Genomic DNA, 72,089 nt, shown 5'->3' with positions numbered 1-72,089 from the left:
TAGTTCACCCAGAAATGAAATTTCTGTCATTAATTACTCACCCTCATGTCGTTCCACACCCGTAAGACCTTCGTTCAGAACACAAATTAAGATATTTTTGATGAAATCCGAGGGTATCTGAGCCACACATAGGCAGCAATGTCATTGGACATTTTGAGGTCCACAAAGGTAGTTAAACACATGGTTAAAATAGTCAACATGACTACAGTGGTTCAACCTTAATGTTATGAAGCAAAGAAAATACTTTTTGTGTGCAAACAACAAAAAAAATTAACGACTTTATTCAACAATTTGAACCGTTGTCATACGTAGTGAACTCAGTGCGGGCCGGATCCTGTGACAGCATCACATGCATGCATCGTGCTGCTCGCGTGTTCAGCTTCGGCCAATATTGAGTCAGCGTTCGGACGTATCCGATACCAATAACCTCAGATTTCATCAGAAATATCTTACTTTGTTTTCTGAAGATGAACAAATGTGAAGAACGACATAAGTAATTAAGTAGAACGTGAGTAATTAATGACAGAAATTTCATTTTTGGGTGAACTAACCCTTTAAAAAATGTTGTATTCTTCAAAAAGCTTACGCTGTATGTCCTACACCTTATTCTACTTACGGAAAAAATGTTACTGCCGCTGCGTTCCTTCCGTAAGTAGAATAGGGAAGGCGTAGGACATACAGCGTAAGCTTTTTGAAGAATACAAAAGTGTGGTTTTGGCAGAACCACTTGGAAGGTGATCATTTGTTTATATAAAGCATATACATTTACTTTTTTTTTTCAAAAATTGACCGATTGTTTCGCTAGATAAGACCATTAATCCACGTCTGGTATCGTTCAAAGCCCTTTGAAGCTGCACTGAAACTGTAACTTCAACCGTTTGGAGGCCATTGAAGTCCACTATAAGGAGAATAATCCTGGAATGTTTTCATCAAAAACCTTCATTTATTTTCAACTGAAGAAAGAAAGACATGAACATCTTGGATTACACGGGGGTGAGTAAATTATCAGGAAAATTTGATTTGAAAGTGACCTAATCCTTTAAGCTACCGAAGACTTTTGAAATAGGCATTTGGATTGCTGGCAAATGAATTACTATTAATATTTCAATGTGATTTCCCTCATATAAATTAGATTTCACAATGATCAAATTTGTAATAATTCTCTGCTCACCTTTTGATGACCATTTTATAATTTACAGTGATTATTAAAACCTTGAAATCACTTGATTTTCTGTATAAAGCCACAGTTCAGTTACACAGCATAAATGCAGCAGAAGATTTCTGAAAACAAAATGTACCCCTGCTATTGTTACATGCTTAGGACCAGGATACATATGCTGGAATTATAACATAAAAGAAAATGCAATGCTTGATCGAACATGTTGTAGAGCTCTTTACATTTGGAAGGAGGGGGCAGGAGTGAGCTCTTTTCTTTAATTAAAATTGAGATGTATCTATAAAAACTGTTCCTGTCAGGTATATACAGTATTTATACCTGGCTTTCGGCCAGGTGCCTGAAGCAGTAAACAAACAAAGACATTCTTTAGCTCTTGCTCTGAAATGACACACACAATAATACAACTAAATTCTGCATTGTGCAAAAGGTCAGGTAGCATAAAATAATCTGAGTATCCTGCATCCAGGGGATGACCCTATATTCCCAACATCACAGACCTCCACCTTCTCTCACTTGCATATTCATGTAGAAAAAGTAAATCATAAATCTGTGGGCGTTATCATATGAGATCATCACTCATATCTGCTGGTCTGTGGAGAGCGACAGTAAATCATCCGTAACAGAAAAACTCTGAGGACTGAGGCAAAAACGTCTTTCATAAACAGATCTGTGAGAACAAATGTGTGCACACACGCACATCACAAACACAGGTGTGCTTTAACACGTGCCTGCTTTCAGACCCTAATTACACAAACTATTGTTTAGCGTGTTAGCATGCTTGTGCTGTCCATATCGCCTTCTCATCTCTCTCCACCTTTTCTTACTACACAAATATAAATCAATAAATGGCAGTTTTTTTAAGGTCTTGAACTCTGTGGCTTTGGTCAGAAAGCATGTGTTTCTTTGTTTCTTTATTTATTAAAGTTCTCAAAAGATTTGGCTCAACAATTCCAATTAGCAACAATTACAGTGATATAATCCACATTTTTTCCCAAACGTTTGCAAGCAATTTACTTTCTCTCCACACTAAACAGGGCCTCTCTTATATCGGATATGATAAAGGTCTTGTATTACAGACTCTCTTGATTTAAGGTTATAAGGTTACAGAGATGCAGAATGGGGAACTATGACACAAAGCGTGCTAGTGATGTCAGCTCTGGTTCAACCTGAGTGTCCCATCATCCTCCGGGATTGTTTTTTGGCAGGAAGTTATACACGCGCAAGCGGTGTAAGTTCAAGCAGAGTTTATATGAGAGAATTAAACTCCCAGCATGCACCTCTCACATCCCACCTTTCTCTACACACTGGCGACATCATTCACACATATACAGGGAAACGTCATTGATTTGATATGAGCTATCAGAGGCTAAATCACTGGCATTAACACAATAATAGCATCTAATATGTATTAGAACCCCACAATCTAATCCTAGCAGTGAACAAACTGCATGAAAAAACACACTCACACCCTACATCTAGGACACAGTGACCCTGTCCTTATGTGCACCACAAGACTGTTACAGAATCCCACAACATTTCATGCATTAATCTGTTCTGAGTGTCAGTGATCTGTATGTAAGTTTTGAAAAGGCAAATAGTACTAAGTATGCTAAGAAACCACTGAGGAAGTTGAGTCAATATTTCCAAGTCCAAGCTGTTAGTCAGCAATGCAAAGAGCAATGAACTGGTTGGAATAACTTTTTGTAAAAATGTATTCTCCAAACGAATTAATTAATTAATTAATTAATTAATTAATTAATTAATGTAAAAAAAAAAAAAGTAAAATGTAAATAAAAGAGTAAAAAAGCATATCATAAATTGGTTGGAAAATGTCAGCAAAAAAAAAAAAAAGAAAAAAAAAGAAAGAAAAAAACACATTTGGATGAATTCACATCTACATGAAAGTAAGTTAAAGGGGACCTATTATGCAAAATTTACTTTTACAAGGTGTTGAACACCGATGTGTGAAAAACCAGCCTATAAATCCACTAACTCATAAACCACAAGCAGTCTCTTCAAACATGACGTCATTGTAGGGAGAAGCCCCGCCCACAGCCAATGACGATCTGCCCTATTAGCAAAAACACAGCCCTGAGTGAGAAGCCATCTATAGGCCTATCCTCACGGTAGCTGCTGGAGTTTTACAATGGCTGCGCCAAAGATTAGGGATGTCCAGATCCGATCATGCGATCGGAAATCGGGCCCGATCACGTGGTTTCAGACTCGATCGGAATCGGAAGTTACCACCTGATCAGGACTCGGATATATATGTATTAAGGGTGCAACGGTTCTCGGTAAAAAAAAAAAAACGAACCGTACAGTTCTCCACTTACGGTTCGGTACGCACTTGCACCGCGGTCCATCTCAAATGACGACGCATCTATTGGTTAATATGGTTAGTTTAAAATAGCAACGTGGAAAACAGACAGAGTTCAGATAATGTATGTTTCAGTCGATGGATGCGCAAAACGTTACAACAACGATAATCAGAAAGCGTGGACAAAACAGTCACTCTTTGTAAACTGTTAACTGCGAGTGCCGTATGCTCTCATGTCCAGTCATTTACGCCGTCATCGCCATTGATAGCGCGAGCGCAGGTGAGACCTGAAGAGCACACGTTGCTATCTGTGTTTAAACTAACTCATTTAAGCCTTGCTGATTTAAACCTTCAAGAACAAGACGCGAAAGAGAACTCGCACGCGCTGTGAGAAGATTTGTGTGCGCTCATCCGAAGGGCGCACACGCTTATTTCAGTCAGCGCGCAAATACTGAGTTTTCTCTTTCAAGTCTTGCGCTTCGGCGGCCACATTCATACAAAAATTATGTCAACATGCCTGTCTTAGCGAGTATCGCAGCAAACATAGTCGGTTATGTCTTAAGTGAACGTATATTAGTCGAGAAAGACAGCGCATGTGTAACAGTATATGTACTGGATCGTGCATGTCTTATAGGGAAAAAAACTATTCCTGCTGCCTGTTTTTAATGTTAAATCAAACAACAAATCACTCACTGCTCTTGACTGAATAGTTTTTGTAACTTCAATAATGATTAATCTTTATTTATTTTATACAGTAAAGATAATATGAAGTGATATTTTATATTTGATTACTTTATCCATTTTCTGTACCTGAAAACTACTGTTAGATACCTGAAAAACCTGAAAAGCACTGTTCCTGGATCCTGGATCTGTTTTTTCGCTCTTCTTTATTCTTTTTTATGTATTATAGAAGTATCGGATTGGGATTTGGTATCGGTAGATACTCAAAATCCAATGACTCGGACTCGAGGGCAAAAAAACGTGATCGGGACATCCCTACCAAAGATGCATTGCAAGTGTTGTGTTTTGGGACCAATGCACATAAGAGTCTCCATAGACTCCCGCCATCTGAGTCACTGAGGACATTGTGGTTAAATTTCATTTTCAAAGGAAATGTCCCGAAGAAAATCGGTAAACTCTTTTATGTTTGCGCCTATCATTTTGCACCGGACTGTTACACCAACGAGGGTCTTTTCAACTGGATTTTATTAAGTGAAATAGATTAGAAATAGAAGTCATCAGAAAAGAATGCCATTCCAAAGGGGAAGCACATTTTCAGATTTTGAGTAGAGATTACAAAGACTTTTTTTATGGATTACTTGCACAGATTAATTGTTCACCACAAGACTAATAATGTCTGCTAACAAAGTAAATAGAGTCAATTTCTTTTGGCCAAAACTATGATTTATTATGGCTGAATACCTTTTCAATTTTTTCTGTTTCATAAATTATCCAATCATTTTGAACAATGCATGGTAAAATGCTGTGGTAGATGACTTTGTACTTTAGTATTTCATATTATAAAAAAAGTATTCTTTTTAAAACAGTATGAATACACATCAGGTTGCTTTTGTGACAACTAGTGGCGTGACAAAGTGCTCCACTACTAGGTTATGTTGTCATAACTTTTTTCTAGAGCAATATAAGTGAAATTTAAGTTTAGGTTGGTTGGGTCATGGGGATTCTGGAGATTCTCACTATCCCAGTGTCTCAGCCAAAGGCAGGGAAACACCCTGGATGGATGGCCGGTCCATTGGAGCAACGGGAGGAAACCCATGGCAACACAGGGAGAACAAGCAAACTTCACACAGAAAAGCCTCCTGGCTCAGTCGGGAACTTTCCTTCAAAAATTAAACGAGTCTGATAAATACTTACTGAAGTAAACAGTAAGTATTTATGTCCGGCGGTCTCGCCTTTATCTTTACACACATCACAGGCACAAGAATGAAGAAACACTTTTCTGTTGCATCTACTTATAAATCTAGAGTAATTAGTAATTCTTAATGATAATTATTAATAGCAATTATTTAAAGCACATCTTAACTAAAGTATCAATTAACTTATTTAAGATCCTGATGCTGGCTTTCTCTTCTGTTCTATAGACAAACTGTAGGCAAAACTTTGACCGTTGTTCAATTCCACATGCCTGGTACAATTATTCAATTGAGAGGTTTTAACGATGAGCGAGTTAAATCACTAGCACGAAAAGGCTCCGTCTTGTCGGGAGGTCACTGGGTTTTTTAACGTGGCAGGCTTGGCATAAATGGCCATCAAGACAGGCACCAGGTCTATTCAACAGGATCTATCTTTAGCTTTACCACACGTCTAATTGGACAGAATAATATCTAAATGGCACCAAAGTGACCGCTGATTGGTCAGCGCTGGTTGTGGAGGCCGTGAGCACTGTAAATAGGGCTGAATGGAGAGGAAGGGAGGGAGAAAGGGAGATTGTGTTAGTCAGACCGGCACCAGAGGGCCACAGAGAATGAGCACAGACACACAATGTTTATACTGTAAATTACACATGGGCAAAAGAGAGAGAGAGCGAGAGTGAGAAAGAAAGCAGGAGAGAGAGTGTTGCGGATGCTCTCAGGGGAAAGTGGTCCCCCGTGCTGTGTTATTATTTAGCCATTGCGGTTTTTCTTCCTGCTGAATGTTTCTCTTCTAGCGGTCCATAAAATCACAGAACCCCAAAAGCTCTTCTTTGTGTCTACGGGGGTGATTATATTCATAAACCTTAAAACCAAAAAACCTCAAACTCTCTTCTCTCTCTCTCTCTGATGCCTTTTCCAGTTATAGCACGTCTCTTTCACACCGTCACTGCCTATATTCCTTCATCACAAACACTGCATTAGGTACGTGCGCAAGCGAAAATCTGATTCTCAGAAAACACACCAGGCCTGTAACTTTGTGAAAATACATGCACATACATCATTATACAAACTGACAGACCTTGACACGGTAGTCACATCCAAGCAAAATACTAATTTCCAAAAGAACTCGAAGTTTCTTTGAGAAATGAAACAATAATTAGGGTATGCAGATCTGCACTATATATAAGCCCGAGTCCTGTTATATCTGCAGCTAAATCCAGTGCTATAGAGTCTTTCAACAAGCAAAAGTATAAGACAAAGAAAGAGCAAGCTAAAGAGAGAAAGAGAACAGTGTTGTAACTGAGGCAGTTTGTGGACTGATGATGACAGGTTGTGGCTTAAGCATTACAGGAATTCATGTTTTTTGTCTCTGGGACAGTAAGTCTGAATGCGTGTTTATGTAAGCATGTTCAAGCCCAAACATGCATACATGTGTTTGTTTGTGTGTATGCATGCATCTGTATGACAGTAAATGACAGGCTGAGAACTGTTGCCACACTGCCATTCAGTCTTCCTTTATACAGTGGTGTACGGACTGCATCAACATCTGCTAAAGGAGACAAAGCAAGACTATAAGGAAGTGGTAAAGAAAAAGGGAGAGGCACAAGACCATTGTATGTGTTTAAAGAAGGGGGTTCTTAACTCTGGCCCTTTGATTAGGGTGGGGGCAAAACTTCGCAGGAGAGTGGACCTTGAAGGCCAGAGTTGAGAACCCCTGGCTTAACTTTATATCACGTGAGCATAAGTTGAGGACTGAAACTAAATTTAGTATAAAATAAGTTGCACTTATGAAAATGAATAGAACAGGAAATGGATGGAAAACTAGTGACAATATGGCAAACATATCACTTCCACTATTGTAATGTAACATTTCTTGTACTGTCCTTTATTATTTTTTAGAGGTGAAATACTTTTTTTTTTTTTTTTTGCAAAACGTTGTTTACCAAACTTAAGGTGTGTGTGTGTTTAACGTGAGAAACCCCTGATGTAGAATGACAATCATATTATCAGATCAGATACTTCAATGAAACAACAAAAATGTGTTCCGCTGTCATTCTCAGAAAATGTTTCCATTGTAGCATGACTGATGAATATCATGTCGAATGTTGAAGAAAATACATGTGTGGGAAAAAAAAACCTGAAAGGAAAGTGTCATTCACATTTACCTTATTTATTTGCTTGACATGATGGAACCTAAAAATAGAAATCAGGTTCTGAGGGCCGATAGAAATGCAGTAGCAGTTTAACTGCAGGACTATCAGTAGATCAAAACCAGCACAGGGTGGAGTAACATGTCACTGACACAGCAGCACTGGCAGCTCATGACTAACAGGAATGTTAAGACCGAAAAACATTCTGTATACTGACTCCATTACGTCTTTATGACATCATTTCCTTCCTACGCCTCATTTGGCAATGAGTGAGTGTGTGAGATGCTTAAGAAGGGTGTGTTGCAGGACGAAAAAGAGCACAGGTGTACTGGACACATGCTCTTCAGGGCTCCAGACTGCGCCTAAAACGGTCGCATTGGCGACTAAAAATATTCATTTGCGAGTGATATTTTTGCTGAGGTCACCACTGGCGACCATACAAAGTCACACGTTATGACTGTAAAATTTGCAGTTATTTGCATGTTCTGTGACCAGTGGCCTGTCGCATCATTTGCTGTGTTGACGTAATTAAATGAAATGCTGCGTGTGAAAGTTTCACTGAGTTAGAGCGCCAAAATATGAACTGGTAGGGGAAAATATCACACACCAAACAGACGCCAATAAAAGCCGACTATGTTGTAGCCTCGCGTCGGTGCGAAACACTGCATTTGAACACACAGTTCTGCTCCTGCATAAAGGAGACAACTGCCTATTTCTTCATATAAATTTGCAGACTGCAGATACACACACAATGCAGTGCATGCTTACCATTTTGAATAACAATCATGCTGATCACTTTCATTATTTTCATTATTTCTCATGCTTATTAGATAAATTTAAGGGCATAAATGTCTTCAGTACCTTAAATACTACAAATCCGATTCCAAAAAAGTTGGGACACTGTACAAATTGTGAATTAAAAACAGAATGCAATGATGTGGAAGTTTCAAATTTCAATATTTTATTCAGAATACAACATAGATGAAATATCAAATGTTTAAACTGAGAAAATGTATCATTTTAAGGGAAAAATAAGTTGATTTTAAATTTCATGGCATCAACACATCTCAAAAAAGTTGGGACAAGGCCATGTTTACCACTGTGTGGCATCCCCTCTTCTTTTTATAACAGTCTGCAAATGTCTGGGGACTGAGGAGACAAGTTGCTCAAGTTTAGGAATTTTGAATGTTTTCCCATTCTTGTTTAATACAGGCTTCTAGTTGCTCAACTTTCTTAGGTCTTCTTTGTCGCATCTTCTTCTTTATGATGCGGCGAATGTTTTCTATGGGTGAAAGATCTGGACTGCAGGCTGGCCATTTCAGTACCCGGATCCTTCTTCTACGCAGCCATGATGTTGTAATTGATGCAGTATGTGGTCTGGCATTGTCATGTTGGAAAATGCAAGGTCTTCCCTGAAAGAGACGAAGTCTGGATGGGAGCATATGTTGTTCTAGAAATTGGATATACCTTTCAGCATTGATGGTGCCTTTCCAGATGTGTAAGCTGCCCATGCCACACGCACTCATGCAACCCCTATGTTGTACCGCAAGTTGTACCTAAGTGCTACTAAACATTATATAGACTAGGCTATAATATTATTCTATAATAACATCAAATAAATCAATGCAATGATAATTCACCACATGATTCACTGTTAAATCAGTTTTTGTAAACTGTGGGGCAGATGGACTCAGGTGCACAACAAATTTTAACACATGACATCACTGCTTGTGGGAGGGGCCCCATCTCATTCTTTGCGGGGGGGCCTCACAGACTTGCGGTACTCCACTGATCTTGATATACAATCACTGATGAACACCTTTGGTTTTAATGAGAGAAAAAAATTCGAGGACAGAAATAAACAAAGTTTCAACAAGTTGCGTTTGGACAAGTGCATTTATCCAGGCTGTTACCTCTTGAAAAACACTTTCTAAAGAAATCGGAATCGAAGTTTAGCATAACTCACCGGAACTAAGCAATGTTGGGGTATGTTGAATTCAGCTTGTTTTTTCTGTAGCTTTCTCATATTTTTATTCTTTGAATAATTTATTGTACAAATTTTGTGTTATTATTGTTAATATGTTACTGTTAACATGTTAATTATATAACATATACATTTAAGTTCCTTGTTGTTTGGCTCCTAAAATAAAATATTTGGCGCCTGCTTTTTCACCCTATAGGAGCCAATGGCTCCTTAAAGGTGCCCTAGAATCAAAAATTGAATTTACCTTGGCATAGTTGAATAACAAGAGTTCAGTACATGGAAAAGACATTGAGTTTCAAACTCCATTGTTTCCTCCTTCTTATGTAAATCTCATTTGTTTAAAAGACCTCCGAAAAACAGACAAATCTCAACATAACACTGACTGTTACGTAACAGTAACAGGGAACAAGTTATTTAAAGGGGCCGCATGCTGAATCAGCGCATAGTTAATGATGCCCCAAAATAGGCAGTTAAAAAAATTCATTTAAAAAAAATCTATGGGGTATTTTGAGCTGAAACTTCACAGACACATTCAGGGGACACCTTAGACTTATAATACATCTTGTAAAAACTGGTTCTAGGGCACCTTTAATGATTTTTTTTGTCTGGAGCCCTGCTCTTGACTCTGTAGTTCTCGTCCTCAACATAACAAATGATGAAGAGACATCAAGGTGCAAACATCTCACCTACATATAAATTCAAGAGCAGTGGAAAAAAGAGAAAAAGAGAGAGGACGAGCCATTCCAGTCCATTTCAAATGTCTTGATCCCATTGCGCTCCGCCACCATGCACTTGACTTCTCTCTATGTTTTTTTATTTGAAAAAAAAAAAAAATCAATACTGGTGTAAATATAAAATTCTTTACCCCTTATTTCATGGAAATGACAGAGCTATAGTTTAAATCTCTTTAAAAGCATATAAAGCTGATGTACCTGAAAATTAATGGATAACCAGCAAGGGATTGTGTAGAGACATGTATCTTTATGAGTATGTGACAATGCCAAGATTAAATTTGGGACAATTTATCAACACTCAAAGATATAATCTTAGTCTCCAGAGTTTTGTGGTTATATGGAAAAATAATCATGTTCCGCACTGAAACTTCCCCAGCTGGATCTTTGTGTTAATGACAAAAATCTGTTCACAATACATGAGTCTCATATAAACTAACTCTAAGCTCTTTTGAGAGAACTTGTCAACTAGAAATATCTATCTATCTATCTATCTATCTATCTATCTATCTATCTATCTATCTATCTATCTATCTATCTATCTATCTATCTATCTATCTATCTATCTATCTATCTGTCTGTCTGTCTGTCTGTCTGTCTAACTATATGTCTGTCTGGCTAGTTATCCATCTACCTGTTTGTCTAGCTATCTTCCTGTCAGTCTGTCTATCTAGGGGTTTATCTATGTAAGGTAATACATCATAGAAGTGAATGCATCCATGAACATACACACAGTGTGCACTAAAGCAAACAACATTAACATCTGAGCTTTAAGGGCATGTCTACCAAATTGTATATACAAATGTGTGAGTATCAGAAAGCACACTAATGACTGAGACTGGATGTATGTGCATGTGTATGTGTGCACTTAATCTGGGGAGAACCAGGCCTAGGATAGATATCCGCAGCAGTGTACTGAAGCACAGTGACTGATTCGACTCCCAACATCTGGCAGCTATCAAAGCTACAGGACCAAGTGTGTGTGTGTGTGTGTGTGTGTGTGAGTGATCAGCAGTGTGTTGTGGAGGCGTTTGAGAACACAGGGTCTGCAGAGAGCAGTGTGAACTCCAAGTGTGTGAGTTTACTGGCACTTGGATATGGCCGATAGCATCTCACTTAGATAACTACGGCAAAACACAGCCCAACAATAATGTCCAAGGTGTGTGTGTGTGATCCGGAGAGCTCCGTACATGATTGTGAGTGTGTGCACATGTGTACGTGTGATTAATCAAAGACTATACGTTCCAAAGAGTGCTCTCCTTACATCAGATTGAGACTAAATGGTTCAATCAACAAAACTATTAGCACTAAGGCTGTTTGAGGTGAGAGACACAAACACAACCAATACAGATTAACGCAATAGGGTGTGTGTGTGGGTGGGTTTTTATGCATATATCTCAATAATCATGTAAGCTAAGCTCATGTTTGTGTGCATCCCAAAGTGTGATATCCAGCCAGAATGAGTCGACACTGGAGGTTAAGGTGTGTCTTCCTCTTTCTCTTCCCTCATCCCACCACACATACAAACAAACACACACACACACACATTCATACACAAAAACACTCACTACCTGAAACCAGTGAATAGCAGTGCTGAAAGGAGCGCTTTAACCCTTCAGAACTGTTAAACTCAACTGTACCAGAAATATATGAGTGTTTACAGGAGAGGGTGGGCAACCGGTCTAATGCCACATTTAGTACTCTTCTGAAACATCTATACTATTCCTTTCACACAACAGTCAGCATGACCTGAGATTTAAGTGTTTTAAGATGAAACTGGGCCAGGATGGATTTTACTGCATACTCTGAGTCTTAACTAGGTATTAAGACTTAAATCTCTGGCAGTCTTTGTTCTAGAATCAGTTCCCATTAGGTGAGAAATTATGTAATGTCTTGAAAAATATTAAGAAATAAGTTGAGCGGACAGCTAGGCAGCTCGATATCCTCTGAATCACTTACTATTGCACATAATAGCCAAACCAATATTACCGCAACTTGTCCATGAGATTTACTTATGTTTGTCTGTCATTACCAAACTTGCAATAAGATTCACCAAATATGAATTTAGCAGATGTGTTTATAATAAAAGGATTTTTTTTCAGTACAGAAGGGAAAAATGTTGAATGGTCAAACACAGAGGGTCAGGAGCACAAGGGAGTCACAGGGAACGTCTTGGCTATGGTACACATCAAGTGTCATTGATGCTGTTACTAAGTCTTAAAACACATGGGGCAGAACAGGTATCAAGTAAGCCTGGTGTAGAAAAAAAGAGGAAGGATAAAAGGTTTTAACTAACTAAATATACTCTCATAAAGGATATGTGGAGAGCTAGAGTGAGATCAAGCTGTTGGTAAGGGGTGGTGTTTAAGAAGAGCAAATAATTGCTGGATAAATCCAGCAATATGATCCAAACAAGTCATATGATCCATAAACCGCTTCCTGTCATCTCTCTTTGTTTGGAGATGCTAGTCACCCATGGAGCTTGTTTGCTAAAGCCCAGTTTCAGGCAAAACATAACAACAGCTTTAATGCAAGAAAGATGGGACTGGTTTGTTTGTGTGTAAAATATATCATTAAGGAATTTCTAAGAGGGAATGGATGACGGAGCAGACACACACACACACACACACACAAATATTTATTACACAAACAAATATTAATTATCAGAAAACATGACAAGTTAAATATATCATGACAGAAACAAAATAACATAATAAGAGTGAGATAAAGGGAGCTTAGAAGAGTATTATAAGGACTCAAGGCAGTCCTAAGTTTCAGTGTTAGCACTTTTTCATTGTATTTGTTGGCTCAACAAATATCACTTTAAAAGTTGTACAAAAAAAAAATTAAAATATATTTTTATATATTAAATGTTTATATTAAATTTCATCATAGTTAATAAACTAACTTTTGTGGGCCTGGGTAGAATTTGAGTAGCAAATCAGTAAATTTGGTGTTCTGTGGGATGTGACCAAATCAGTTCAAACTGAAAAGGAGTTTGCACAACTCAGATTTTTTAATATTTTTGAAAGGAGTCTCTTATGCACACTAAGGGGCCGTTCACACAGAACGCGTTTTTCTATTCCAATGCGCTACTTTCCCATTGTTTTTCTATGTAAACACGCGCTTGACGGACGTGCATGACCGTTACGCTCGCGTCTCGCGTCTTTTGCAGCGCTTCTCACATGAGCGCCGCGTTTTTAAGACGCCGTGTCAAGTTAAAAGAATTTCAACTTTTACATGCAGCGCCGCTCATCAATGTCAGTTCTAAAACTGTGGACCAATCAGAAGAACTCGGAGGCGGGGTGAACGTTGCAAGCTTCTGTTTACAGTAGCAAGTTGGCACGACAACTGTTTTATATGACGGCAACATGGGGGAGGAGGCGCTCATTATTATCTTATTTTCTTTTTTCCCATGTCAAAACTTGTATCTGTCAATTCTGCTGTTTACCTATTTATATTATTTCCGTTGTTGTCGTTATTGCATCACATCTCAAAAGCGCGTCTCGAGACACTCACGTTCTACGCTGCGCTTTTTTTAAAACCACACCTGAGCGCCGCGTCTCGCGTTTTTAGACCGATTTTGTCTTCGAAATCTCGTAAGAGAGCAAGGTAACCAAACCGGCAGTCTTTTGAAAGTTCATGACAGAACAAAATCCCACCACCACTGAGATTGCGTAACCTAAAAAAAAAATGTCCATCAGTGAAATCTCATGATGTAACGAAACTGACTGCCATTGTCTTCAAATTTTAAGGCTAGAATTATTTGAAAAATACAGTAAAAACAGTAAGGGGCTGTTCACACCGAACGCGTCTTTGCGTCTAAAAACGCAAAGCGCAGCGTAGAACGCGAGGGTCTCGAGACGCACTTTTGAGATGTGAGGCAATAACGACAATAACGGAAATAATAGAAATAGGCAAACTGTAGAATTTACAGATACAAGTTTTGACATGGAAAAAAAGAAAATAAGATTATAATGAGCGCCCCCTCTGCCATGTTGCCGTCATATAAAACAGTTATCATGCCAACTTGCTACTGTAAACAGAAGCTTGCAACGTTCACCCCGCCTCCGAGTTCTTCTGATTGGTCCTCTGTTTTAGAACTGACATTGATGAGCGGCGCTGCATGTAAAAGTTGAAATTCTTTTAACTTGACACGGCGTCTTAAAAACGCGGCGCTCATGTGAGAGGCTTTTTCTACTTTCATTTATTTTAAAATGTAATTTATTTATTTCAAAGCTGAATTTTCAGCATCCGTTACTCCAGTCTTCAAAAATCATTCTAATATGCTGATTTTGTGCTAAAAAAAAAAAAAATTCAATGTTGAAAAAAGTTGTGCTGCTTAATATTTGTTTAAACTGTAATACATTTTTCCCAGTATTCTTTGATGAATGAAATAACAGCATTTATTTGAAATATAATTATTCTGAAACATTATAAATGTCTTTATTGACACTTTTGATTAATTAAATGCACCCTTTATTACAAAAAAAAAAAAAAAACATCTTACTGACCAGTTATTACTTGTGACTTCAACCTTTCAACCCCACAACCCAGAGTTTTTCCCAGACCAAAGCCTGTGTGTTGATAACATGTCCGTGTCTGTGGTATGTCAGCACTGGGTTTTGTTTCTTTTTGTTTTGTTGCTCTCTTGAATATTTATGCCCTTCAGAAGGGGACAAAGGGACAAAGCCCAAAACAGCTAAACAACCTACCACAAGCACACACACACACTACAAATAATAATAATAAAAAAAAAAAAACACATGAAAATACACAAAGAAGCTAGACATTCTGTGGTCAGGCTGGAGTTATTTGTCTCTAGTCAGGCTTTGAAATATTTCATGTGTCATTTTATGAACAGTTCTTCAGAGATTAAGTAAACAGCATGGACAGGGAATGTTGCTGTTTCTCTCTCTCCACTTCCTTTTGTTTGATTAGACAAACATTAAAACAGTGGGGTATGTAAACAAGCATTACACTCAACCAGAGGATGAGTTTACAAGACTTGAGAGGTGGGAAATGATGCTGATCAACTCTTTTGTGTAGGGATGAAGAGAGAGAGAGGGAGAGAACACACACATTGTACCAGACTTTGCTGTAAAGAAATAACACAGGCTACAGATGCTCTGTACAGACTGTGGTGACCTGTGTGAAACCACTTTCTGAGTGAGATGCATGAGGTTCCTCACACAGAACCTCTGCATTACTTGTGACTCAATTAGTGTGAAAGGCCCTCTGAACCACATGTGAAGGCAATCAGACTCTTCAATACACCTCAAGATTGACCTTTTTGATGAGACTCTAATCATTGACTGTAACTGTAATAGCACACCTGTTTTTTTTCTGCTAGGAAACAGATTAAAAACACAACAATATCAGCTTGCCAATATCAGCTTTGCAAACCGTTACTGACACTTGGTGAGGCGTGTTAAGTAGCAGTTTTCCATGAGTAAGAATAGGACGGGATCTCAGTTCAAAAAGTGACATGTTAACTCACATTAAAGGGATAGTTCACCCACAAATTAAAATGATCCAATGATTTACTCCCCCTCAAGCCATCCTAGATGTATATGACTATCTTCTTTTTTAGACGAACACAATCGGAGATATATTGAAAAATATCCTTAGTCCTCCAAGGTTTATAATGGTTTTGAATGGCTGTCCAGATTTTGAAGACAAAAAAATGCATCCATCCATAAAAAATGAACCCATATGACTCCCAGGGGGTTAATAAAGGGCTTCTGAAGCATATCGATGCATTTGTGTGCATATGTGTGTGTGTGTATTAGGGGTGCAACGGATCGTAGTTGATCCGTGATCCGTACGAACCAGGCCCCACAGTTCGCATTAACATTAACAGCTAAGTTTAACCATCATAGAGTAAAGGTTTATCATTTGCATGTGTTTATTCTTACCAATTCACACATTCAAGCGATTTTAAACCATTCAAGAGCAAGGAGGCAATAGAGAACTCGATCGCTTGCTGTTATGCGTACAGCCGCACGCGCCCGTAGCGCACACACACACACACACAGAGAGAGAGGTGCGTTTCAGATTCTAAATGAATAAATGTAAATGCAGCATGTTGAGAGGACAGAGATTTGCAGAGCTGAATCCCCAAAGCAATAAAAGATTGATTGCATGAGGTCATTAAAAAGAGAGAGTGAGAAAATGAGAAAAATAAGTCATAATTCCATATATCCATCAAATAAAATGGACATTCCCTAAAATAACATACCTAGCCCCACAGAGAGTTATTTTCAGTATGTTCTTGGTGGCTAACACCCTAGACAAGGCTAACTGAAACAGACCACCATCAGAGCTCCGTTGCATTCTGTTTTCCCAAAACATTCCAAGCATCGAAAAAAAAAGAGAAGAGGAAAGAAAAGAATAATCAGAAGTACTGTGGTTTATGTCAGCAAGGATGACCAGAACCTAAAACATCTTGTAAGAATAATAGTCGTAAACTAAAAAAAGGGAATGAAAAAGTGTTGGAATGGCTTTTGTTAGAACACTGTAAATTCCATACCCGGTTCTGAGCCTCGGTGGTGAGATGCTATTCCCCTCTCTGTCGTCCTGGGGGTCTGACATGCACTTACACATACAAGAGACTGGAGGGAAAAGCAGAATCCAGATCATACACGGCTATGTGGTTGTGGTCAGTACATGCTTGGACAGGATAATTCATAATTCCTTCACCTCTCTTTCTCCTTCTATCTTTATCTGTTTCTTGTTTTCACACACACACTGGCACGCTCCAGAACACATACACACACCAGCCTCATGCCAAAGGCAAACTGTGAAACACCAGCACCCGCAAAAACTTTCAGAGCAGGAAAAATCCACATACCAGATTTCAACAGATTTAATGCTGAGTGAATAAACAAGATGAATGCTAAAGTTTGCCTTTTTTAATTCCCCTCTTACACCCCCTCCCCCCATCATTATATTCCCTCTTGCTCTTTCCTTTAGAGACTGAGAGGGAAAAAATTGAAAAAAAAAAAAAAAAAGGAGCTGAAACAATGGTGAAGCGGTCCAAAACCTCCCTGGCTTAAAACAATACCATCAATCAAAGTAAGCAGAGAGAACAAACACACAAATTTATTAAGAGGAGCTCTCCAGTGCTTGAGCGCTTTAACTCCTTACAGTCGGACACACACAGGAAGTACCTAATTACTTTATCTGCACATGCAGCAGAGGGAGAGAGCAGACACATGACTTTTCACAACAGAGGAGATTAATATGAAGAACTGTGTTCACCCAAGGCTCTCTTCATATCAGATCTTAGCCCAGGGCTCATCTTCATCTCAGCTCAAGGCAACCAGAGTCTCAAGCCTACAGAAAAAAGAGACTCATGCATATATTAACCTAAATGGGCCTGCAGTGAGTTTAGCCCCAGGTTGTCTGGCTGTCTGACAAGTTATTTAGAAATAATATTTCTTTCTTTCTTTCTTTCTTTCTTTCTTTCTTTCTTTCTTTCTTTCTTTCTTTCTTTCTTTCTTTCTAATAAACCGATTTTTGGACATTTAAGTTTTAAAAGTCAACTTTTATCAATTTTGTAAACATCTGTTCCAGTGCGGTAAACTGGACAGGGTCCCAAAAAGGCAATAAACCAGTAAGAGAAATCCTCAGATCCTTAGATGTCTGTTATTGGCAGTTTACCATGGTGCATACTGATAAGAAGAACAATACAAGGGCCAGAATCAACTTTAGTTAACAGTTAATCACCTTTACTATCAAGTAAACTATCATGTTGTTTGCCAAAAAAAAAAAAAAGGAAAGAGAGGGAGAATATATATATATATATATATATATATATATATATATATATATATATATATATATATAGAATAACAGGTTTCAATACAATTCACATGGGCTCACCAAAATTGGACAGTAAAGATTGAAAAACATTCTGATGAGTTTCAGTTTCTGTTCCAACATTCAGATGGGGCAGAATTAAACAACATGAAAGCATGGATCAATCCTGCCTTGTATCACCGGTTCAGGCTGCTGCTGCTGGTGGTGTAATGGAGTAAGGGGTATTTTTTTTTTTTTTTTGCAAGCTTTGTGCCAGTTAGAACCAATTGAACATCATTTAAACGCCACAGAGTTACTGACCAGTGTATACAACTTAGCTTCCAGCAGGATAACGTGCTATGTCCCAAAGCTAAAACTGGTTTCTTGAACATGACAATGAGTTCACTATACTCAAATGGCCTCCAGAATCTCCAGATCTCAATCCACATGAGCTCCTTTGGGATTTGGTGGAACTGGAGATTTGCATCATGGATGTGCAGCTGACAAATCTGCAGCAACTGTGTGATGCTATCATGTAAATATGGACTACAAATATAAGGAGTCTATGATATACTGTGTATATATATATATGTGTGTGTGCGTGTGTTTGTGTGTATAATTTAAAGGTACAATATGTAAAAATTTCAGTCCGCCAGAGGTTGCTAGAGGCTTATTCAAAACAAAAGTGTAGCTTGATGATGCCAAGTTTAAACGCGGAATCTTGGGACATGTGGTCTTTACCTCACAACCGGTGGAAAATAATTGGGATAGGACTCGGGAAGAAATCATGTTCATGGATGCGATTATTAACATTACTGTAGTATGAAGCAGAGCAGGAGCGAGTGTAGTGGGAGCTGAACGAGGCCACTGGAGCGATTGCGCAACACACGCCGTGAGCAGAGGAACTTTTATTATGACACAGTCGCCGGTGCCGCTTCCGCTTCCACTTTTCCGGTCATGAGTATAAGGTAACGCAGCTCTGTTTATCATATTAGATACATTTGACTGTGTTGAAAATGATGTTATAACGTTACTCTGTGCGTTCGCTCAGTGGCTGCTGTGAGACAACGTTACACATTGCAGTAAGCTAGATCGATTTTAGAATATCATATTAAATGCTGGATGGCTTGTGTTGATAAATGGCATACAATTAATTTTAGAAGGTATTGTATGATGGAGAAAATTATGTATTACTTTTACTAAAAATAAAGCTGCATCTGATAATGCTATGGTAGCTACTTGACAAAATAGTGTTTTTCTCTGAGGCATGGTAAAGCATGGTACTCGCAAAAAATCAAGAAAACTAGATTTAAACAATATGACTAAACGTGTTGAGCTATATAACAACAATTAGTTTTCTGTCTATAAATATATCAAAACAGTTGTTCCCTTGTCTAATAAAACATGTAACATATTAAAGCGTCTTTGGTGCTTCCATGGTTTCTACAAAATAAAACCGGAAACCAAGGGTAACGCAGGTATGACACCATTGACAGGTGACTCTTCACACGTCCCGGAGCCTTGGTTAAAATTGCAATTTTCTCACGATTTACAAATAGTTGCAAACATTTGAGATTACGGCAATTTTTTTACATATTGTGCCTTTAAATTAAAATAATAAAAAATAAATACATAAATAAATAATTTTACTAAAAATTAAATATTAAATTATGAATTGGATATACTATTATTATTATTATTATTATTATTATTATTAATAATAATGTAAACATTAAATTGTTTAATATATTTATATAAATATATGTATTTATTTATTAAACATTATTGCCTTTTTCATTACTTTTTTATTAGTCTTTCAAGAGCAACTTCAAGAAATGTGCCCACCCTGCTAGGTAAATGCTCTACAAGATCACATACTAAAGGTATTAATCATACAGCCCACCTGGGTGGTTCTAGAAATTTGATTGTATCAAAAAGCAAAAGTATTTTAACATCTGGTATGTTCCACTCACATACGTACAGTCTTTTCAAAGCAAGACTGCTGAAATGATTTATCAATGTGATCTCTTCTCATTATTCCCTTTATTTTTTACGCCAAACAACTGTTAGTGTGTGGGTGGGTGCAAGTGTGCGTGTGTGTGTGTTTTCAATTAACAACAACAAAAAAATAACTCCAAAAACCACTGAACACAGTATTGCCACTGTGAAGACCCAGAGATTACAGAGGTGAACTGGAAACATCCATGGTTAAGTGTTATAAAATGCCCACGACTTCAAACTCCAGATATCAGAGCAAGAGCAGAAAAACCCTGACCGCCTCGTTCTGCCTTTCCTCATAAATGATAGTGAACCATGTAAGAGTTCTGGGATGCAGTCCTTAACAGCATTCGGCATTCCCCTGTTCAAATTGAGCATGGCTTCTCTCTCTCTCCCCGCTCCCTCTATCCATGCTGAGTGAAGCATGAGCAGGCATCTCACTGCCCCCCTGCTGTGTACAGAGCACAGGGAACGGAGTACTCTAAACATCCACAACCCACGTGCTTTAGTTAGGATCCTGTTCAGATTAGTAGTCCATAGTCCAAAACCCCTGAAATCCCAGAGGCTAAGTGCACAAAGCTACATGCAACCAGGGGCAGAATGTGGTCAGAAACAGGGCTAGCTAGGTTCGTTAAAAGCGATTATGTGTGAGGGGGCTCTGACACCTTGGCGTGCCAATGTGGGGACCCTCTGGATGTATAGGATGAGAGGTGGGTTACGGTACAGTTTGATTTCTGAAAGTGAGGAGGCTTACCCACAGAGAAAGAAATGCTCTGTGCCTGCCAGGCACAAAAAGCTGAAGCTTAAAGAGCTACATGGCTTTGAAATACTCTCGTGAAATAAGTCTCAATCCTCACACATGCGAAATCCGAGCTCTCCCGGCAAAACTTCTGGATCTGAAGGCAACAGTTGGAAACGGCTATGTTGGCGCCATATGTGAATCTGTGTGCAGTTCATGTAAAAACCGAGAACTTAGCGTTTAATGAAAAGTTCACAAGCTATTGTCCAAATTCTCCTAAACTCACGTCTAAGCTTGACCATTTACATAAACAGCCTCATTTGAGGTACAGTATGGCTTCATACCAAAGGCCCGCTCTGAAATACAACAAGTGATTCTCAGAAATCCCTATAGATTCAGTAAAGGCTTCACTTTAAAGGGATTTCATGTCTGATCTGGTTGTATAAATCCATAGTGATCTGATATCTCAGGAAAGCATGCTAATATGAAACATTTTCCTGGGAAAATGAGAGAAAAGGCACTGGAAATTGCCTAAAGTATTTGTGTCCACTGATGGTCATAAAAGTTACTATGAAAATAAAGAAAATGTCAGTGACGTGATGCTCAATTTTGTCCTATCCATGAATAATAAAAAAAACAAAACAAAACATTGCACTAAATGCAATTCACATATACAGTGACTTGAACAGTGTTTTTAATTTCTGCCCCTGCAGATCCTTGTGACTATGATTCTAAAATTATTCTTAAAAAAAAGAAAAGATTATTTAAGCTTTAATGAAAGACAGGGCTAGTTCGGCTTGTAAAATGTCATGTGGTGGGGCTTCCCAAAAACAATACCATTCAAAAGTGTGGGGTCAGTATTTTTTTTATTTATTTATTTAATTGCAATATTACTACATATTTCGAATAAATCATTTCTATTCATTATATAATCCTGCAAAAATGTCAGCACATCTGTTTTTAACATTGACAATAATAAAAAAAAATGTTTCTTGAGTGATTTTTGAAGAATCACGTGACACTGAAGACTGGAATAATGATGCTGAAATTTCAGCTTTGACACCACAGGAATAAACTACATTTTAAAATATTAAAAATAGAAAACAGTTATTTTAAATTGCAATAATATTTCACAATAAAATCTTACCGACCCCAAATTTTAACGATGAAATTACCTTGAAAAGCATATTTTAAAACTTTTTAAAAGTAATGATTATGTTGAGTACACTCATGAACATGTATTCAAGGTTTCAGGAAAATATGTCACTACTTGATGGGTACACCATGACATTTTTATTTTCATTAAGAAGAGTTTCATTAAACTGAAACTTGAAAATGGTACAAAGCCATGAAACTAACATGTGTTTTAAACTAGATTTTCCTTTTCTTTCCTTTTGAACACTCTTATCCATCACTGACCTGAAAATCAAGGAAAATCATTTCTGTGAACACTGAAGGCGGATCTCACTTTCGAACCAAAATTGAGGGAAACATAAAGATAGTTGCCACTTTAAGCTAGTAAATCTAGGAAAGTCACATTAAGCTACTAAATCTCTTTTGCAAGTGAACTGAAGTCACTCGATTGACCTCTTTCAGATGAAATTCTAATTTGTATCTGATTATAACGGGCTGCCCTGAGGGATAGCTCTGTTTTCAGTCCAAAACAGCAGAATCCACAATGACCGCAAAAATCTCATCAGATCATTTCACTCAGAAAAGACATGTGGAACTCCTCAGCCATCATCCTCAATCTTATAGACCCCCCAGGTACACTCGCACAAAAACACACACAGATAACACATAGACAGAGAGCGGGTGAGAGAGAAAGAGAGGAGAATCCAAACCACATGTCAGTTTAGTGCAACTGTGATGGCTGTGAAAAGACCTATAATTCATGTACGAGTAACACTGTGGAACCACTCAAATACGCAAATCCTGAGAGGAACATTGATTCATATCATATGTCTGTCCAACACTTGACAACACTTTGAGTTCAGTAATAATAAACTATCCTGAAAATCTCAAATGCTCTAGTCAGTCACACATATCGAAGGCAAGAGAACTGCATGGCAGCAACGACTCAATAAACTGTAACAGCATTTTGGCATCAGAAACGCCACTATAGATGAGAACTTTACCTATCAGTGAAAGCAATCGGCCATTGGAAACTACCCTCATATCCAAACAAGTATGTGACTTCAGCAGTCTTTTATCTTTTGGCTCCTGCCAGCTAACACACACACACACACAAAATGCTTTCCGTATAGTTCAAACAATTAGCACTATTAAGCCTATCGTTATTCATTTTTGTATGGTCTTTGAAACTCACCAGACAAAGCCTATACTGCAACTGAGATAATAACCACTCAAACCGTCCACATGACTGTGGGAGAAAAAGAGACAAATGTTGTGTTAACTTTTATATGAATCAGATAAAATGTTTCAAAGTATTAATCAAGTCAGTGAAACGCACACACACACACACACACACACCACCAGTACCACAAGAGCTTCAGTGCGTATCTTTCTATCGGACTGCAGACCTGAACAACAGGGCAGGACATGAAAGCAGTTCCACACAGCCATGGTACATGTCACAGCCAAGAGAATGCATTTAAAAAGCCGTCCACTGAAAACCACAAGAGATGCTATCACGCCTGCACACAGCACTTTACCATGAAAGGAACAAAAAGCACAGTTACAAAACAAAACAATAATCAGTCTACATTATACTGTGCCATTCAGCACTGTTATGAATATGCATACAAACACTAGCAATATCCAATATGTAACTTTGCACACTGAGATTAATGTGACCAGATTTAATCCACTATTTTACACCAGTAGACTTCTGTCTAATCTACACAGGATGCTGGTAAACTTAGATTTCATGCATTTACATTTCAATTCTGGCATATACTGATAAAGATTATGGCTAATAATAATTAAAAAAAAATCTGGTATTAAAATTCTATACGATAAAAATGTAGGCATTATAAAATTATAATCAAAAGCATGAAAAATTCTCATTTTGAGATCTGCTAAAGATAAGTATAAGTAAATAAAGTATATATGTAAATAAAGTATATAAGTATATATAAAGTATATAAGTATATAAAGATAAGTAAATCTGCTTTGAAGCTATCTGTTTTGTATTAAGCACAATAAATAAACTTCATTAAAGATTACATTTAACAGTGTGGTTTCTGCAGGTTGTATGATGGTAAAGACTTTAATTACTATTTAAGACCAAGTAAAGAAAATTCAAGGAATAAATTGAAGAGAACACAATATGTCAATATGTTCTCTAAATTTAAATGTCTAAGGAGAAACTCGGTGAATTCTATTAGCAACACTTCAAAGTCAAATTTGTAAATTATTTTACAAAAGTAGTTTAAATACCCCTGCTCCCATTAACTAAATAACTTTTACTCTACCTTCTGATCACACTGCACAAAGTGATGTTTCTCCTCAGTATTTTTGTCTTGTTTTCCTGTGCAATTGTCTAAAGATTCTTAAATCAATATACATTTACTTGAAAGCATACATTTCAAAATGGCATAAAATATGAAGTCTTGTTTTCTGTGAAATTGATCAAAAAGTGAGTTTATGATTAAAACATGAACAAATATCTGCCAACGGGCTCAGAACAATCAACTTAATTCAAAGGGACGTTTCATAACTCGCTGACAGATATTTATTCTTGTTTTAAAAGGTTAAGTACTCACCCTCATGTCGTTCCACACCCGCAAGACCTTCATTCATCTTCAGAACACAAATTAAAGGGGTGGTTGATTGTTATTTCACTTTTTTGACTTAAGTTAGTGTGTAATGTTGCTGTTTAAACATAAACACCATCTGCAAAGTTACGACGCTCAAATTTCAAAGCAAAAGGAGATATTTTCTTTTAAAGAATTTTCTGTTTAAGGACAACAACAAATGGCTGGTAGGGACTACAACAAGCTTCTTCCCGGGTTAGTGACATCACTAACCCTACAATTTACATAAACCCTGCCCCTGAAAATATGCAACAAAGGGGGTGAGGCCATGTTAGGTTGCTTGAGAGAAGCGGAAGAGTTGTTGTTGTAGTAGAGTGTTGTTATCATGCCGTCATTTTACACCAGACTGCTTCACGAATGAGGAGCAATTCAATGCTGGATTTGCACAAAAGATTAACATGACGGCACATGCTAGTCGAGTTTAATCAACTCCACAGCAACTACATAAATTTATCCACTAACCATTCGGAAATTTCCAGATGCATTCTAAAAGTTCATCCTGAGTCAAACTTCATCCTGAGTCTGTCCATCAGTGTCCGACTCCGGTTTGAACAATGTAAGGCTGAACACCGTTACAGACAATCAGCATTTTGGCTGCGTGAGACTCTCCAGCTTTGTTGTTGTTGAGCAACCAAAGCGCGAGCTGTTAAAGCTCCACTCTCTTCTGGAAAGCGGGCTGGGAGCAGCAGCTTATTTGCATTTAAAGGAACACACACAAAAATTAAAAATAGTGTTTTTGCTCACACCAAAACGGGCAAATTTGACAAGCTATAATAAATGATCTGTGGGGTATTTTAAACTGAAACTTCACAGACACATTCTTGGGACACCAGACACTTATATTACATCTTGTAAAAGGGGCATTATATGTCCCCTTTAAGATATTTTTGATGAAATCTGAGGGGTTTCTGATCCCCAAGAGAAAGCAACGTAATTACCACATTTAAGGTCCAGAAAAGTAGTTAAAGCCTAAATATTAACTAAATATTAACATGACTACCTTAACCTTAATGTTATGAAGCGACGAGAATGCTTTTTGTGTGCAAAAACAAAACAAAAATAATGACTTTATTCAACAATTTCTTCTCTTCTCTGTTAGTCTCCTGCACTGTTTACGTTGTAGATGCAATCTAGCGATTCAGGGTTCTACGTCAGAATGCCAAGTCAATATTGGCAGGCTCCTGCTTCAGCATCACACGCATGCGTTGTGATGCTCACGTGAACAGCGTCGGCCAATACTATGCTGGCATTCTGACGTAGAACTTGGAAGCACTGGACTGTGTCCACAACGTAAACAGTGCAGGAGACTAACAGAGAAGAGAAAAAAAAAAATGTTATTCAGAAAGAAATATTATTCAGCAATTAAATAGTTTAAAAAGTGGAAAAAATCTATAAAAATCTTTTTCAAATAAATGCTTTATCCACTATAGAATCCTGAGAAATCTCAGTTTTTCCACAAAATATTAAGAAGCACAAATATTTTCAACATGATAATATTACTTTTACTGTTTTCACTGTATTTTTGATCAATAAATGCAGGCTTGGTGAGCATATAAGAAAAAACCCAAACTTTTGGCTATGTGTATATTCAATATTGACTAATAAATTGTATAAAAAAAAAAAAAAAAAAAAAAAATGATGACAAATCTGTGGATTTTTGAATAACTCAGAAACATACTTAACATTTTATACAGTCTCTGCCACCGCAAACTAAAGTGCATTTGAAGTGCATCAAAAGAAATCAATGGTAATATTTTGTTCTGCTTTTGATAATCATCACCAGCATTGGAGGCTTCAGAAGACAATCTAATCTGAATCCAGTTCAAAAGATCCCTCAATTTCAACTGCTGTTGTGGAAAATTACACTGTTCTAACAAGTCTGTGTGCTTAGGGAGTGTGTGATGGTCTGACGCATGAGATGCCATATGAATGGGGAAGAGAGAGCAAAGGCTGCCAAAATATAATAGGCAAAACGCACAGGTGGAAAATAAACAACCAAACTTCATTTTGTGATATGAGAGAAAGTAAAAGAAAAACCGAGGGAGACTTAAAATGTCTAACGCCCTGAAGAGTCTATGTAACTATTAAAATGCCAATATTTCCTCACATGAAACACAAACGTATACAAATACAACTGCACCAAAACAGTTTTTCATTGCCCTGGAATTAAGTAATGCTTGAATTAATTAATTAATTAATCTGAAATTTTCTTACATCAAGTAAAAAGTACTTTACTACATGTAAATTCATGCCAAAAAATGACACCATTGTTCCTACTCCCCTTATCAAAATTAAAAAAAAAAAAAAAAAAAAAAGAAGAAACCAGTTATTGTTCTGGCCAATTCAATGTTTTGATTAAAACCAAACCATTATTAAGTTGATTCTTGGATTCATTCAAGAGCATTTATAGTACATACTTAAGAGTTTAGGCTGATGAAAAGTAAAATATTATTCATAAAAACATATAATCTAAAATAAACACTAAACTGAGTTTGTTTTACACTTAAAATTGTTTTGACAGCAATTTCCAATCATGTGACCTGCTAAGACACAAGCAAAAATGGAAGTACTGATTGAGTAATGGCTAGTAGGGTAAAGATAATTATTCATAATGGAGATCTCTATAGCTAGGGCCGGATCACGGCCCCACAAGGGCCCTGGCCATCATGCCAAATTACAGTAATCTTTCCTTGTCCTCAAACTGCCTGTTTTATTTAGTTATGCGCTGTATTGGAAGCCAAATGGTCAATGTGACAAAGCTGTTCTACCCAATGGCTCAGATCTGATCATTTTACATGCACAATCCCAAAAATTAAGCTCAGACCAGTTTCTATACCATGCAACAGAGATCATTTTGGTTGGTCCACTTTTATTGGGTCGGATGCAAACTGTACCATCCAATGTGTTGCACTGTGTGGTTCAGTTGGGTAATGCTATTTTTGCATTTTTAGACTGCTTATAACATAACATAACATAGCATAACATAAAATTACACAACATAACATAACATAACATAATCTGAAATTGGCACCTCAACAGCACAAGGGTTCAGTTCACCCTATGCTCGCTTCCCTCTATCAGTCTGAGAGGTCACATAGACAACGGAGACATGACTAACAGCCTCACTAAATTGCAGTGAGGTATGGTTTGAAAACAAGAGTTGGTAGAGTCCTTAACAGGCCAAGAAAACAAGCCAGGCGTAAATGAGACGTAAAGCAAAACAGCAAATGAGAGCTTGCTGAAAAATGTTACTCAATTAACTTTAGAATGCATCGATCCCTGTTTTTCTGCAATCAATCTTCATCTTGACAATTCGCGCAGCAAAGAGCTAAAGCATTTACTTACTTCACAGAGAAAAAAAAAGAACGAGAGCGGTGTGTGATTTTTCTGTGTGGTTTAACCTCTTCTTGGTTGTCTTGGCAACTCTCAAGTTCAGGTTCCAGGCTTCTAACGACCATCCCTAAGCAAACAAACATTGATATACTTCCTTCCATTGCACTGGGCTCAGGTTTTTCTGGGGTATATTTATTATTGGGCCCAAAGTGAAATTTCTGGGCCTGCTGGCTGCTGGTGAAAGCACTGGACAGGGAGTTTTAAATCATATCGATACCGAAGGGATTTGTATTATACCAGAACCTCAAACTCAAAAGTGAGTACACACATATCTCACTTGAAGGACAGAATCTGGAGTGTGAGAAGTTTCTGACTTTTTTGAGTTTCACTCAAAGGTCTGGTTAAACTTTTGTCAGAAGACAAATAAGAAAGAGTGTATTATCAAATAACGTGGTTAAACACATAGACTTGCATGCATACTTATGCACACATATTCATTTGTATTGGATTTATCATATTGTTTGTTTTAACATACTTCTTTAGCAAATGATAAGATACTGAATTAGATACTGGCTGGCTGAATACTAAGCTTTTGGCAAATTATCTCCTATTTTAGAAATTATCCACATGAGAATACAATGACAACAGAATCAAGTTTGCTCCCGCTAGAGTAACTGTGCTGAATGTTTACAGATTTGTTTATGTGTATGCATTTTCATGATTAATAAAAAAAACAAACAAACAAAACACTTCTTTTCACTTGGCTCTTGTAATTTTCACTTGATATCATCTCAGACATTCTCAAGGTCTTTGACCAGAGTTAAAAACAACACACCCCAGCAAAGGAATTTGCAATATCGAAACAAAGCGAACATGAAACACAGCTGCACAAAACTACACATTAAGCTCACATCGAGTCAAGTTGGATTTGGCTTTTCTCAAACGTAAAATGTTGGACAGAGAAAAGACAAAAGTGAATCATTGGAGAGTTCATGCAGCTATACAGAAAAATAAGATGGCAAAGGAAGCATCCAGGTTTCAGGTCAGCTACTCGCCCTATATGAACCTTTTTCCCACACATTTCCTGAACAGAACTAGCTTCTGTTGCACCATATGCTATAGCTTTTTATCCAGAAATGGGATTTCATAGATTAAATATACAATACATGGCTCTTGATGTGTCTGGTTAAGAGTAAAAATAAAAGCACTCAGAAAGCATTATAGAAAGCAATAGACTCTAAAGGCCTGTTCACACTGAGAAAGATAACTACAACAATAACTATATTGGCATTCACAACAACAGATGATTGTGTTCTGTTTATCATAAGCAAACATTGCAGTTATGTCATCTGCCAGTTTAAATGCTCAAGCTCTTTAAATTGGGTTGATTCTGATCAATTGATTGGCTCTCATTGTTTTTATCATTCATCAGCTGGGAAAAAAGGTTCTTAAATTGATTCCAGTGATTTTGATTCCTCTGTGTCGTTATCGTTATAGCTATGGTGTAGACTACAATTCTCACAGAATTATATTATTAAATCTTTATAGTAGTTATCATTATTGTTATTGTCCTTTGTATTAATCAGGCAGGATAATTAAGATAAATATTTGGAAATTAAGTAATACAGAAAGTTACATTGGCAAAAATGCTGATCTTTTTGTTTTGTAAAACTTTACAATAAGTCTTACAGTATTAATATTGGTTAATGTTAATTAATAAAAATAGTCTACAGTCATTCATTGTTTGTTCATGTTAGTTCACAGTACATTAACTAATGTTAACAAATACAACTTTTGATTTTAATAATGAATTATAAAACTGAAATTAACATTAAGATTAAAGGTGCAATATGTAAGATTTCTGTCCATTCAAAACACAGGCGTAGCTTGATGACGGCAAGTTTGAGCGCGGAATCTCGGGACATGTGGTCTTCACATCACAGCCGGTGGAAACAATCGGGAAAGGACTCAGGAAGAAATCATGTTCATGGATGTGATTATTAACATTACTGTAGTATGAAGCAGAGCAGGACCGAGTGTTGTGGGAGCTGAACGAGGAGCGATTGCGCAACACACGCCGTGAGCAGAGGAACTTTTATTATGACACAGTCGCGGCGCTGCTTCCGCTTTTCCCAAGACCCTTCTTGCTTTTCTGGTCATGAGTATGAGGTAACGCAGCTCTGTTTATCATATTAGATACATTTGAGAGTGTTGAAAATTATGTTATAATGTTCGCTCAGTGGCTGCTGTGAAACACTCGTTTGAGACACACTGCAGTAAACTAGATCGATTTTAGAATATCATATTAAATGCTGAATGGCTTGTGTTGATAAATGGCATGTAATTAATTTTAAAACGTATTGTATGATGGAGAAAATGCTGTATTACTGTTACTAAAAATAAAGCTGCATCTGATTATGCTATGTTAGCTACTTGACAAAATAGTGTTTTTCTCTGAGGCATGGTAAAGCATGGTACTCACAAAAAATCAAGAAAACTAGATTTAAACAATATGACTAAACGTGTTGAGCTATATAACAACAATTAGTTTTCTGTCTATAAACATAACCAAAGTTGTTCCCTTGCCTATTAAAACATGTAATATATTAAAGCGTATTTGTCGTTTCCATGGTTTTTACAAGATAAAACCAAAAACTGAGGGTAACGAGGCAATTGACAGGCGACTCCTCACACGTCCCGGAGCCTTGGTTAAAATTGCAATTTTCACGATTTACAAATAGTTGCAAACATTTGGTATATTGTAAGTACTCAAGTGAACAAAATATGGCCTAGTGGTTTTTGGATTATTTTACTGCAAAAATCTTACATATTGCACCTTTAATAAATGCTTTAGAAGTATTGTTCATTCTTAGTTCATGTTACTAATGAAATCTTATTGTAAAGTATTACCTTTTTTGTATCAAACATTTTGATCAATCATAACAAAAAGCAATGATGTAAAATGAGCTTTTTAATCTTAATTACATTTCTAAATATTCTACTCACTTGTCACTCAGACTCCAGTATGGTGTATTTTATCTGATCATGCTATTTTGTTTAAGTTTGATGAGTCTCGGAAACATTAAACTTTCCCCAGCAAAGTTTCATTCAATTCAGAATGAAAATTATTAGGCAGATTTAAAAGGTGTTGATTTGTCTTTGGCTACAATGTGGCATAATCTAGCATGCTGGAAGTGTAAAGAAACGTCTCTCTGACTTATGATAGAAGCAGAGCTAGACAAAGCAGATCATTCACAGGTGAAGCTGAATGAGGAAAGAGGCCTGGCCACAGAACAGAGCTGGCAGGCAAGTACGAGTGAGACTGAAAGAGTTGGCCTAACAGCTATGCTTGAATCTGGCTGAGGCAGATTCCTTGTGTGCCATCATTGTATCTGCAACAGAGGTTTGGAAAGGGGGTTGATTTATTGATTCAATCATTCCACAGCTGATAATGGAAAAACATGTCAATTGATAACAATGAGGCTTAACATGTCTCCACAGGTCAGAGAGACTATCTCTCTTTCTCCCTGTACTCAAGAGAAATAAAGATATCAATAGCCCTCCACACTATCTCATTTAAGGATAATTTGATCAATTCAAAGCTGAGGGAGGCATTAATCAATGAGTCCTTATCAGTGACCCTGATTATTATTTTTTTTTTTTTTTACTGACAGTATGTTCAATGAGCTAAATGGATCCCTCTGGAGACGCCTTCTCATATTCACGTAAAAGACAAATGATGTGGAAAGTTTGAAAAAGTTATCATTTAACCAATAGTCTTATTCCAGTTAGCTCTGGTTTCCAGTTTTACTCACACGTTTCAAAAATATGTGCGTGCATGTGTGCCTCAAACGAATTTCGAGCACCACCTATCGGTGTCGAGCGAATTATGTGTCAACTAAACACTCTTGGGCTGATGCTACAGACCAACTAAAGAAACCACACGACAATTACTAGACGCGAGCGTGACAAACGAAGTAACATATATACACATATAAAAATATACACATATTTATTAACAAAATGAGAAGGCAATGGATGAGACATATGAAAGACAATGCTTTAATTCATCATTTTAGCATATATATATTTATATTTATATATAATGTTCATTTTAAAACTGAAACATAATAAACATTCGTATAACATTTGCAATATGCCGTTTGTAAAAAAAAGTGCTTCCTTTTCCTTGCTGTATATTTCTGTCCAAGTTCAGTCAGTGATGACGATAAAGACAGCAAAACTCAAAAGGCACTGAAACCGGTCTCTGCTCGAGTGTTGTTGTACAAAAAAAAGAAAAGAAAAGAAATAAAAAGTTCACATGAAAATGCACACGCTTACAGAGCAAGACGGGACTTCACTGCAAAACCAGTGAGAAAGCACACGGTGATCGTCCACCGGAATTATTCTCATGACAGCAACAGACATTGCATAGAGATATGCACCCTTTCACATTTTTATCAATCATATTGCATAAATACAAAGCGTTTTACTCTAAAAGCGTATACTGACAGGCGTTTTACAGATCAGTACCCGAATCATGGCAAAATGTTCACAATGCAATGCGCTTCATCAGGTCGCATTTGGAGGACATAGTGCATACAGTCTGCGTTATGAATGACAGATAGTCTACCACAGTAAATAACCGATGAGTTCCAATCCTATGCTTTGGCATTTTGTCTTTTGCCGTCCATGAAAGAACCCCACCCCCTACAAAAAAGTATTAAATCAACAATATCATACAGTGAATGTTGTGCAGCAACAGGTGTGGTGGAAATACAGCCTGCCATGGCAGGAAAGTTTGTTTTATGTCGCTTTAGGTGCGTATGTAACCCAAGGAGACAAGGGGGAGTAGGAAAGCTGGTAACTTAACATGAAAAGTAGATTGACAGGGTAAAATCATGCCCATTAGCTGCACTGATATGTTTCGCGTAGCTAACACATTCTAACAGGACTACACCTACAACAAGCTTTTAGTCCAAATGTATGAAGAGATGAGCTTATCGTTCGTTTGTTTATGTTTTTGTTCGTTTTTTGTTTTTTTGTACAAAAGGCACATGTATACCGCAGCTGCCTGGCTCCTATAAAAACACTTTGAGAATGTGTCAGCGTTTATCCAGCAGACGTAAAAAAAAAAAAAAAAGAAGAAGTTACTTCAAAAGACCAGCTCGCTCCGTTAGGCACAGTTACCCATGGCTTTGACAAACGAGCCGTCGGGAAGCTGCCTGAAGATGCCCCGTAACGTCTCCAGTTCTCGCGTAAGGTGTTCCACCCTCTTGCGCAGTCTTTCGTTATCCGCCGACAACTCTATGACTTTTTGTTGCGTCTCCACATTGCGCATTTTCGCCTTGTCCCGGCTCTTGCGCACGGCTACGTTGTTGCGCTCCCTCCTCAGCCGATACTCGGCGCTGTTCTTGTCGATCTGTTTCTTGGATTTCCCTCGGTCGCCCATCTTCATGGAGCCCCCCGGCAGGTGGCTGTGTTGGTGGTGCGGGCTGGGTACGGGCGTCGGGGGAGGTGTGGGATGGCCCGGCTGAAGGTGCATGGTGGTTTGCGCGCAGTGCGCGATCTGGTGCTGAAGGTAGGACAGATGCGGCGCATGGTGCTGAGAGTGGTGGTATGTGGGTGGCATCGAGTGGCTGAGCTCATCTTCCTCCCGGGGCTCTTGTTTGATGGCCACGGGTCTCATTCGCGCCTGGCTTTCGTAGATGGGTTCCAGTTTGGATGAATCCATGTAGCTGTTCAGACAGCCGTACATCTGCGGGGCCCCCGGTGTGCCATTGACGCCGTGGGGGTACTCGTAGTCTCCGCTCGCCAGCTTGAGCTTTTCTTGCTTGGAGCTGTTGTGGAACAAGTCAGCCAGGAACTCGTCGTTGAAGGAAGAGGGGTCAATGTAGGCGCTGATGTCGATGGAGTTCTCGTTCTCGCAGATCTCGCTCAGGTCTCCAGCGGTGTCTTTGTAGATATATGGGTTTTGCTGACTTTGTGCAAGGCTGGTCATCAGTGGCCGTGGGGCGACCTCGTAGAGGTTTGCTTGCTCCATGGAGTATCTAAAACCCGCCAGACATGGTGAAGAGCTCCGGGAATCCAGCTTGCTCGCAGTAAGAAAGCCGCGCTGGCTCCAAGTTCTCGGGACAGGCGAGCGTGCAGCCTGTCGGGGCTGTGTATACTTGGCCGTAAAGTGAATGAGAGCTTAAGGACTGAAACGCCACACGAGATCTCCTTTAAGATGACACTTACACCATCAGCGTGTGAGCTTCACATCTGTCAAATACTTTCTCAGTGCACTTATATACTCTTTGGAGTTTGGAGGGAGGGCGTGCGTGCTCTGGGTCCTAATGCTTCTCTGCGTGATCTCTGCGCGAGAGCTCAGCGCGCACACCGATATCGACCCGGTCTTTCAGAAATATCGTTATTATTGAATTATAGGTGAAATAATAATTAATAATAATACATAATGCGTCTTAATGTTTTTTTTTACATAGCCTAGTGAATTGAAATTGTGAATTGTTCATTTAGATTTTGATGCTCGGTCTAGTGTTGTAGCAGCCTTTGGAGGTGTGTTGTGAATTAAAATGCATGTTTAAGATGGGGGGAAAAAGATTCTCGTAAAGAGAGGTGGAGGTGAGCGCATGCTAAACTAGCATGAGACAAATTAAAATGGCAAACAGGACAGGACTGTAAATGTTAAATGAATGTAGACCTAATACAAATTACTAAATTAGAAATGTTGTTCTATAACTAAAGAAAAATAGAGTAAATGAAAGAGAAAACCTCCTCTTTTCAAGTCGCCTCTTGAAAAATATTAAACGCACCATGCAGACTAATATGCCATATGAAATTGTTATGAAAGTGAATCGCCTCCACAATAAATCTTCCAAAAAAAAAAGAAAAGAAAACTACAGAATTGTATTTTTTTATTATTATTATTATATTTTCCGCTGTAAAATATGTACTGTCCATTATTTCCTTGGCGCACAACAATAAATAAATAGCCTTTGCCAAAGCAAACAGTGCAGCACACGTCTCACCTAGGGCGAGAAGCTGAAGAGCACACAGAACTTGACAACTGCATGCGCTGTTGGCTAATCAGTGCGTGAGCAGTCTGGGAGCTCCCTCTATTGTTACAGCGCGAGCATGGAGCATACCACAACTAAAAGAATGAGACTGAGGCCAGCAACAAATATGTTACAAATTACGTTTTTTTCTGTTGATTTCTTTTGGTCTAGCCTACTTTATTTATTTATTTATTTATTTATTTTTTACCTTATGTCAGAATTAGAAATTACCACTGAATTGGAGCCATACAGTAGGTTGTCACATGCATATCCTGCATACCAAAGAAAAAGAATCCCCTCATTAGGTTCAAAATGTCTTTTTTTCCTAAATAACAACAAAAAAAGTGACTTTAGTGTGTGAAATGTGTGACTTTATAACGCGAGACATTCAAAACACAAGTCTATACATTAACATAAAATTTAATCTGACTTGATATGTTGATGGTGGTTGGTGGGGTGTAAATCACAATAAATTCCAGAAGTCGAAAGTGCAAGAATCGACTATTTAGGCAAACAGTGCAAAATTATAAACTGGACTGGAGTATTACCAATATTAACTTTATTTAGTCTGGCTCTAAAAATAATAATTTGCATTTGAGTACACAAATTTAACACCTTTTCAAATTTTCAGCTCCATGAAACGAGAGCCGTACTGTTACCCTTGTTTAGTATTCTTGGCTGATCTAATGTTTTACCGCATGAAACCTCCCCAAACCGAGAAGTGTAACCTGATTGGTTTAGTGACATGTCAATCAAAGAGTACGTTTCGTCGTCTCCCCAACCCTGATTTGATTGGTTGCTAGAGCAGATTTCCCTACATGGTCACAAGATTTCGCAATACTCCCAAGCGCCGCTTTACCAAACAATAACACCTCAACCTGTGCTTATTTTTTCCGTCAAACAAAGAGGATATTCTTCTTTATTAACTCAAGTGGGTGACTTGTAAGCCTGGGACGTTTTCAAGGTAAGTTTTTCGGGGATATTGTAAGATAGCAATACAGACTGTCGAATTTATTTTTTATTAATTAACCGATGGCTCGCTCACTCGATTGCAAAATAGCCTCAACTACCGGATCTGAGGCAATCGAGAGCTACGTAGCCTACGATTAGACATGATCGCGATCGACTGTGGATCGTTATTCTTCATTCCCGTAACTTTTATGTAGAAAGCAGAGCCTGTGTGAGCTCTCGGTTCATTGTTAGACGCCTGACGTCATGGTTAGGAATGTGCCAGCTATTTAGCCAACCTGCTAACCTGCAGTAGATCCCACTGGCTACGGACGCACGTAACGTTAGAGCTAAAGCAACACTCGTGTCGACATTGTGGGTGTTTTACATGGTTCAACGCGATAGAATATAATACTGCTTTACTGGATCTGCTGCCATTTTGAATGTAAGTTAGGCATACTGTTGAAAGTAAGTCAGCGGTATTCCCCTTCATTCCCACAGTTCCGTGTATGATGTAACCAGCCTGTCACGACTCAAAACAACATACACAACACTGTCAGGCTTTAACATGTCCACTAATAAAGTTTACATTTCTTTACCGTATCCTCACTATTCTGATGTTTGTTTAAAACGGCAACTTTAGTTCTGCATGACTACGGAGTTTCCCTTCGCCCGTGTATAAAGGAGCGGGTGGGAGCGCGAGCGATGATGCAACCACGGGCAACACTTGAGCTCGCGCTCATGAGAGAAAGAAAATTTGCCACATATGCACATTGACATGGCAGCCCGGTCGGATTACAACAACATAATGCTAACGGATGAGCACAAGCGGTTGACCCAACTTCCAGGTGTTGCAGCATTTTGCTGAAATAATAGTTTTCGCGCAAAGCATCTGTTCAGGTGGGGATTGTGTGCCAACAAAATATGTAAAAGTGTGATGGAGAATGATGCTGATGTGTGCAGAGTACCTTGTCTAACTTCTTTCTCTCCATTCTGTCTGGTTTTCAGGCACACGGCTGCATTTTGTGGCATTCAGCTTCACACAATACCAACTAACACCAACTCCAGCTCTGCGAAGCCCGACAACATAGGTCGGTGAGGGTGAGAGAAAGACAGCGGAAGTGGATCCAAATGAACAAGCAGTTGCAACACAAGATATCCAACACAGATCAGAACGGTGTCAGTGTTATACAGAGTCAGCCGCATAGTGCATTAAACCCCGCAGGAGCTGCAGGACTACAGCAGGTACACACATCAACAAGCTAACCTATTCACCCGTGCATTTATGAATACTAATGACTCTTCAAAACCAAGATCAAAGCATTGCACAGTGTCATTTTGCAGTGCTTAAACCATGGTATATATATTATGGCTGCATGATATATCTAAATATCGCGATATGCATATTGCAACGACTTGTAATAACTGCATGATTTTGATACTCAGAGTTTACAAAAAGTTCAAGTCCAAAAGACAAAAAGTAAATCACTCACTACTAGGGCTGGAACTAACAATTATTTTTCCAATCGATTAATCTATCGATTTTTCTTTTCCCCGATTAATCTAATGATTATTTTTTCAGGTTAATCTATTGTTTATTTTCTGAATAGTCTATTAATTCTTTGATTAATTTACCCATAAATTATAACTGTAACTAATCTATTAACCTTTACCTAATTATACTAGTTATGACAAAAGATAAGGCTTATGTAATTAGGTGTTTACTATGGCTGCATTCAGTGCAGTCACTTTTGGGGATTTACAGCAGCAATTGCTTACACGTGTGTAAATCCTGAAATGTTTTGTTGAATATGTTCATTTGATCAAACAGCTGAAGTCACAACCGCATTCTAACTAACCATAGCGACAGTGTCAAACATGGCAATGTCCATAAAACCTTTAATTTTTACAACGATTGACAGTGCGCTGTTAAATAAATGGGCCCAATCGAGGCGTGAGTTCATCTATTAGATATTTAAAAAAAACAACATTAAATGCTTTGCAACCGGTTGCAGAGTACGTTTGAGCCACACGCTTGCACCCACGGCAGCTCGTAAAAAACAGAATGCTGTATGAGCCGAATTAAGCACAAAACATGGGAATGACAACCGTATTCTAGTGCTGTGTAAAACAGTTCACTGTAAGAGTCCAAATACTTACGTTGCCGTCTCGGGTAGGAGAGGAGTTTTCTTTTCAGATGTTCCTACATAAAGGTAGGCCTATGCCATTTCAGTTTTTTGTTTAAAAAAAAAAGTTTCACACTTTAGATTGGGCTCAATATTTTTTTTTATGATTTTCAGCATTCCCGGGAGTCAGAGCCGCCATCATTGGGAATGAACATAAAAAGCGCAATGAATCAACGCATTCAACCCAAATCGACTAATTTATGTAATCGATTACGTCGGTGCATCGTTCCAGCCCTACTCACTACTCTTGAACGAATAACTTTTGTAGCTTTAATAAGAATCATTATGTATTTATTTTATACAAGTGAAATCTAAGCAGTGTTTTATTTTTACCTTTGATTATTCAATTTCTGTTTTTAAATAAACCTAATGTCGGCCTACCTGAAACCCCGACACTGACGTTAAAATGACACTTAGTTTTTATGTAGCTAATGCTACCGTAAAACACTGCTGTTCACTTTCAGAAGTTGTAGGGATGCTTTCTTCTCACAAAAAGAATTTGAAACATGCATGTTGGTTATATAATTTTCAGTATTTAAATATATATACATTTATTTTACACAGCAATATTGTTCAACCCTAGTATGTATTTATAAAGTGCATCCGCACATCCAGTTTCTTGTAGTCTTAAAGAATAAGATTTGTTATAGAAGATTTGGAATGTAAATGTCAAAACCACAAATAAGCCATGTACTGGATACCCCGTTGCTTATTATTACTACGCGTGACATTATTTTAATTCTGACAGGTTCCTCAATTAGTTCCAGTGAGTCCCGGAGGTGGGGGTAAGGCCACGCCACCCAGCAAGATGAAGAAGGCTAGTATGGATAAAGACAGCGACGAGTACCGCCAACGGAGAGAACGCAACAACCTGGCCGTAAAGAAGAGCCGCATGCGCAGCAAGCAGAAGGCGCAGGACACCCAGCAGCGCGTCAATGAGCTGAAGGAGGAGAATGAGAGACTTGAGGCCAAAATCAAATTGCTTAGCAAAGAACTAAGTGTGCTCAAAGACCTGTTTCTAGAGCATGCCCACAACCTCGCAGACAACGTGCAGCCCCCTGCTTCTGGAGGAGGCCCTGGAGATCTGTGCAACAACAACAACAACAACAACAGCAGCAGTAACGGCAGCCAGTGAGGGCCTGATGTTAGTTTGCAGCATGCTATGCTGTGGGCTGTGTGGAGGCTCTCTAGGCAAATCATTTTACTTAAAGGGTTAGTTCACCCAAAAATGAAAATTCTGTTATTAATTACTCACCCTCATGTTGTTCCAAACTCGTAAGGCTTTTGTTCATCTTTGAAACACAAATGAAAATCTTTTTGATGAAATATGGGAGATTTCTGTCCCTCTTTTGACAGCTACACAACTGACACTTTGACGCTTCAAAAAGTTCATAAAGAGATCGTAAAACTAATCCATATGAATTTAGCGGTTTAGTCCAAATTTTCTTAAGAGACGCACTTTATATGCTTTATTGCTTTATTTATATGCTTTATTTATTGCTTTATATGATAAACAGATTTAATTTAGGCTTTTATTCACATATGAACATTGATCAACAAAACCTGCTTGACGTGCGAGAACAAACCTCTCACGGAGCTCAAATGTGCTGAATAACCCACAAGAATGAACCTCTCAATTCATATGAATTAGTTTTATGATCTCTTCATGAACTTTTTGAAGAGTCCAAGTGTCAGTTGTGTAGCTGTCAATGGAGGGAGAGAAATCTTTAATATTTCATCAAAAAAGGCCTTCATTTGTGTTCAAACATGAACAGAAAGTCTTATGCGTTTGGAACGACATGAGTGTGAATAATTAAAGAATTTTCATTTTTGGGTGAACTATCCCTTTAATCGTATTATGCTTTCTTTCCCTCCTGTTCCTGGAATGTGTACTGTCCGCAGTGTTTAACTTGTGTGTCTTCTGTATGTATACTCAAATTGATTTTCTTTTTCACTCATATTGAATCTCGTGCAGAATGTTATGATATCATGGCCATAGCAACCACAGAAAGTCCAACCCACGCTCTGATTTGATGTGCAGGAGATAACTTTTATTACTGCCTTTCAATTGTAAAGCAGCATGTTTCAGTGTCTTGAAACTTTGCAATAACTCAGAGGACTGTGAAAGTTTTTCGGTAGACAATTTTTAAATCCGGCCAAAGCTGGTCACAAAGGTTTGACAGTAAATAAGAGTAAATATGTTCAGTCATTCCACTCTATTGTCTAAAGATAGGATTCAAAAACTAAGCTAATCAGTTCTGCAGTCTGTTAACATTATTCATTATGATTTGGAATTAGGGCTACCAAAAATGTGATCAAGTAAGGATGTCTCCAAATGCAAAGAGTAGCTATTTTGTATTCCTGCTTTTTTGCCTGTCAACTTGGATTGATTCTCACTCTTTATTTGTTGACCATGTCTTATAATAGCAAGTACACTGTTGTATCTATGGTAACAGACTGTAGACAGACAAAACGTATTGCATCAGACTCCAGACAGTGTCTGCATTACCAGTAGTCCTTAAATCCCTACAGTTAATCCTCCAATTTTGACAAGGGTGGAGAGGGAGAGATAGAGTAGAATATTAGCTCTAGCCTGTAGGGTGTTGGTAGCGAAATTAACACAAACTTATTTCCTAACAGTAACTGTTGTGTCTGTGTAAATACTGTTGATGATGCAGATAAGATTTAGAATGACTGGTGCTGAACATTTAAAGTCATAAATCACCTGACATGCCCCAAATTTATTAAATTATGAGTTATAGTGAAAAGTTCCTTATCCGAAGAAGCTTTTATCTGACTACGTCAAATTTTGGCCATTTTGTTTTCCTGACCAGTCTCGGAAGTATGTGTGAATTTACATATGTGGCAGCAGGTGTTACTAAAAGTTAATGGAGCAGCCACGTGACCTTTGCCCTCATTGATTCTCATAGAGCTGTGTGTTCTTGGAGTCGCTGTAGATAGACTTTTGTACCTCAGGCTATATGTCATAGCCTCACCAGACAGCCTTTAAGATGTATATTCCTGTTTAAGAGAACTTTAAAAGGAGGATAAGAAAAGACAAGGCAATCTCTTTAAGATGTCTGAAGCATCTTTAATTCTAATGTATATTTTCATTTTCTATACCTGAAGTTTTAAACATTTAAAAAAGCATGTAAGGCAATGCATGATTAGCACTATTTAAACAACTAATTAAAAATGATGCTCTAGAGAAATAGTGAATCGGCGACTGCATACTTTTGTATTGTATCAGGTTGGGCTAAAATAAAGCTATTGTGTAAAACTTCTTAAAAACCAGACTAAAGTCAATATTTCATGAATATTTGATTGGCATATTTTGCTTAAGTATGAGGGTTGCTGGGCAACTTGCTTTTTTACATAATGTATACTGGGTTTTTGTGCATTGTAAATTAAAATTGAATACAAAATACATTCCTTGTGTTTGTACTAACTGTGAGGAGGGGCACAAAACCTAGACATTCATTTACCAAATCAGCTGAGGTGCAACTGGACATAATTCTCAACCTGAACTCAATTCAAACTTAAGAGTTACCGCTGTAGGTCTGAGCAAAAATTAGATTCCATCTGAAGTTCTTATCCCAAATATCACATTTTATAATCACAAAAATCTAGGAATTTTTAAAATCAAGCGAACTTTTCTGGCTGACAGTTTGTATATCCCGTCAAGTGCTTTAAAATAAAAGAACAATGGTATTTTAATCAATGTTGTAATGGCCAGACTTATGTTTACACAACAACAAAGTAAATGGAAAAGTTTTTCCTTTGTGTTATTGTCGTGTTTTAGTTTTAGTGCTAAAAACACTGTGCTTTGCATGCCAGGTCAGAGGGTATTCACATTTCACTATACCACTGCATGTCGGGGTGATAGACCTACCTAAATCAGTCAAGCACGGGGTAAATTACTAACCTATTTAAAGGAAAAGTCAGTTATCTTTGGGTCAGAGTAGTCTAAAGCCAGTCTAAAGATTAAAACCAAAGACCCACCATGTTAGTATAAAATAACTTGTGTTTTCTCACAGAGTTTATATGCTTTGAATTAAATATACCATACTAAGATGCTTAATAAGAGTTAGTTCAAAGTTATTAAAATATTACTTTCTCCATTTAATGATAATAATATTTTTCCTTGACATAGTCTAAAATAGGTAGACTGTCAACTTGTCTGGGTTACATTTCCCAAAGTTTTTTATGGTGCAAATGATTAAGCTCTACTTAAGCTTGCTATGCTTTTGGGAAAATCAGCAAATCAGAGAGAAAGAAAGAGGTTTCTTCTGAATATCTGAGAAGAACCACTTGCATTAAAGTGAGAGTTCAAGGGGACCAAACAACATTGGACCCCATTGAATTTTGCTGTGCTAACCAAAAAAAAAAAAAAACACAGGAGAAAAAAACATAAACAGGTTTGTAATGACATGAGGCTTTCATAAATTAAAGGGTTAGTTCACCCGGAAATGAGAATAATGTAATTTATTACTCACCCTCATGTCGTTCTACACCCGTAAGACTTCTGTTCATCTTCAGAACGCAAATTAAGATATTGTTGATGAAATCCAATGGCCCAGTGAGGCCTCTATTGAAAGCAAAGCCATTCAAACTCTCAAGATCCATAAAGGTACTAAAAACATAAACAGTACATGTGAGTTCAGTGGTTCTACCTTAGTATTATAAAGCTACAAGAATACTTTTTGTGTGCCAAAAAAAACAACAAAATAACGACTTTTCAACAATATCTAGTGATGGGCTGATTTCAAAACACTGCTTCATGAAGCTTCTGAGCGTTATGAATCTTTAGTTTTGAATTAGTGATTCGGATCTCCTATCAAACGGCTAAACTGCTGAAATCAAGTGACTTTGGTGCTCCAATTCACTGATTCAATGCGTAAAGCTCTGAAGCAGTGTTTTTGAAATCGGCCCATATAGATATTGTTGAAAAGTCTTTTTTTTTTTTCTTTTTTTTTTTTTGGTGCACAAATAGTATTCTTGTTGCTTTTTAATATTAAGATAGAATCACTGAACTCACATGAACTGTTTCAGATATGTTTTTTGTACTTTATGGACCTTGACGGTTTGAATGGCTTTGCTTTCAGGCCTCATTGAGCCATCGGCTTTCATCAACAATATCTTAATTTGTGTTCGAAAGATGAACGAAGGTCTTATGGCTGTAGAACGACACGAGTGTGAGCAATAAATGACATTATTTTCATTTTTGGGTGAACTAACCCTTTAAGTAAATTATGAAAGAATTTCATTTTTGAGTGAACTATCCCTTTAAGTGCATTAGCAGCCTGTTTGAATGTTTGAAAGTCTGTTTGAAAAACTGCTGACAAAGAGACAAAAGAAAATGGTGGAGGCAAATAAACTGAGCAAGACTGAAGTTTGATGTTCCGAATGACAGAGAGAAGGTGTGTCATTCTGTACTTGGACTCTGGACTGTTATAGGCGCGTGCATGTGAGTATGTACCCTGTTCAGTGAGATAAGATGTGTGACGTGTATTGTAACACAGACACAGTTTCCCAGCAGAGAAGGACAGAACACCAAGTACTACGTACAACTCACACCTCTATGTTCTCCTTCCTCTTTTAATTTTTCTATAAACATCTTTCTTTTTGACACATTATCTCTCTAGCATATTGTCAGGAGATGAACACAGTGATGGGCATTTTACAATTTATTTTTACAGCCATGTCAGTAACTCCAACAGAAGCACATATTTTCTATTGCACTGCATTTCTAGGCCTTAAAGCTTGCTATAAAGCCAATAGGTTACTCAATACAATAAAATGGCTTTCAAGATGCTGATGCATTTGGTGACCCCGTTTAAGCGGACAAGGCCGTAGACACTATGTCACTCCAGCTGGCAAATGGTTAGAGACAAGAGATAGTAAAATGCTGATTCAAAAGTGTGGTAAATTTACATTGCTGAGGCTACTGTAATAATCTGCTACAGTCCATTCGTTAGTTAATCTATAACCGACTGACATCAGCATCATCCGACAGATATCAAGTTATAAATCAGTTGGACTGATTCTAATTTGGATATGCTGAAGTTTGATAGTCAAGACAAACTCTAAGGGCACTGCAACCTCAAGCTCCTTATGCTTGTATCTACATTTTTGAACTTGAATTGTTATGCTCACACACTTATAGTTTCAACATCTGATTTTTAAAGGGATAGTTCACCCAAAAATGGAAATTTGATGTTTATCTGCTTACCCCCAGGGAATCCGAGATGTAGGTGACTTTGTTTCTTCAGTAGAACACAAATGATGATTTTTAACTCCAACTGTTGCCGTATAATGTGTGTCACTGGTAACACAATTTATAAGAGTCAAAAATGATGCATAGACAAATCCAAATTAAACCCTGCGGCTCGTGACGACACATTGATGTCCTAAGACATGAAACCGAACAGTATTTATATAATTTTTTACCTCTAAAACACCACTATGTCCAACTGCGTTCAGCACTCGGTTAGTGAGGTCTGATCGCGCTCTGACAACGGCAGTGATGTCTCGCATCCATTGAAGTATAAGCGCGAGACATCACTTCCGTTGTAAGCAAGTTCTATTTACTCTTATAGTAGAAGTTCCCATTGACACACATTATACGGCTGACAGACGGCAACGGTTGGAGTTACAAATGATCATTTGTGTTCTACTGAAGAAACAAAGTCACCTACATCTTGGATGCCCTGGGGGTAAGCAGATAAACATCACATTTTCATTTTTGGGTGAACTATCCCTTTAACACCATTAGATTAATATAATGTCTAATGTTATATGCATGAATGAATGAATGTGACACATAAAGTAGCCTTCTTACAGAGATCAGCGCTGGGCAATTGCGTCACTTACAAAAAGTTGTCGCTATTTTTTAACTTTCGCAGCTTTTTAATTAAATAGCATTGTAGAGTTGATTACCATTAAATTTCCCAGCACTTTTTTCAACAAATATCTCGGATACCCAGCGTTTTCTGTTGGTACTTGGCCGTTTAGAACAGCAATGTCCGATTCGCAAAAGAATCGCTCTTTTAAATCAGTTCTTTACAATGAAGCCATCACATGATTATTAATGCAGAATCGATTCGTGATTCAGTCTAAATGATTTGAACAGATCGCTCTTTGGTGCGGTTTCTCAGTCCATGAAAACGAAAAACGTCGCTGAATAAAGTGCCTACAATCATTTGAAACCAAACCTGCACCAAAAACGCTGTACACAAAAGCACTGTAGGCTACCAAAATGTAGCATTTACCATTGACCATGGTATTTTTAAGTACCTTGGAGTACAAATTCTATTGACTATGGAAATCATTGATGATGTTTGTGTATCAAATAGGCTGTACTGTATACCACTACATTAGCCTTTTGAAAGGAAATTTTGAGAACCTTAACCATTGTATTTGGTTAGAAATCTGGGTATAATCATTATGATTACGATCAAATTGACCCGAATTGGATTCAGTACAATTCACCCTATGAAAAAAGAAATCTGGTCAAAATAGCAGACCTTTAAACTGTTCTGTGTCATGATGACTCATGTGAATGAGATACTTTGTACTTAACAGTTTTAACCACTTTTTTCCTCCACATAGTTTGTAGTAGGCTATAATTAAGTACACAACAGCTGTCAGCTTATCTTAAATAATGATTTAGCAGGTAGCTTAACTTGCGCAACACTGCCAGCCAACACATGTAACCTGGGCTGTGTTTCTCAGACGCAAATGAGATAAGTCTCTCACGGAGACCGTTGGTGGCAATGGTTCTACGATCTTCTTAGGCTTACGCTGCTTTTGGGAAAAGCAGCAAATTCAATGCAAATCAAATTGGTCTGTTTAAATTAGACTTAACTCAATGTTTCCATTCTGCTCAACTGCTCTCAGTCCAGTCCAACTGAACTGAACAGAACCATGATGAACTTGGCTCAACTCTACTGCACTCAAAAAAACTGAGATTAAGTAATGTTTATTCATCCTCATGGACTGTTTGCATCCATCATGCAGACTGGGATAGATGAACTTTAAGTTAGCTGTCAACCATTGAAACACGTGCCATGTGCTTAAAGTACTCTGTCACACCACAAAGGCAGTTCCTAAGGGTTAATGAAAAAAGAAGTGGGTGTTTTAAAGCTAGAGTCAGAAGTCATAAATTTATGGCTCAATATTTCATTCTAGGGTATTTTTTCCCTTCTGAACAGTGTTGATTTCTTGAACTATGAATGAGTGCAGCTCTTAATCCCAGTAAAAGACTGCAGATGGTCATGTAAAAGGGAGGCAAAGAACAAACAGGGCTGGAGCTGCACTGTTCTGATTCATGTAGAGGAGTGGAATTCAGTGGGTTTACTCTAGGAATTTCAGCTATGCTGGGACTGTTTACTCTGTTGCTTCTCTCTCCATCTCCTGTTTTAATATGCTCATTAATATCATCCACCACATCCTCCTACCAACAAGCTTGACTTTATCTAAAGCTCTGGACTGACACTGTTATCTCCCTGTTTACTGCTTCACAGCATTCATCATTATACAACAAATGCATCTCATTACCTCATACTCTTATTTACATACTGTAGCTTAAAATTGTTTCAATTACATGTTGCCAAACAGGAGCTTTTCTGTAGTTGAGAGTGTTTAGTGAAAATGCTGATTTATCATTTCAGTATATTAGAAACTGTTGTGTGGTTTTAATTTGTTGTCCTTAATGAACATATTTTTGTATTGAGTTGAATGTCTGCCAAAGAAACAGCATTTATTTATTTATTTATTTATTTTTTATGCTATGGTAGTTATTTTTGTTGTCTTTAAAAAAAAAAAAAAAAAAATCTTCTTGGTTTATGATATTGTTATTTTATGCATAAATGTATATATTTCTTGATTAATTTATTTTTAAATGCACTAAAATCCACGTACAATTGGTTTATTTTGCTTTACTCATTTGTCAAATGTATTAAATGGAAATTGATACACAACCTTGTGTGTAGGATGGCTTGTTGGTATCTTTATGGAAAAGTTCATTGGCTGGTTCAGGCTGGTCAACAAAAGGTCATTGGCTGTTGGCCCCTGTCGGACGATGTTATTGGCTGTTAGCCCGCGTAGGAGAAGGTCATTGGCTGGCCATGGTGTTTTGGTTGCCAGGTGTCTCTGGCAGAATCCTCCCCCTGATAAACAAGCATATCAGATTCCTCTTCAATCTTCTGCACATCGCACAACTCTGTTCAAACCCCACTTAACACTTTAAAGCACATCATCAGTGCTCAGGGAACCTCATTCAGCTATTCAATTCCTCAAGCCTAATATTAAGACAGGGATTCCTTTGATTTACTTGCATTGTTAGTAGAAAAAGCACATGTTTTTCTTTGACAAATGTTAATGGCCCCATATGTCACAATAATGGTCTGGACTGCAGTTTGTTTGGTATTCATAAATGAATGACGGTGGTTTCCGCATGCTAGTTTTAACGGAAAGACAGCACAAGAGTAGTTATGATCGTAATACAAATTTCCTCGGCAGAACAGGATAAAAGATATTTTTCCCACAAACTGCAAAAATTGACATTGTTTCACTTCGTGTTGCACGTTTCCTAACAGATGGACGGTCGAAAGCATCCAAAACCTCCACATAAAAATGAGCGATGAACCTTTTGTAAAATCACCCTCCTTTTCCTTGCTGAGCACGCCAAGATACGTTTGTTTAAAGTAAACCTCCTCAGAGAACTTGGCGAGAAACATCCTGCAGCAGCACATCTGGAAAACATGCCCTATAGAGATAGATTTTATTGTGTGTCTTTTAAGAACCAAAGCCCCCTAATGGTTTTCATAATTTAGCATAAAGTAAGGGATATTAGTTTCAATAATCTCTTATTCATACAATCTCCCCATAAAACACAGAGCCACGGAGATGTCAGCTGTGACTGAGCACAGCACATGCGCCAAGAACATTCAGCCTCATTACAACAGGTCAGATAAGGCGAGAGAGAGAGAGAGAGAGAGAGAGCGGGAGAAACTTTTGTGCCTTTTCACTTTTCCAGATTTGATGTCATCACACGCGATACAGAGTTCAGATGCATCATGCAGCCTTCCATATTTCCTGAGGGTGTGTGTGTGTGACGAAGAATACCTTGTGTATATGTGTTTGTGTTGCGTTTGAGGCTAGTATTCTCAAAATGCTGCTTTGTTTTCTTCTCATGGCTTTCCTGCACGCACGTGTTCAAGTTTTTTATGGAATGGATGACTGCAGAGTGACTGCTCTTCAGAAACGTCATGAACAGTCTTTACATAGAGAATTCCCTCTGCCTACATGCAAACACACAGTCCCTGTGCTCATATATAATCATCTGTCATACATACGCACACACATTCATCGATGTGAGGAAGAATATGCGCATTAAGACACAGGGGCCTCTACTCCTACTGTTTCACTGCCAACAATGTAAAATTTGTGCAGGCACAGCAGAAAAGCTTGGGATGGACGAATAAATTTGATGTAAGTCACTTTCTCTTTCCTTTGCTTTTTCTCTCAATCTTTTTATTCTCTTTATCTCTCATTTTGTCGAGGTTTTGACAACACAGAAGAAAAGGGGCTCTCTAGTCTCACTAAAAGACATAGTGAGAGAGGGGATTTGAAAAAGGGAAAACATCTGAAATGAAAATAACCATGGGATCGACATTTCACATCTGCTCATCACCCCCAGGCGAGGCTGGTTTTCCTCCCACAAATATTGTTTTTGTGTGTTTGTATGTAAGGCTGACTGGATGTACAGTCCGTGTTTGCGATCATCACAGAGACTTTGTGTTTAGTGTTTAAGCATCTGAGCTATTAATTAAGCTATTATATGAAAACTATTCAAAATTTAAAAAGGGGATAAGGGAGTTCTTGATGTTACATTATAGTTTTTTTCATTCTGTTGAACACAATTACATAAATAAATCAGGGAACACTGTAAAAATATCATATTGGTGCATATATATTTTACAACTTATAGCCTATTTCATTAAGTGATATATTGTTAATATACCAGCATACTTGAACTTTCAAAAGCTGTTTTTACCCTTACCCTGTAAAGGGTAAAAAGAATAGTTGATTGACAAAACTATAGACACAAAATTAAAGAAAATCTCAGTTTGCATTTTATGTTTGGTATCATATTATCATATTTGGCACATTTTTTATTCAGAGACCCAAACTGAGCATGTGCAATTTGATGCAGATGCTGTTTATATGGCCAAAAAGTAAGATGAAGTTCTGATAGTGTGAAATGTAAATCAATTAGATTTGAAGTATATGCGTATAAGAGACTACTTGCATAAAATGAAATTTAATTGCTTAATTTTATGATCAAATCTCTGTAATTTTAATAATATAGTGTAATACGATGATGATTGAGAGATGTACAAAAAAAGGATGTGTTAAATATACAAATTGTGTAAATATAACACATTAGTGTGTAGAAAATGAGCAGGAATAACACATGGTTGAGTTAAAAGTAACACAAAATGTGTTGTCCTTAACTAGACACACAGGTGTGTTAGGATATAACTCAGGTTGTGTTGTTTTTAACAAATCTGTTTTAAGAGCAGTTGTTCAGTTTGTTGTATTTATCATGTGTTTGATTTTCCCGCGGCTCATTTGTTTCTATGGTTACTGTTATTAGTTCATTATGTTCAGGTGAGCGTCATTAATTATCTTGTTTAAATCACTATTTAAGTTCTTCCTTCACATTCTTTCAGTGTTTGGTCACATCTATGTTTAGTGTGTGTTGCTCTTCCTGTTTGCCTGCTTTATTATTAAACTTGGTGTTGGAACTTTATCTATCATCTGTTTACCTGCAACCACCTGTGACATACATTTTTAACATGATTTAAAAAAAAATTATGTATGGTTAATCAAGTATACCCAAGTTGTTCCACCCCAGTAAATGTTAATTTTGAAATATTTATGACAATATAAAAGTTGGTGAACAAAAAGAAGGTGGACATTTTTAGAAAGCCTTTTACCTGCTTAAAAAAAAAGGGGGGTGGGGGAGTATTAACAGGCAGAAGGCATTTTGTACAAGTACACAGTTTTTTCACAAAGTTTTAATTGTGTTGATAAATTAGAGGCCTACAAAATGTATGTATTGGATATTATATAGTAGACTTAAGGTTAAATATTTTACCTACTGATAACCTGTGATAAACAAGCGGTAAAACTGGAGGCTGCATGATGAATCAGAATTCATCACAAGTAGCCTGTCCATAAAACATGGCCAGTATTCACATATATATACACATATATATATATATTTGTTTTTTTGTTGTTGTTTTTTTTATGTTGTTTTTCCACCATAGATTATTTTCTGTAGCATCAGGCTGTAAAAAAATTAAAAAAAAAAAAATTCAATCTTTAGAGTGCTGTACTGTTATTCTCTCCAAGATAAATGTTGGTCATTGTTGAAGTACTGTATGTACTTTTGTAAGATCACAAATCTTTATAGTTTATTTTAAAAAGTTTATTTTGAAAGCAAAAATGTTGTGTAAACAAGTACCAAGAACTAATAGGCCTACAATTATAAAAGGTTTCTCATGGCAGTGGTTCTGACTGAGTAATTTCTCAAAATCAGAAGATAGAGTTTTAAATGCCTCAGTTTCATTCAACAATTCAGCTTTGCTTTTTCTCTCAACTTGAATTGTGAAGCTGGAAGCGAAGAACAGATGATACCTGCCAGGAGAAAAAAAAGGAGAAGATACATCTCTCTAGAGCGAGAGAGAGAGAGAGAGAATCCTATTTCAGTTGAGTTCTTTGTCATTTTTGTGTGTGATGCTGACACTTTAGTGCCACAAACACACTTTAGCCATTAGCATGAAGGACAAGATAAATGAGCCTAGTGTAGGATATCAGTAAGACGGTTGACTGTGTTTCTGTGTTGAAATGAGTCTTTCCTTTACAAGAATACAATAAATTCTTGTGTGAGTATATTTCTTTAATCCCTGAGTGTCTGTCCCAAATGTGCTTTATGATAGACTGCAAGTAAGAATCTTTTAAAACAAAAGGTTGCTCTCAAAGTTTATCTCACTAACAGGAGCCAGTATTGGCATCATATGTAAAGTTTCCTTTGTGGTCCAGAAGAGAACAGAGAGGCCAGAAAAAGTGAGAAATTAGGAAAAGTAAAAACATTTTACATGAGTAGCTGGAATTGAATCCAAGATTGTTTATTTTATTGATGTAGGTATTATGAGATGGAGAAAAACAGACAAAAGGGGAAAACTGAAGTGGGGCAGTTAATATACAAGTCATGGTTCCATGCCAGTAGGTGTCAGTATAAACTCCAAGACCACTGGGACAAATAAGAGCTGGTGTCATGACAAATCATCTCCCACCCCATCAAAATCCTATACAATTCTCGTTCTTGAGGATTCAGTTAGGTTCGGTAAGCAATCTAACCAATTAGAATGACTCCTTTGACTACTAATTAGCAAAAAACCATATACAATGGCAAAGTCAATCATGTACTAGCATTTTACTAGCTCTTATTTCTATGATTTATGACAAAAATAGTTATTAGTATTATGCTAGTATATGGCAGTATGTGCTAAAAAATGATCATATATGACTGAAAAATTAAGAGTAGTATGCAAGTATATGACTGATATGCTAAAATATGGTATATACACTATATTGATAAAAGTTTTGCGACACCTGCCTTTACGTGCACATGAAATTTAATGACATCACATTCTTAATCTGTAGGGTTTAATATGGAGTTGGCCCATGCTTTGCAGCTATAACAGCTTCAACTCTTCTGGGAAGGCTTTCCACAAGGTTTAGGAGTGTGTTTATGGGAATTTTTGACCATTCTTCTAGAAGCGCATTTGTGAGGTCAGGCAGTGATGTTGGACGAGAAGGCCTGGCTTGCAGTCTCCGCTTTAATTCACCCCAAAGGTGTTTTATCGGGTTGAGGTCAGGACTCTGTGCAGGCCAGTCAAGTTCCTCCACACCAAACTCGCCGATCCATGTCTTTACGGACCTTTCTTGTGCTTTGGAACAGGAAGGGGCCATACCCAAACTGTTCCCACAAAGTTGGGAGCATGAAATTGTCCAAAATGTCCTGGTATGCTTAAGCATTAAGAGTTCCTTTCACTGGAACTAAGGGGCCAAGCCCAACCCCTGAAAAACAATCCCACACCATAATCCCCCCTCCACCAAACTTTACACTTGGCACAATGCAGTCAGGCAAGTACCGTTCTCCTGGCAACCGCCAAACCAAGACTCTTCCATCGGATTGCCAGACAGAGAAGCGTGAATCCAGAGAACACATCTCCACTGCTCTAGAGTCCAGTGGCAGCATGCCTTACACCACTGCATCCCACGCTTTGCATTGCACTTGGTGATTTAAGGCTTGGATGCAGCTGCTCGGTCATGGAAACCCATTCCATGAAGCTCTCTACGTTCTTGAGCTAATCTGAAGGCCACATGAAGTTTGGAGGTCTGTAGCTATTGACTCTGCAGAAAGTTGGTGACTTCTGCGCACCGTGCGCCTCAGCATGCGCTGATCGCTCTGTGATTTTATGTGGTCTACCACTTCATGGCTGAGTTGATGTTGTTCCCAATTGCTTCCACTCTGTTATAATACCACTAACAGTTGACCGTGGAATATTTAGTAGTGAGGAAATTTCACGAATGGACTTATTGCACAGGTAGCAACCTATCACAGTACCACGCTTGAATTCACTGAGCTCCTGAGAGCGACCCATTCTTTCACAAATGATTGTAGAAGCAGTCTGCATGCCTAGGTACTTGATTTTATACACCTGTGGCCATGGAAGTGATTGGAACACCTGAATTCAGTGATTTGAAGGGGTGTCCCAATACTTTTGGCAATATAGTGTATGTGGAAGAATGAATAGTATGCTATTCCGAATTCATCCATATTCTGTTCACTTTTCATTCATTCGTGACTCCTGAGTTATTTCACAAAATCACAGCAAACCTTCATAGAGGGCTTATTGATCAGGCATTACAAATGGCTACTTCTTACTGTTGAGTCGGATTTTGACAGGAGGTTAGATTTTGCATGACACAAGAGAAGCAAACAAAAACTTACTGAGAGAATCTTTAACATAGGTATACCTCTAATTATTTTTTTAGAATGAATACAGCAAGACAGCCAAATTCTCTCTTCTTCACATTAGTGCTCTTGTCTTAGTGTCATATACCTTGGGGTAATGGACTTCTTATCCTTAACCCCCATTCCAGGGCTTAGTCAAAGTTTCTTTTGGCTGCACTCTGTATGTACACCCCCAATGGATGAACACACATTTAAACGCACATTAACATTGATAATCCTACCATCTCATGACTACTTGTGCAGTTTTTCCAGAACAGATCCATCCACTCCCAGAACAGAAAAACACAGTGGCAGAAAACAACCAAATATCCAGCTACACTAGTCTTACACACGCACACACATAAGCGAACCCATTAAAAATAAAATATATTCAAGCACATCTAGCTCACACCTCACACACAACATGCATGATGTTCTCCCACACCCTGTGGTTGTGCACATGCGAGTATAATTAGAGATGTACTCTGGAGATTTGAATGTTCCAGAGATAGCGAGATTTACTGTTTGAAGAGTATTTGGCCAAATCTGGGCTCTTAACCCCCATAAGAGAGAAAGACACTTCGGCCACATCGGCCAAAATCACATCAATACTAAACGTTTTCCTCTCTTTTCAGTGTGCATGTCCGTAGGACTGATCTGGAACCTAGCTAACCCCGGCGTCTGTCCAAGTGTCTGTAAGCAATCATAGCTGACTTGATTGACATCCTAGAACAAAACAATTCATGCTGATTGTCAGAGTGAATTACATTATGAAGTTGGGGTGGGTAAGGGGTGAGAAAGTACATGAGAGAGGTCGAGGCATATACTGTATAGTGTTCAACTGCTGTCTCTAATCATTAAAACGCATGTTTTAATGATTTATATTAGCTCATAATGAGCTCTGAATTGGTGCTGCATGTTATCTCTCAGCTCTGTATGTGTATATCTCTTTATAGTGATTTACACTGCAAATGTATTCTAAAATGCACACGGACACATTAACTTACACTCTGGCGCTCTTCCATTAGCCAGCTGCTGATATGGTCCTCTTTGCCTGCGTTGTGCTGAGGTTGTTTAAGGTTTTGTACTTGCTGTGTCAGTTTAACTGTAAATAAACTCCATTCTCAGAGCTCTATGTTTAAGAGCTGCACCCCTGTGCACAAACTCAATCTGTTTTCACAGAGTTTCTTTCTAAACTTTAATATCCATTCACATGCACATCATACTTTAATTAACCTAAGAAGATTACTTTAGGGTCAAAGGTCATTTCTGAAGCATTTTGCCTTTTAATCCTCTGTGTCTTGACTGGCAATGACTGTATCAACTTTATCTTATCAATTCATTGAAATGTTTTATTTTGTGTGATAAGAATCAGCTCTTGGGTGGGTTTATGCTCTGACTGACCCATATTGCACTGAATGCTTATCCATTTTTTTGCGATGCAGTTCATTTTCACTGCTACACTTGGCACAGCATCTTGATTCTCACTGGTAGGTTAGCAACTCCAGATTTCTCCAGCAAAGTTGAGGGTCTCCTCAGAATCTCTAAGCACTTTCTATGATCTGCTTTTGCGTCATGGCCTGTCTTGTCAATCTGTCTCTGTCAGTGTAAATGCTCACAAATAGCGATATCTGCTGTCGTTTCACTTTACAAGCATTATTCTGGCAGATAGGGGAGATTGGGGATGGTTGTAACATGGTGTGAGTTATAACACTGTCAGCTAAAATTATGTACAGGGATGAAATGTCTGTCATACATGAGCACCACCCTCCCGAGGTGACAGTTGTTGAGTCTCTGAGTACAATTCTAATGGATTTATAGAACAAAAACCGGGCAGTTTTGAGATAATCATCATGCGAATTAGAATTTGATTTGAAATCATGTTAATGAATGATAAATGTTAGAATTGGTGTCATATGAATAAGTAGGTTTTCTTTGATATGAAACATCTACTCAAAACAATCATCTAATTAGTAGAAATAGCAGTATCATGTCTGAGATGACCTTTCCTAAATTCCTAAAGATTTTTAGGGCCCAAGCACTGATGGTGTGAGGTCAATTATTCTTCTTCTCCTAAATTAATCACATTTTTGAGGGTCTAAACATGCTTGAAAACTCATGAAACTTTGTACATGCATCAGAAGTGGTGAAAATATACATCTGATATGGGTTTCAGAATTAGGTGTGACAAAATGGCTCAATAGCGCCACCTACAGAATTTCAATTAAGCGCCCTCCGCGCTACGTTTCACGTACAGGTATGAAAATACAGGTGCAAAATCTGAAAACCTCAACAGGAAGTGACATATTTTGAATTTTCTCTACAAAATATTTGCAGTTTTTGCCATTTCCAGACGTTGTACTTTAACAAACTCCTCCTATTTAATTTAATCAGACCAACATTTGGTCAGGCCTTTGTGAAGAGTTTTCACTGAAGGGTGTGTCCGTGGTGGCCTGACAAAATTCAATGTTTCGCCATGAAACAGGAAGTTGTTGTAACTCGGGCATACAATGTCTGATCTGCCCAAACATCACATGTTTGATAAAAGTCCTGGCTTAATGGCATCTCTATGCAATATTCAGTTAGTAATAGCGCCACCTGCTGGCAACAGGAAATGGCATGCATTGCACTGTTATTCACTCCCAGAAACACATTTGTATATGCCATGAAGTACCAAACGTACTAGAAACATGTTAAATCAAGCAACACTTGGCTAAGTGCTAAAGTATGCGATTAACGTCACAAAACAGGAAGTCAGGCATACATGTTTGATAATAGTCCTGGCCTGAAGATATCTACATGGAAATATTCAGTTATAGTCAAAGCACAACCTGTCGACAGCTGGAAGTGTGGCACATCGAAGTGACTTTGCCATATTTCTACTGTATTTACTCGCTTAGATGCATGTCACCCACTAGTCACTGTTTTCCTAAGGCCACCAGGTGGCGGTGGCCCCAGGTGTGAGGGCCCTTTCACCTCTGCTTGCAACTTTAATACTTTTAATTTATATTTTTATTTCACCCATTCTTTATTATTATTATTATTATTATATTGTGGAAATGTAGTGTTTTCAATCATTTTTCAATCAAGTTTTGCACAGCTTCTTTCTTTGTTCATTCCTTTTGGCATGAGCATTAGGACCCAATTTTTGATTTTGTGTTTCCCACATATGCGCTGTGTAAACAACACATTTTGGTCATGCGGGCCTTTATTTATATGTACAGTGGTCATTGTGGCTAAAAAAAAAGTAAACTTGTCTCCAGCAGAGGATATTCCCCCTATATTCTGTAAAAGGCCATTTGTGTTGAAGGCAGTTTCAGTTGTCACGGATACTGTTTATAGTTCATCCCCCTGAGTTTGATTCCACATAGAGGTGATGTGATCAGCAGCATAATGACACCCAGCTGACACACACAAACATGAACACAAGCTGCAGCTGGATGAGATCTGACACAGCCTGTGAAGAAATAGAGGAGTGGGTTTTGCCAGACTGAACTGACCAAAAGAGGGCAAGAGAAAGAGACAGAGAATAATGTGACCTTACTGAAATCTGTGCAGACGTGCAGCCAAACAGACATAATGAGTGAAAATGGGAGTGAAAGGTTGAAGATTCAAGGGTTTGTAATTGATAAAGATAACAGCTGTAAGAGAAAGCAGCCATGTCTGGAAGATGGGACATTGTCTGTCTGTGCCTTTCTGACATAAAAAAAAAAAGTAGTTGATTTGATGGCTATTGGAGGAACAATAATCTCAGTATGTTTGAATAACATGGTTGGGTCACTGAACTTCTGGATAAACAGTTTCTTGAACTGTGGAAGCAATGTTCTTTTTTATAGTATTTTTAAAGTTTTATTACCATATTATTTTCCAGTAAAAGAAGCAGTTGTCTCTCTCTTTCTCTCTGTCTCTCTCTGTGTTTATCACATACTTTTACAGGCATCATCCACTGCATATCAGTTGCATTATGTCACCCTACATCTAGTCACAAATCAAATAATGTCATTTATATTCGAATTTCAGCAGGCCGCAATCAGCCACCAAATGTCAGAAAAATTATCACCAAGTGACAGACCTCAGAGTGATGATTTTCTGTGGTGTAAGGAAGCAGCTAAGCATGTGGCCCACATGATCCTGCTCCTCATGTGGCCTTAAAGCTGTGTTTGAAATATCAATTTCAAGTTTCATGCACATAGGTCTCATATACAGCAAAACTTTTTGTCAACTAATGTAACACTAAGGACTTGCCTTTTGTTTGCTTAATGTAAAATAATTCATAATTTGTTTTTATAGAGGTTGCATAAAATTGACACAGGTTTATTCAGTTATGCTTGTTTATCCACTGGTGCCACTAAGTCCATTAAGTAAACTATAAACGTGTTTACCACCTTTTTATAAACAAAATTATTTCAGAAATCAAGCATATAAGATGGAAGCATTGATTTACATCTTCATATCAAGACCTGAGAAAAACTTGACATCAAAAACTTTGATATTAAAACTGATCCGATTTTTGACAGTTATCAGCATATCACAGAAAAGATCTTGTGTCAGGTTATTGATTATGTGTTTGTTTTGGCTAAATCTGTATTTTGTTTCCTATCTGAATAAATTACATAATGACAATAATGACTGCTTACCAAATGCACATGAAGGCAAGTCAGCTTTTGTTTTTTGTCAGATGTAATTTCCTAATAAAAATACCGGCATTACTTCTAATACACCATTCTGATCAATATGAATAGCAAAAACATATACTGTTTATTATAAATAAAAGTGAACATATGCAGAAGTAACCTGAGATGATTTGCTTTGTTCAACAGCAGTGATATGGTTCTCCATATAATTCCAGTTTATAGTTTCTTCTCAAACATGACAATTTTGCATCGGCATAGCCTAAAGCTTTAACAACTATCTATGCCATCTATTGCAAGCTACAGGATCGCTAAGCAAGAAAATTCATTTAAGAAACAATCTATTACATGAAGCCTAGTTAAAAAGTGTTTTCTGAGGTCCTTTATGGACCTTTTACATTCTTAATATTTTATTTTGTGGAAGAAATGTTTAGTGTAGTAGCATGTGACATGCATTCAGGATAAGCAATATCCAAGAGGATAAACCAGTAGAATTGGTAGAACTACTGGTAAATAATGTTGTATTATATAAGTTATGCTATATTTTTGTACTTCTTTGGTGAGCCAAATCTAATTTTCATGTTGGGTTGGACAACTTGTGCGTGATAGATAATATATTGTATTAAATTATGTGGAGGGAAAAACACACACCACTCAGTTTCTCTGTCTCTGTTATTTTATTGCATATCCATTTATGGAAAGCAGGATCACACACGTGATGTGATCAGTATGAGGGCACACCCATTACAAACATTTAAACCCTCACTTGCTCTCATACTGTACAGTATAACATTGTAACATAACAAACACAGTCTTGAATTTCTCTTGCATTGCATTTAGATGCAAAACATAAAACTCTTGAATATTTCTAACTTAAACTTTGTCACTGGTTTATTTATGATATCAGCCACCATTTTTTCTGTTTACTGTAGACACTGTGATCAGCTGATTTCAGCACAAAATCATTCTCACTGAGGTAACATTTTGTAACATTTTGTTCCAGTTTTTACCTGACTGTTTTAAACCAAGTGACTTACAGTGGGTACGGAAAGTATTCAGACCCCCTTAAATTTTTCAATCTTTGTTATATTGCAGGCATTTGATAAAATCATTTAAGTTCATTTTTTTTCCTCATTAATGTACACACAGCACCCCATATTGACAGAAAAACACAGAACTGCTGACATTTTTGCAGATTTATTAAAAAAGAAAAACTGAAATATCACATGGTCCTAAGTATTCAGACCCTTTGCTGTGACCCTCATATATTTAACTCAGGTGCTGTCCATTTCTTCTGATCATCCTTGAGATGGTTCTACACCTTCATTTGAGTCCAGCTGTGTTTGATTATACACACCTGTCTATATAAGACCTTACAGCTCACAGTGCATGTCAGAGCAAATGAGAATCATGAGGTCAAAGGAACTGCCTGAAGAGCTCAGAGACAGAATTGTGGCAAGGCACAGATCTGGTCAAGGTTACAAAAAAATGTCTGCTGCACTTAAGGTTCCTAAGAGTACAGTGGCCTCCATAATCCTTAAATGGAAGACGTTTGGGATGACCAAAATCCTTCCTAGAGCTGGCTGTCTGGCCAAACTAAGCTATTGGGAGAGAAGAGCCTTGGTGAGAGAGGTAAAGAAGAACCCAAAGATCACTGTGGCTGAGCTCCAGAGATGCAGTCAGGAGATGGGAGAAAGTTGTAGAAAGTCAATCATCACTGCAGCCCTCCACCAGTCGGGGCTTTATGGCAGAGTTGCCTCTCCTCAGTGCAAGACACATGAAAGCCCGCATGGAGTTTGCCAAGATGGTGAGAAATAAGATTCTCTGGTCTGATGAGACCAAGATAGAACTTTTTGGCCTTAATTCTAAGCGGTATGTGTGGAGAAAACCAGGCACTGCTCATCACCTGTCCAATACAGTCCCAACAGTGAAGCATTTTGGTGGCAGCATCATGCTGTGGGGGTGTTTTTCAGCTGCAGGGACAGGACGACTGGTTGCAATCGAGGGAAAGATGAATGCGGCCAAGTACAGGGATATCCTGGATGAAAACCTTCTCCAGAGTGCTCAGGACCTCAGACTGGGCCGAAGGTTTACCTTCCAACAAGACAATGACCCTAAGCACACAGCTAAAATAACGAAGGAGTGGCTTCACAACAACTCTGTGACTGTTCTTGAATGGCCCAGCCAGAGCCCTGACTTAAACCCAATTGAGCATCTCTGGAGAGACCTAAAAATGTCTGTCCACCAATGTTTACCATCCAACCTGACAGAACTGGAGAGGATCTGCAAAGAGGAATGGCAGAGGATCCCCAAATCCAGGTGTGAAAAACTTGTTGCATCTTCCCCAAAAAGACTCATGGCTGTATTAGATCAAAAGGGTGCTTCTACTAAATACTGAATACTTAGGACCATGTGATATTTCAGTTTTTCTTTTTTAATAAATCTGCAAAAATGTCAACAATTCTGTGTTTTTCTGTCAGTATGGGGTGCTGTGTGTACATTAATGAGGAAAAAAATGAACTTAAATGATTTTAGCAAATGGCTGCAATATAACAAAGAGTGAAAAATTTAAGGGGGTCTAAATACTTTCTGTACCCACTGTATTCAGCTTGCAGACTCATTTTTCTCCTATGTCTGACTTCACTTCAAATCCTTCTGGCTGGTCCATGTAAATCTCACAGTCAATTGGAGCATGTAGATAGGCATCTTTTTTACATCCATCCGATAAGGGTCAAGATCATATTGTGATGCCATTTGCATCAAGGCTCGTACTGAAGTGACATTTGCTGTCGGGACTGAGAAAGTCTCTTTGTAATCTACACCCATCATTTGACTACAGTCTTAAGCAACATATCTGGCCTTGTATGTCTGAGTCTCATCTGCATTATTTTTGATTGCATAGACCCATCTACCCCCCACGGCATGTTTACCTTCTGGTAGAGTAGTTAGGGTAAATGTGTCATTTTCCTTAAGGGAGTCTATTTCCTTTTCCATGGCCTTAGCCCACATCTGTGACTCACTTGAACTCATATCTTCCTTAAATGTTTGTGGTACATCACACATTCTGTAACTGTAGTCAACATTGGTTCAAATCACACTCAACATCAGAAACATAATCAGTTAAATACTGATTTCTCTTAGGGTAATGTGTACAGTGATCAACTCCCTAATCTGAGCACTACCCAGATTTCTCATTTTGAGGTTCATGAGTCTTATCTGGGGTCTGATCATTCACATTCTCTTTTGACTGGGAGGATACATATCTTTCCTTATGGAAATCATCATCTGGTGCTCGGTAACATACTTTGTTACAAATCTCACAAACCTGTACTTGAGAACTTTTCCTGTTTCTGGATAGTAGACCAGGTATGCAGGGCTGTTTTTGTCATACCCTACAAAGATTCCTTTTTCACATTGTGCATCTAATTTCTTTTTGTCTTGTATGTATGCATAACGCACTGAATGCTCTCATTTTAGAAAAATCTAAAAATTTCTCCCTATCAGTGCATAATATGGGGTTTGTTGTGCAGCACCTGTTGCGAATTACTGCAGCAGCCATTATAGAATAGGTCCACAACATCTTGGGTCTATTTCTTTCTAGGAGCTTACATCTTGCCATCTCAAACAGGGTTCTCCGATTTCTCTCAGCAGTCCCATTTTGATGGGGTGAATATGGTGCTGAGGCCTAATGTCTAATACGATTCTTGCTTAATAGTGACTGAAACTCTTTTGCCATGAATTCTGTGCCATTGTCTGACCTAAAACACTTTATGGTCCCATAAGGGGCTGTGTCAGCAAGGAACTTTTCAGTAGCTTTCACTGTGTCACTCTTAGCTTTTAGAAAACATACAAACACTGCACCTGAGAAGTCATCAGAAAATGCTAGAGTCCACTTGAAACTATCTTTAGCTTCTGGATGAATAGGACCAGCACTGTGTCCACTAGTTCTCCTCCTCTATCAGTGGCTTGTTTAACATTGTCTCTCTTTTTGCGTTTAGAGTTTTCCTCTTTGTGTATCAAGCTTTTGCAGTAAATACACCACTGTCTTTTGCGATGTCGGTTCGGGCAAGCATGGGCTTTATGCCCATTTGACTGCAGTTAACTCCGTTTGACTCCGTTCCAGGGCTGAGGCACTCACTCTCATCACAATAATGTGAAATTTTTCCATACTTAAAAAACTTCTCAACTTGGTTTAGAGCGACGAGAGTACTTTTTGTGCACAAAAACAAAACTTTGTTCAACAATTTCTTCTCTACTATGTAAGTCTCCTATGCTGTTTACTTTGTTTTAGACAGTGCAGCGCTTCCAGGTTCTATGTCCGAATGGCGAATATTTTTTTTCAATATTTTGAAAAATTAGTAAATAAGTATATACCCAAGGCAGAAGGTGACGTTCTCAGGACCTTGCGCAACATTCCCTAAAATTTCTCTAAAGGTGACGAAAAATCCGAACCTTGACAGAACATTAGGGACATTCCTAGAACGTCCTCTTTTGGTAATGAAAGTGCTGCAGTTCAAGGTTCCTTATATGACTTTAGAGGGACGTTCTCTTTTGGTTATTTTATGGTCACCGAATGTTACATTGAGGACATTTGGGACATTAACAGAACGTTCCCACACGGTCCTCTGTTGGTCATTTAATAATGTTCTCAATATGAGTTTAGTGGGACGTTCTATTTTGGTTATTTTATGTTCGCACAAGATTTTTAGGGATCTCGTTAGGGGAGGATATTTGGGAAGTTAACAGAACGTCCTATTATAATAGTCCCATAAACATTCCCAGAATGTCCTGAATGTACCCTGAAGGTCCACCAAATAACATGCCCCAACCCTTAAAAGAACTCTACATCGTGATCGTCTCTGAACGTTCTGGGAACGTTATTAGATGACAGGTTATACCCGCTAGAAATTTTACGTTCCCAGAACATTCTCAGAACGTTGGTGTTAAGGATGTTGTCTAGTAACGTTCCCAGTATGTTCAGAGACAGTCATGATGTGGAGTTCTTTTAAGGGTTGGGGGACGTTAATTGGTGGACCTTCAGGGAACACTCAGGACATTCTGGGAATGTTTAGGAGACTATTACTATAGTACGTTCTGTTAACTTCCAAAATGTCCTTTCTGTAACATTCTCACGCGACCATAAATTAACCAAAATAGAACTTTGATCTGTAGCATTTTTCTTTACCAAAAGAGGATGTTTTAGGAATGTTCCTAATATTCTGTAAAGATTCAGAATTTTTCTTCACCTTTAGAGAAATTTTAGGGAACGTTGCGCAAGGACAAAAGAACGTCGCCTTCTATGTGGGTGTTTTATAGAAAATAATAAAGTTTGAAGTCACCATTATGGAGGTGAGCATTTGCTTTAAATGGATTCTTGATATTTTAACATTAGATTTCCTCTGGCTGTTTCCAAAAATGTAAGACAAATTCTGATCAGATTAATTTGTTTGTTTAATGATGGTAATTCAATCATCATGGAGTGTCCTGATTCACTGATCCTCTTCAGAGTCTAAACTCTGAGTGTATTAACTGTTAGTGTTTTTTTTGTTGTTGTTTTTTTAAGAGTTTCGTTTATTTTTTTTTTATTCATTATGCTGACAGAGTTTTGAGCAGTGTCTTTTAGAATCACACAGACATCATGAATCAGCGTATGAACAATGGTGACGACAAAAAAAAATTGTGACTTTAGTAGCTTGTTTCATGATGCTCAGAGTTCATCTGTTTATCTGAAAATTTTGTCACCATTGTTGAGGTTCATACACAGAATCTTAATGTCTGTGTGAGTCTACATGAATAATTTCTGCACAATGATAAAAACTTTCAAAATATCAAAGCAGGACAGGATTTTACGCAGTATTATACTACAATAACATGAAAGGAATACAACATTCTGAGATCAGTGAATAAGGCCACTGTACGATGATGAATTCATCAACAATGAGCAACCAAATTCATTTGATCAGATTTTATATATATATATATATATATATATATATATATATATATATATATATATATATATATATATAATAATTTTTTTTATAATTTTTTGTAATAAATGTGCTTTAGAAACACACAGTTACAACAACTGGAGATATATATATATATATATATATATATATATATATATATATATATATATATATATATATATATATATATATATATAATACATTTTTTTTATAATTTTTTGTAATAAATGTGCTTTAGAAACACACAGTTACAACAACTGGAGAAAAATTAAAGTTAAAATGGTAACCTTACAAAACTCAGATAACAGAAACAGAACATTAAACACTAAAACAGATCTCTCTAGATCTCAGCATCTTCACTTATTACAAACCAGTCTGCCTTTATTTCTTTCATTCAAAACTATTTAATGAGGTGTTGATGTTTTATTGAAAACAATAAAGTTTGAAATCACTGTTATGGAGTTAAGCACTTGTTTTAGTTGGGCTCCTGACCCTTGACATTTTAACTTTAATAACGTCCCCCAACCGTTAAAAGAACTCCACATTGGAACATACTGGGAACGTTACTAGGCAACGTCCTTAACACCAGTGGGGACGTAAAATTTCTAGTGGGGTAAGTTTTTGCAGACAAAAAGAGATTTAACTTTTTTTTATTTTTATTATTACTCACCAGGGATTTGTTAACATGAGAAAGATTGCACCTATCTTTTGATTATTTTATATCAGGAGCATCAAAGTATAGCTTTAGATGCTGGTGAATAAGATATGATCCAGAGACTAAAAGGAGAACAAATTACCTACATACTATTAATGTTTGGGTGGCTTTTTGTTTGAGGGATGCAATTAAATTAACATTGCTCAGTGTCTAATCTCAGCAGGCCTTCAGATCTGGGTCAGAGATCCCTCTTCTTGTGTCACAGGCCCATTGCTCTACTAAAACGGCCAGCTGCTGACAGTGTCCAGGCCATTGAGTGCACATGTTTTATCTATGCCTCTCTTGACTTCAAGTTCACACATACACACACTTAAACAGCCACAAAACACAAATACAGTCCTGTCAAGCTGTCTGCTCAGGCGAGATAAGAAACTCTTGTGCTCTCTAAGGTCCCAGAGAATAATTAAGCTGAACAAACGCACACGTCATGTCAGTGAACAAGCTTATTTCAGTGTAACCATGCACATGCACATGCAGACTGAACACACTCACAATATTCAACAGGTGAGCAATTTTGAACACCATGTAATCCTGGCATACAGTTAACAGTGTACTACATAAAAGCTCTATTCAGATCTGTTGCATATCACATAAACCTACTGACCTCAATGCTTTTTCAGTGTGTTTGGACTGAGTTACTGCAAACTGATTTCATGGCTCCCTGGAATCACCAAAATAATGACTACTGACTCCAGATGACAACTGCAAGACTTCAGTTACATCATGAACTTTGTTTTCAGAAGCTGCACAGCCGCAACGTATTGTTACTTGCTCTTGATCTCAAGAGAGGTGCAGGACACTAATAAGGATCATGCAGGATTGTGATTACAGTTTCTTTTGCAAACCTAACTGGGCTTGAAACTGAAATCTTGGCTAGCAGCCAGAAAAACACATTTGATTTCAAAATTAAATTTTCTTTTATGCATAATGCATTTGTTTCACTTGTTCTGAAGGTATGACAGAAGCCTTGTGTTTTGAGATACACAAATAACAATCCTCAAATACTAATAATTATACATAATAGATAAAAGAGCTGCATGGTTGGATGAAGTGATTATTGAGAATCAAGATTTTTTTTGTTTAAAATAAGGATTGTGATTCTCTTGCAATTCTAAATAGACAGCTAAACAAAATAACATGTTATTTACTAGGTTCAGTCAAAATGTTCATTGCTGCAGTCGAACCCTTAAATTTATGAATGTTTCGTCAGTCATTCTAACATATTCGGGTCTTTAGCGACCCGGATCTATATCTAACACGGATGGATCTCTACCTGTCTTGATAATATAAAACTCCTCTGCTTTTAGAGTAACAATTGCAGAATAATAAAATAAATTGTTACCTTTTGGAGCTTGAAAAGGGCTCAGTTTGAGCAGATGTTTTATGCCATCATCACTGTCCTCGTCAGAGCTCATTTCTCAGTAAATTCATCAAATGATAGTTTTGAGAATATGTTTGAGATCGCAAATATGAGCCCACTTGCGATCTCAAAAAAACTATATAATTTTCACCATCTTCAAAATCAATATTTTGATCGCTGACAGCTTCACCAGATCCATCAAGTGACAGCCATATTTCATTGCTTTCAGTACTTGCTCTGCAAGCCATTTTAGGTTTTGCTCTTTCGTTTATGAAACATCAGTTCATCATTGTGTATCACAAATTGCCACCTTGTGGAATAAAAGTGAATTCCACTTATTCCATCATCAAAGATTAAATTATTGCGCAGAAAAAAATATAGGCTACATACACTGATACACACCTCAGGTTGTTAGCGACCCGGTGAATGTGATTTCACCAAGTATGACATGTTTCTGGATTAAAGTCCGCGTGAACCGGAAGTTGCAAACGACTTTTCTCCAGTGTTGTGACATATTTCCAAGTGAAACGGAATATTGAATAGAGGGCAGAGTTTTACTTTAGCGCTCCTCCTCTCCATCTCTCGCTCATAGCAGACTAACGGTTGCAGAGGAGTGGTTTAAGCGATTTCAACACAAGCCGTCAAACTGATGTCATTAGAGAAGGGGCACCATTGCAGAGGGAAGGAGCATTTTCAGGTTTTGATTAAATATTACAAAGCCAAACATTTTTTGTGTGTGGATTGATTTGCACGGATGAATTGTTCACCAAAAAAAACTAGCAATTTGAGCTAACAAAATAAATAAGGTCAATTTTGATTTCATATGCACTCAAAAAAATAACTCTTTGAATGAACATAAAAAAAATCTCGGAAAGGATTTCCACATGATTAAGTTGCTTTATTTCAGCATTATGCAATTCTGTTATTCCAATTTAATGTACTTATGTTGGGTCAACTTAATGTATTAAGGCTGATTCAACTTATTTACTATGGTTGGGCACAGCTTAATTTAATAGTGTCAGTCCAACTAATTTGCAATGTTTTGGAAAAAAAATAAAAAGCAATAAATAAAAAATTAATTGTTTTCATATACATTGATTTTTACAATTAATTCTTCTTGTTTAAATTTGATTTATATAACTTTTGTGATGTTCTGTGTTAGAAATCTAGATGTGATACTGGATTCATCCTAAATTACCTTAACCAAAAACATTATAAAGCCTAAATTGATCACAAGTCCATTGGTGGCACTGGTTATATGATCAACATAGGTTTACAATGCTTTTGGGGAAATGCAACCCAGAGCACTACCACAGTGATTACTTTCTCATTAAAGTAATTTGAAAGTTTGTTAGCAGGTGCTCAATCCGCACAAGTGCAACAATTCACCTTAAACATACAATGTTAAAAACGTGTTATTTCAATATGAAAACATCAGGTTAATTCAAAAAGTAATAATTTCAAGTCAATTTATCAACAATCTATAGAGAGATACTTAATGTTACTCAGAGAACAAACTATAGGTTTAATTCATTTGAAATTCTTATGCTAAATGTTACACTCTCAGATATAAGTAAAAAGTCGCTCCTATCTCTTGCTTTGGCTACCATTTATAGACCTCCAGGGCCTTATGCTGATTTCCTAAAAGAGTTTGCAGACTTTCTCTCAGACCTTTTGGTCAACGTCGATAAAGCGCTGATTGTTGGAGATTTTAACATTCATGTAGACAATATAAATGATGCGTTAGGGGCTGCGTTTACTGATTTACTAAACTCATTTGGGGTCGAACAAAACATCACTGGACCCACTCACCGTCTTAATCATACTCTAGATTTAATTATATCACATGGAATAAATCCTACCGATATAGAAATTCTACCGCAAAGTGATGACGTCTCTGATCACTATCTTGTAACATGCGTACTGCATACTGATGATATTTGTCAAATTGCGCCACGATATCGACTAGGCAGAACAATTCTCCCGACAACTATAGATAAATTCACAAATAATCTGCCTGATCTGTCTCAGCTGCTCATCGTACCCGAACACGCAAATAATCTTGAGGAAATGACTAGCAGTATGTGCACCATTTTTACTAGTACATTAGATACTGTTGCACCGATGAGATTAAAAAAGGTTAGAGAGAAAAATACTGTTCCATGGTACAACAGTATTACTTGCGCTATGAAAAGAGAAACTCGTAATCTAGAACGCAAATGGAGACAAACTCGTTTAGAGGTCTTCAGAATCGCATGGAAAGACAGTTCGTCCCGCTATAGAAAGACTCTAAAAGCAGCCAGGGCTGAGCATCTTCGCAAACTTATAGAGAATAACCAAAACAATCCACGGTTCTTATTTAGTACAGTAGCTAGATTAACAAATAAACATATAACACCAGAACAAAATGTTTCATTACAGTTTAGTAGTGATGACTTTATGAATTTCTTTAGTGAAAAAATCGAAAGTATCAGAAATAAAATTGTAAATGTACAACCTTTGACAGAGTTTTATGATTCAGCCTCAATTATCGCCCCTCAAGAACAGTTGCAGTGCTTTACAACTATAGGACAGGAAGAGCTAAATAAACTTATTACTGCGTCTAAACCAACAACATGTTTATTAGATCCAGTACCCACTAAACTACTGAAAGAACTGTTACCTGTAGCAGAAGAGCCTCTTCTCAATATTATCAACTCGTCTTTATCTCTAGGTCACATCCCACGACCGTTCAAGCTAGCAGTTATTAAGCCTCTCATTAAGAAACCACAATTAGATCAAAACGTATTAGCAAATTACAGACCCATTTCAAATCTTCAATTTATGTCTAAAATACTAGAAAAAGTGGTGTCGGTCCAATTGTGCTCCTTCTTGCAAAAAAACTCTATCTATGAAAAATTTCAGTCAGGATTCAGGTCTCATCATAGCACAGAAACTGCGCTCGTTAAAATTACAAACGACTTGCTTCTAGCTTCTGACCAAGGCTGTGTCTCAATACTAGTGTTACTTGATCTCAGTGCTGCGTTTGACACTATAGATCATAAAATACTCCTAGATCGACTACAAAATTACACTGGTATTCAGGGACAGGCATTACGGTGGTTTAAGTCATACCTATCAGACCGTCACAATTTTGTTTATATAAACGGGGGAAAATCTAAGATAACGATAGTAAACTATGGAGTGCCGCAAGGATCTGTGTTAGGACCTCTGCTATTTTCAATCTACATGCTGCCACTCGGCAATATTATAAGAAAACATGGGATTAGTTTCCACTGCTATGCCGATGATACTCAGTTATATATATCATCACGACCAGATGAAATCTCTAAATTATCCAAACTGACAGAGTGTGTTAAAGAAGTAAAACATTGGATGACTAGTAATTTTCTTCTATTAAATTCAGATAAGACTGAAGTATTACTTATTGTGCCAAAAACCTGTACACAGAATCTCTCAGACTACAATCTGCATTTAGAAGGATGTACTGTTACTCCATCCTCGACAGTTAAAGACCTAGGTGTTATATTAGACAGCAACTTGTCCTTTGAAAATCATATTTCATATGTTACAAAAACAGCCTTCTTTCACCTCAGAAACATTGCTAAAATACGGAATATGTTATCTATTTCTGATGCAGAAAAGTTAGTTCATGCTTTCATGACGTCTCGACTAGATTACTGTAATGCATTATTAGCTGGTTGTCCTGCTTCCTCAATAAACAAGCTACAATTAGTACAAAATGCAGCTGCTAGAGTTCTTACCAGGTCAAGAAAATATGATCATATAACACCAATCTTATCATCTCTACACTGGTTACCCATTAAGTTCCGTATCGATTATAAAGTATTGCTAATGACCTATAAGGCTCTAAATGGTTTAGCTCCTGTGTACTTAACCAATCTTCTATCGCCCTACAATCCTTCTGTCACGGTTCGCAGATGCATTGTTTCCTTCTTGTCGCGTGCTCTGTGTTATGACAGCAGTGGGTGTGTTTGTGTTTGTGTGCGAGTGTGTTTGTGGGTGTGCCCAGGCCACGTGGGTGATTAGTGGACCCAGCTGCCACTCATCACTCTCCCCACCTGCTGCTCATTTCCTCAGTCATTAAATACTCACCTCATTCATCTCTCCATTGTCAGATCGTTGTTTGGTGTCCTGTTCGTGGTTGTCTTGTCTGTTCCTGACCGGAGTCCCAGTTGTTCGTCGTCTATCTGTGGATTACTGTCTTCGTGCCTTGTCTACTGTCTGGAACCTGGAATCATCTCACCGCCACTCTTCTGTCACCACGTCACGTCACCAGCCGACCATCTCAGTCCCTGCGCCACCTGTAGCCTGTCCGTTTTCATTGACTGTGTTTATGTTACTGCTTGTTGTTGAATAAACGACGTCACTTGCATTTGCTTCCTGTAGTCAATCATGACAGAACGATCTGACCAAGGAGCGGAAGCAGCAAGCACTCAGCAGTCTTCACTGGAGGATTTCGTCAACAGCAGCATTCGTCGAATGGAGTCACAGGAGAAAGATCTTAACGAGACGGGAAGAGCCGTGCAGGCTCTCGTGGCGCAGGTATCCGAGCTCACCCAGCAAGTCCAGCTGCTTCGTGTTCCCGCTGCGCCGCCCACACCGGCCGTTTCCCCACCCACACCAGCGAGCGTCGCCGCTTCGGAGCCTCGTCTTCCAGTACCCGAAGCTTATTCAGGTGAACCAGGATTTTGTAGAGCTTTTCTGACACATTGTACCATGCACTTTGCTCTGCAGCCCCGCACTTTCAGCACCAAACTAAGCAGAGTGGCTTTCGTACTGACACTTCTGACGGGGAAGGCATCGCTCTGGGGAACGGCGGTGTGGGAGAACCAAGACCCCTGCTGTACCTCGTTCCAGTCACTCTCCGCAGAAATGAAGAGAGTGTTCGACCGCTCAGTCGCGGGGAGAGAAGCCGCCAGACAGTTGGCGGAACTACACCAAGGAGAGAAGTCGGTGTCTGATTATTCCATCGAATTTCGTACTTTGGCGGCAGAGTGTCACTGGAACGAGGAGGCGCAGTGGGACATGTTCCTGCATGGGTTGGCTGATCGTGTTCAAAGGGAGATCTACGCGCTGGACCTCCCCACCACGTTTAATGGTCTCGTTGACCTGGCGCTCCGGGTGGATGCTCGGCTGACCAGGGCCGAGCGGAGAAGTCCAGCCCACAGGAGTGAGGAAGTCCGGAGGTCCAGCGGCGGGGACACGATCAGTCCCATTCAAGATCATGAGCCCATGCAGGTAGGTCGAGCTCGGCTTTCCCGGGAGGAGCGGGAGAGGCGGAGGTCCCAAGGACTTTGTTTATATTGTGGCAAGGCGGGACATTTCGTTTACAACTGCCCGTTAAAAGGGGCAAGCCCGGCAGTAAGTTTGAGGCTACTGTCGGGTGGGATCTCCGCTGGAAAGTCCTCAACCACATCCACCCTCCTCTCGGTGAGATTGGGATGGTCACATCACCTTCACAACTGCAACGCACTTCTGGATTCCGGGGCAGAAGGTAACTTCATGGACCAATCTTTCGCCACCAAGTTCCACATCCCTTTCAGACCACTCACCGACAGAATCGCTGTTCACGCACTCAATGGACAGAGTCTTCCCACCATTTCTCACATTACTGAAGATATCACCCTGATCACCGCTGGCAACCATTCTGAACGGATTAAATTTTTTATTTTTGATTCCCCTCACACCCCCGTCGTCCTTGGTCATCCTTGGTTCACCAGACACAACCCCCGGGTAGACTGGGTCCAGAACTGCATCGTGGCCTGGAGTGAGGAGTGTCATAAGTCTTGTCTTGTCTCTGCTTGTTCGTCTGTTTCTGTTTCTGTCTTACAGGAGGAAGCAGTGGATCTGTCTACCGTGCCCGTTGAGTACCAGGACCTGAAGGAGGTGTTCAGTAAGTCCAGGGCTGCTTCTCTTCCTCCGCATCGTCCCTACGACTGTGCCATAGATCTAGTACCAGGGAAGTCTCCGCCTAAAGGCAAGTTATATTCACTTTCGGTTCCCGAAAGAGAGGCTATGGAGAAATATATTTCTGATTCACTAGCAGCCGGGTTCATTCGCCATTCCTCTTCTCCAGCGGGGGCGGGGTTCTTTTTTGTGGGGAAGAAGGATGGTTCCCTGCGACCTTGCATTGATTACCGGGGGTTGAACAACATTACGGTAAAGAATACCTATCCTTTGCCGTTAATGTCTTCAGCCTTCGAGAGGTTGCAGGGA

General features: G+C 38.1%; 2 protein-coding genes across 3 annotated transcripts; one reads left to right on the top strand and one right to left on the bottom strand.

Annotated features, from left to right (window-relative positions):
• Positions 1 to 31,924: 31,924 nt before the first annotated feature.
• On the bottom strand, positions 31,925 to 34,159 carry cebpa (CCAAT enhancer binding protein alpha). The gene has a single exon (XM_067402273.1). The coding sequence runs from the start codon at positions 33,926 to 33,928 to the stop codon at positions 33,062 to 33,064; it is 867 nt and encodes a 288-aa protein (XP_067258374.1). The 5' UTR covers positions 33,929 to 34,159; the 3' UTR covers positions 31,925 to 33,061.
• A 1,291-nt stretch (positions 34,160 to 35,450) lies between these two features.
• Positions 35,451 to 41,054, top strand: cebpg (CCAAT enhancer binding protein gamma). 2 transcript variants are annotated; one of them, XM_067402275.1, is made up of 4 exons: positions 35,929 to 36,336; positions 36,535 to 36,791; positions 36,900 to 37,136; positions 38,826 to 41,054. In XM_067402275.1, exons 3-4 carry the CDS (start codon positions 37,023 to 37,025, stop codon positions 39,210 to 39,212), a joined length of 501 nt encoding a protein of 166 aa, XP_067258376.1. In that variant the 5' UTR covers positions 35,929 to 36,336; positions 36,535 to 36,791; positions 36,900 to 37,022; the 3' UTR covers positions 39,213 to 41,054. The 2 variants fall into 2 exon arrangements, with proteins under 2 accessions (XP_067258375.1, XP_067258376.1); XM_067402274.1 differs by lacking the exons at positions 35,929 to 36,336; positions 36,535 to 36,791 and adding an exon at positions 35,451 to 35,907.
• Positions 41,055 to 72,089: the final 31,035 nt, after the last annotated feature.

This window comes from Chanodichthys erythropterus, chromosome 11, assembly GCF_024489055.1.
Source record: "Chanodichthys erythropterus isolate Z2021 chromosome 11, ASM2448905v1, whole genome shotgun sequence".
NCBI lineage: Eukaryota > Metazoa > Chordata > Actinopteri > Cypriniformes > Xenocyprididae > Chanodichthys > Chanodichthys erythropterus.
The sequence above is the reverse complement of the archived record's forward strand: the minus strand, read 5'-3'. Positions and strand labels throughout refer to the sequence as shown.

Excerpts from the sequence above, each read along its gene's own strand:
- cebpg (XM_067402274.1), top strand. The coding sequence starts at position 37,023 with ATGAACAAGCAGTTGCAACACAAGATATCCAACACAGATCAGAACGGT. Across the intron at positions 37,137-38,825 it reads GAGCTGCAGGACTACAGCAG|GTTCCTCAATTAGTTCCAGT; the intron begins GTACACACATCA and ends TAATTCTGACAG.
- cebpa (XM_067402273.1), bottom strand. The coding sequence starts at position 33,928 with ATGGAGCAAGCAAACCTCTACGAGGTCGCCCCACGGCCACTGATGACC.